The 64,266-nt window shown below is 41.0% G+C and overlaps 1 pseudogene; it reads right to left on the bottom strand.

The window, feature by feature from the left end:
• Window positions 1-6,010: 6,010 nt before the first annotated feature.
• On the bottom strand, window positions 6,011-45,969 carry LOC115411089 (zinc finger E-box-binding homeobox 1-like; annotated as a pseudogene).
• Between the last annotated feature and the right edge of the window lie 18,297 nt (window positions 45,970-64,266).

Below are 64,266 nucleotides of genomic sequence, written 5' to 3'. Positions count from 1 at the left end.
AACATGATATTTAAGTGAGTGTTATTTCCTAAAAGCTGCCATCTGTCTCCTTTCCCTCCTCCTCCTCTTCTTCCTCCTCTCTCTCCTCCCTCTTCCTCCTCCTCTCTCTCCTCCCTCCTCCTCCTCCTGGCTCTTCAATAAATTTCCCTGGGGACCCCCCCCCTCCCAGGTTTGTCTCAGTGTCACAGTTTCAGCCTCCTCATACTTCATCAGTCTTTTGCTCCGTTATTGGCTCGTCCACTCCAGATCCTCTTAGCAGTTATAGTTTTCCAATGTTCCTCTGAAACGCTGACACCAGCAGAACGTACAGACACACCTCAGTCTTCAGTCCTTCAGTCCTGGACCTCCGTCTTCAGTCCTTCAGTCCTGGACCAGCCTGTAAAACAGACCTAATCCTGAACGGCCCGGGGCCACCGTCGACACGAGCTCTGACCTGTGAGGAGTTTGTATCTGACCAGTGGTGAAGACATTTATAATAGGCACCATTACAGGACACATGGGGGGGGGTGCGCTAATGTTGTGGTGGGAGCTGTCCTATAAAATATTATTCCAGCAGACACCCACTCAAGTGTCTCTGGGGAGTCGTTCACTGTGATGGCTCAGTCAGACCCCTGACAGATTATTCTACCCCCACCCCCCCCACCCCGGGTCCATCAGGTAGACTTTAACTGTAACACCACACACATCAAATACTGAAGCTGTTTTATGTTCTGTAGTTCCCACTACATCTACAGCCCAGGTGTCAAACATATGGCCCAGGGGCCAAACCTGGCCCCCCAAAGGGTCCAAACCCAGCCCCCAAAGGGTCCAAACCCGACCCCCCAGGGGGTCCGATGTCCAGTCTATTATTAAATGCTGTGTGTTTTAGATCCACTGTATCTGTACGTTATAATAAATCTGTGTAAATGATCAACTGTAGCAGAATACTGTTGCACTTAATTTTCTAAAGAAATTTCAAGTTGTTCATGTTCTCCTCTTTTTAACGCAAACTTCATAACTGTAAACACTGTCATAATGTCATGTGACTTATTTCACTGTTCTTATTGGACTGGTTCGGCCCAGTTCAGATCAGATTGGGCTGAATGTGGAACTGAACCAACATGATTTTAACATCAATAATCGTTCATTTCTTCAGTGTCATCTTTGTATTTCATAAATTCATCCCAGATCGGACCCTCTGATGGACCTGCTCTGGAACCACGGGCCACATGTTTGACACCTGTGATTTACACAAACGGTGCTAAAACCGTCAGCTGAAGACGCTGGACACATGGACGCAGAACATAAAACTGGAATATTCCACAGCTACAATGATCCGATCAGCAAAAGGACCTGAGGGGGAAAACCCAAAGGGACCTGGACCAGATCCATGGTGTCCTGGTCTGAAGGACACTGGGATCATTTATTGGTCGGTTTTAAGAAAAGGAACTTTACCAACAGTTAGCTGAACCTGTTTCCATCCCAGTCTGAAGCAAGGATATTATCGTTAATGAAAAGTAACGAAATAATGAAAACTAGAATTGTAAAAACATTTTCGTTAACGGAAATAAATAAGAAATATAATTAAAAGAAAAAAACGATTAACTGAAACTATATTGTATGTTTACAAAATTAACTAAAATGGATAAAAATTATGGATAAAATTCCCTTAATTTTCATCTATCAATGTCGGATAGATACGAAATCGATTTATTTTGCTCTACCAATTTTAGCTAGCGGCACCGTACGACACTTGACAGTCCCTCACTTGTGGTTTCCAGTTGTCTTCTGGTCCCCACTCTACCTGGAAACATGGAGACTAAAGTTGGGAGAAAGCAGCAGAGTCCTGTCTGGGATTTATTTGAATACGATGGAGAAGAAAAGATACGACAAAACTAAAACTAAACTAGAAAAGCACTCGGAGAGCGCCGACCTCCGCCAAGGCAGATCAGCCTCCCCCCATCACCACCAAAATGTAATCATTTGTTCCTTGTGCCAGTATCTACATTTCCTGCAAATTTCATCAAAATCTGTCCATAACTTTTTGAATTATCTTGCTAACAAACCAACAAACTAACAAACAAACCCCAATGAAAACATTTCCTCTGCTGTTCCTTGGCGGAGGTAATTAAAACTAAGCATTTAGAAAAAAACAAAAACTAATAAAAACTAGCAAACCTGCTCTAAAAACAAATTAAAACTAACTGAATTAGAGAAAAATAAGTTAAAACTAAATAAAATTAAACTAGAATGAAAAATCCAAAACTATTAGAACCTTGGTTTGAAGGTGTGTTCAAGGACTTCCCTGAAACCACCTGAAAAGACAAGGACACAACCAGGAAATATGTCCAACTATTGGATCATGTTCAGCTCCTCATCACACTATGGATTTTTAGTCCATTGCATTACTAATTCATGACGGTGGAGGAGCTGGGAGGGGGGGTACCAGAGGGGGGGGTGCCAGAGGGGGGTCCACCCTCCTGGAAACCTAATCTGGATCAATAGGGTTGACCTTGGGCTGGGCTGCTAATGGGCATATTGGACTGATGTGGATCAGCTGAAGGGATCCAACTGAACAGGTTCTGCTCTTTACTCTTCATTCTGTTCTCAGATCAGATGTTTAAAAACAGTTCTATGATGTTTAGAAAATGGGATTATTCTAAATACTACATTGAAGGAACTGTAAGTGTTTAAATATGCAGTTTGTAGTATTTGTATGTTTAGGTCCACCTTAAATGGATCATGAAGGTCTTTAGAACCTTTAGCTCATATGGAACCCACAGTCGTAAACACTAAACTTTATAATGGAGCTAGAGGGGGTGGAGCTGTCTGGAGCTAAAGGAGGCGGAGCTGTCCTGTGTGTGCACTGGCGCCTCCTGCTGTTCAACCTCAAAATGACAAATAACTGCTTTAATGACAATATCAGCACAAAACCGTCAGCTTGTAATTGATGTATTTTATTGTGAGATGGGGAGTCATAAAAATGAACAAAAAAAGAAACAAAAAAGAATCACTATAAAAAAAAAGATGAGGGTGTTAAAAGAGGGAGGGGCATATAAAATGGGTGTGGTCTTGACACTGACATAAAGTAACAAATTGGCACAAATAAAAACAAGGAACATACTTCAATATTATTTTGGCTTGGCAACAAAAGGACAGTCTGTGGTTAAGGATCATCCTTCAATACAACAGCACGCTCATGCTATTAGACATACGATTAGTTTTCAAAGTTCAGTAGCTTCATATTAGAGGGCAAAAGGAAAGGAAACGACAGAAGAATGGATGCACACAGGTCACTGGGTCCAATGTTCAGGCGTTCAGGTGCCACCGAAGCTGAAAAAAAAACACCTCCTTTCATCTGTTTGAAAAACTTCAGTACGCCGGAGTCTCGTGTTTCCAGGCTTGTAGTTATTTGCCTTTGAATCTTTTTTTCATACTAAAATATATTATCGTATTAATACAAACTACAATATTGTACACTACATAGTGTAATAAATAACCATAAAGAAATATAAAAAATAAGACACATAAATATAAAAGTTCTCTAGGACTAAACAGACAGACCCACGTGATCGGGGTTGGGGGATAATACTGCCATCGCTGAAAACATACAGTACACAAACAGAAACCACATGAAAAAAACAAAAAAACAAACAAAAAAAACAGACACAAATTAATACTGACGGTCCAAACACTGTTGAATGAAACTCCTGGGGTTCAAACCTGTCACATGTTTTTTTACCTGAAGACACATGTGAGCATCTGATGGTGTTAACACGAGTGCACTGGATGAGCTCTGTAAAGGTAAAGGACAGACGAATGAAACATGTGCATGTGACGTCTGCGTCCATCCAGTAGAACACAGGGGTCAAACATGGAGCCCGGGGGCCAAAACCGGCCCACCAAAGGGTCTGATCTGGCCCACCAAAGGGTCCGATCTGGCCCACCAAAGGGTCCGATCTGGCCCACCAAAGGGTCCGATCTGGCCCACCAAAGGGTCCGATCTGGCCCCTGGGATGAATTTGTGAAATGCAGAAATCACACTGAACATCTTAAGAGTTAAGGATGTTCAAATCATTTTAGGTCAGACCAGTAAAATACTATCATAATAGCCTGTATGCAGTGGCCCAGAGGTGCAACAGCCCAAAAAATTATCCACTATAAGAAAAAAAAAGAGAACAGCCCAAAAAATTATACACTATAAGAAAAAAAAGAGAACAGCCCAAAAAATTATCCACTATAAGAAAAATAAAACATCATCCACCTTTTCAATTAAGGGGGTACTGTTTACCCTTAGCATTAGCCACATTTACTGAAGACCTTAAAAATTTTCAGCCTACGCTTTTATTTTTTGTGGTGGCCTTAATTTTAAAGCAAGAGACCTTTTGGGTAAACAGCGCCCCCTTAATTGAAAAGTTGAATGATGTTTTTACCTCCGCCAGGAGGTATTGTGATCACTTTGCTTTGTGTGTTTGTTTGTTTGTTAGCAACTTTACGGGAAAACTCTACCACCCATCTTTCCCAAATCTTCCCCACAGATAGGCCTAGGCCCTGGGACCAACCCAGTACATTTTGGTCCCAGTAGGCCAAAGTTCAAGGTCACAGCAAGGTCACAACATCTACAATTTTCCATCTGTCATCATTGAGCATTTTCCAAAATTCATTAAAAATTCAAAACCACTCCGATTAGCCTCCAATCTGATCCACCTGTAGCTTAGAACAATCTCTTGTATCTGGCTCAAAATTGTCCACATCCACTGTGGAATGTGGACTCTGTGGACATTTACATTTAACATTGAAAATCCCATTTATCGCACATTTTTCATTAGAACTCAACAAATATTGATTGGACTTTAATATAATTTGACAGACACATGACTGGTACCAAGCTTCAACTTTGTACGAAATATCGTTCCGCTTCATTTCTCTTCCGTTATGCTCTGTTGACTTTTGTTATTTTTTATGCACCATTTTCAAAAATCATAAAAAATGCAATTCGTGAAATATCATTATGAAATTTGTTTTGCACATCCATAGACACGTTCTATGACATAAGTTCTGGTTTTTGCTTTTCAACAAAACTTACGGAAGCAGTTACACAGGGAATTTGCGGGGGGGTCACAATTCATTTTCTCTTACATTCAAATGCTAACTAATTTAAAACTAATTTAATTTAAACAGAAATAGCCGATCCACACATGCACACCGTTCGGGGTGCTTGGTGGAGGTTTGCGTTCTCTGAACACTTGTTTTTTTCTCATAGTGGATAATTTTTTGGGCTAGTGGATATCTTTTTGGGCTGTTGCACCTGTGGGCCACTGTACCTATAACTAATGAAAACCATACATTTTCCTCTTTGTTTTAGTGTACAAAAAAAAAAAAAGTTGACATTTACAGACTAGCCTTTCACAATAATGTGAATAACCTGAAATCTCTTAAGAGAAGTATGTGGAATTTTAACAATATTCTGCCTGTTCCTAAATGTTTTGTGTATCTGTACGCTAGAATGAACATGTATAAATGATAAACTAAGGCCTAATATTGTTAACATTGCACTTAATTTTTGTGAAGAATTTTCAGGTTGTTCATATTTGTACATGCTATGTTCAAGTACAGTTCGTAGATGTAAACAGTTTCATTACGGAATTTAACTTTTTTTTTTTTCAGTCAAAAACATAGACAAACCTTTGGAGTTGACATTATTTATCAGTTCTTATCCTATTATTTATATTATTTGACTGGTCCGGCCCACTTTAGATCAGATTAGGCTGAATGTGGAACTGAACTAAAATGAGTTTGACAGCCCTGGAGTAGAACAAAAGCATCTCCTGTTAGATCTAAGATACATGACCGGGCTTCAGGCTGAACCCTGCCCCCCACCCCCCCACCCCTTAGGTGGGGACGAGCCACAGTAGTCCACAGTATTCCGGTTTCCTGGTGTATGTGGGACCCGGTCAGACCTGATCAGCGCTGCTCCGCTCCCACTGCAGCTTCCATGGCACTTCTGATATGCATGTGTTCTCATTTTGGATTGGACTTTTTTTTTTTTTTTTTTTTTTTGCATAAGGCTCGGAGTGGGGGGGTGGGGTGGGGGGCTGGAAGGTTAATACAGTTTTCGACACCCCCTTTCTGCTCACTCTGATGATGTGAAGCACTGGACTGTAAATGAAAAAGGAACTGTATCTTTTTTTTTTTCTTCTTAAGGCTCCGATCCCAAACAGCAGAAGTGGAATGCTAACGTGTGCTAGCGTGGTGCTGCTAGTGCGCTAATACTGAAGGGCAGACGACACAACTCAACTGTTCAATAGGTAAACCAAGCCACTGTAGTGCACACAATTGTTCTTATTTTCCTTCCAACTTAATAAAATACTGACTTTTTTTTGTTCATTGGCAATAAAAAGGTATAGAAATATCTCCCAACTGTACAGCTTTAAAGGTTAAAATATGAGTGATAAAATTAGTAACACTGATAAAAACAAATGACCCAAGGTGTTTTAGTAATAAAACATTATCTAAAACGTGTCGGCTCTAGCTTCCAAAGTCTGTATAATGCATTTCCTTCGTTTTGTTAAAATTTCTGTTCGTCTTCATCTTTTTTTCTTTACAAATGTTTTTTCTTTCTAACACTGAGAAAGGGTTCTCCTGTGGAAAAGTCACTAGTATTTTTCAGGCACACCTGGATTTCTACACAGTAGTGAACTGAAGCAGACACCTGGAGGGCTCCTGGGGTTCTTCCTCTGTGGGCGTGGCTGGACCAGAGGATGAATGTGATTGGAGGAGAGCTCGCCCCAGGCCCGGCTGCTCCTTCAGTCTCTGTCTCCTCCTCCTCCGTCCTTCGCCGTCTGCTCCTCGTCTTCACAGACACTGTTCCTGTTTGGTTCTCCTCCTCCCTCCTCTGTGTCGACCCCCTCCTCTTCCTCCGTTTCCTTAATGCTCCTCCTGACCTCCTCCTCCTCCTCCTCCTGCTCCTCCTCCTGCTCCTCCTCCTGCTCCTCCTCCTGCCTGGTGTCTGCCTCCTCCTCCTCTTCTTCCTCCCTCATCTCCTCCATCCCTTCTCGTTCTACCTCCTCCTCCTCTTCATCTCCACCTTCATCTCCTATCTGCACCACTTGGATGTCATCCATGTCCACGGCACCCTCCTCCTCTTCCTCCTCCTCCTCCTCCTCCTCTTCCTCGCTCTCCTCATCCTCTCTGGTGCTGCTGCCCCTCTCGTCAGAGTCCAGCTGGAAGGGGACCAGGAGTCCCTGCTGGACCTGGTTCAGGGCCTCCAGCTCCGCCTCCTCGGGGCTCTCGGCTCCTCCTCCCGCTCCTCCTCCTCCTTCTCCTTGGCTCTGCGTCTCCTTCTTGCAGTAGGAGTAGCGGTGGTTCATGTGCTGCGAGTAGGAGCCCGAGTGGGAGAAGCGTTTCCCGCACTTGTCGCACTGGTACGGTTTCTCCCCCGAGTGCAGACGCATGTGTTCGATCAAGTGGTGTTTGTGTTTGAAGGCTTTGGTGCAGATGCCGCATTCATGAGGACGCTTCCCTGTGGGGACACAACACACACCACAGTTAGCACGTACACAAAATACACACAACACACACCACAGTTAGCACGTACACAAAATACACACAACACACACCACAGTTAGCACGTACACAAAATACACACAACACACACCACAGTTAGCACGTACACACTAAATACACACAAACTACACACAACAGTTAGCACGTACACAAAATACACACAACACACACCACAGTTAGCACGTACACACTAAATACACACAAACTACACACAACAGTTAGCACGTGCACACAAAATACACACAACACACACCACAGTTAGCACGTACACAAAATACACACAACACACACCACAGTTAGCACGTACACAAAATACACACAACACACACCACAGTTAGCACGTACACAAAATACACACAACACACACCACAGTTAGCACGTACAAAAAATACACACAACACACACCACAGTTAGCACGTACACAAAATACACACAACACACACCACAGTTAGCACGTACACAAAATACACACAACACACACCACAGTTAGCACGTACACAAAATACACACAACACACACCACAGTTAGCACGTACACACTAAATACACACAAACTACACACAACAGTTAGCACGTGCACACAAAATACACACAACACACACAACAGTTAGCACGTACACACTAAATACACACAACACACACCACAGTTAGCACGTACACAAAATACACACAACACACACAACAGTTAGCACGTACACAAAATACACACAACACACACCACAGTTAGCACGTACACAAAATACACACAACACACACCACAGTTAGCACGTACACAAAATACACACAACACACACCACAGTTAGCACGTACACAAAATACACACAACACACACCACAGTTAGCACGTACACAAAATACACACAACACACACCACAGTTAGCACGTACACAAAATACACACAACACACACCACAGTTAGCACGTACACAAAATACACACAACACACACCACAGTTAGCACGTACACACTAAATACACACAAACTACACACAACAGTTAGCACGTGCACACAAAATACACACAACACACACAACAGTTAGCACGTACACACTAAATACACACAACACACACCACAGTTAGCACGTACACAAAATACACACAACACACACAACAGTTAGCACGTACACACTAAATACACACAACACACACCACAGTTAGCACGTACACAAAATACACACAACACACACCACAGTTAGCACGTACACAAAATACACACAACACACACCACAGTTAGCACGTACACAAAATACACACAACACACACCACAGTTAGCACGTACACAAAATACACACAACACACACACACCACAGTTAGCACGTACACAAAATACACACAACACACACCACAGTTAGCACGTACACAAAATACACACAGCACACACCACAGTTAGCACGTACACAAAATACACACAACACACACCACAGTTAGCACGTACACAAAATACACACAACACACACCACAGTTAGCACGTACACAAAATACACACAACACACACCACAGTTAGCACGTACACACTAAATACACACAAACTACACACAACAGTTAGCACGTGCACACAAAATACACACAACACACACAACAGTTAGCACGTACACATTAAATACACACAACACACACCACAGTTAGCACGTACACAAAATACACACAACACACACAACAGTTAGCACGTACACACTAAATACACACAACACACACCACAGTTAGCACGTACACAAAATACACACAACACACACAACAGTTAGCACGTACACAAAATACACACAACACACACCACAGTTAGCACGTACACAAAATACACACAACACACACCACAGTTAGCACGTACACAAAATACACACAACACACACCACAGTTAGCACATACACAAAATACACACAACACACACACACCACAGTTAGCACGTACACAAAATACACACAACACACACCACAGTTAGCACATACACAAAATACACACAACACACACCACAGTTAGCACGTACACAAAATACACACAACACACACAACAGTTAGCACGTACACACAAAATACACACAACACACACCACAGTTAGCACGTACACACTAAATACACACAAACTACACACAACACACACCACAGTTAGCACGTACACAAAATACACACAACACACACCACAGTTAGCACGTACACACTAAATACACACAAACTACACACAACAGTTAGCACGTGCACACAAAATACACACAACACACACAACAGTTAGCACGTACACACTAAATACACACAACACACACCACAGTTAGCACGTACACAAAATACACACAACACACACAACAGTTAGCACGTACACACTAAATACACACAACACACACCACAGTTAGCACGTACACAAAATACACACAACACACACAACAGTTAGCACGTACACAAAATACACACAACACACACCACAGTTAGCACGTACACAAAATACACACAACACACACCACAGTTAGCACGTACACAAAATACACACAACACACACACACCACAGTTAGCACGTACACAAAATACACACAACACACACCACAGTTAGCACGTACACAAAATACACACAACACACACCACAGTTAGCACATACACAAAATACACACAACACACACCACAGTTAGCACGTACACAAAATACACACAACACACACAACAGTTAGCACGTACACACAAAATACACACAACACACACCACAGTTAGCACGTACACACTAAATACACACAAACTACACACCACAGTTAGCACGTGCACACAAAATACACACAACACACACAACAGTTAGCACGTACACACTAAATACACACAAACTACACACAACAGTTAGCACGTGCACACAAAATACACACAACACACACCACAGTTAGCACGTACACACTAAATACACACAACACACACCACAGTTAGCACGTACACAAAATACACACAACACACACAACAGTTAGCACATACACAAAATACACACAACACACACCACAGTTAGCACGTACACAAAATACACACAACACACACAACAGTTAGCACGTACACACTAAATACACACAAACTACACACAACAGTTAGCACGTGCACACAAAATACACACAACACACACAACAGTTAGCACATACACAAAATACACACAACACACACAACAGTTAGCACGTACACACTAAATACACACAAACTACACACAACAGTTAGCACGTACACACTAAATACACACAACACACCACAGTTAGCACGTACACACAAAATACACACAACACACACAACAGTTAGCACATACACAAAATACACACAACACACACAACAGTTAGCACGTACACAAAATACACACAACACACACCACAGTTAGCACGTACACACTAAATACACACAACACACACCACAGTTAGCACGTACACAAAATACACACAACACACACCACAGTTAGCACGTACACAAAATACACACAACACACACCACAGTTAGCACGTACACAAAATACACACAACACACACCACAGTTAGCACGTACACAAAATACACACAACACACACAACAGTTAGCACGTACACACTAAATACACACAAACTACACACAACAGTTAGCATGTGCACACAAAATACACACAACACACACAACAGTTAGCACGTACACACTAAATACACACAACACACACCACAGTTAGCACGTACACAAAATACACACAACACACACAACAGTTAGCACGTACACAAAATACACACAACACACACCACAGTTAGCAACGTACACAAAATACACACAACACACACCACAGTTAGCACGTACACAAAATACACACAACACACACCACAGTTAGCACGTACACAAAATACACACAACACACACCACAGTTAGCACGTACACAAAATACACACAACACACACCACAGTTAGCACGTACACACTAAATACACACAACACACACAACAGTTAGCACGTACACACAAAATACACACAACACACACCACAGTTAGCACGTACACAAAATACACACAACACACACAACAGTTAGCACGTACACACTAAATACACACAAACTACACGCAACAGTTAGCACGTGCACACAAAATACACACAACACACACAACAGTTAGCACGTACACACTAAATACACACAAACTACACACAACAGTTAGCACGTGCACACAAAATACACACAACACACACAACAGTTAGCACGTACACACTAAATACACACAACACACACCACAGTTAGCACGTACACAAAATACACACAACACACACAACAGTTAGCACATACACAAAATACACACAACCACACACCACAGTTAGCACGTACACAAAATACACACAACACACACAACAGTTAGCACGTACACACTAAATACACACAAACTACACACAACAGTTAGCACGTGCACACAAAATACACACAACACACACAACAGTTAGCACATACACAAAATACACACAACACACACAACAGTTAGCACGTACACACTAAATACACACAAACTACACACAACAGTTAGCACGTACACACTAAATACACACAACACACACCACAGTTAGCACGTACACACAAAATACACACAACACACACAACAGTTAGCACATACACAAAATACACACAACACACACAACAGTTAGCACGTACACACTAAATACACACAACACACACAACAGTTAGCACGTACACACTAAATACACACAAACTACACACAACAGTTAGCACGTACACACTAAATACACACAACACACACTACAGTTAGCACGTACACACTAAATACACACAAACTACACACAACAGTTAGCACATACACACTAAATACACACAACACACACAACACACACCGCAGTTAGCACATACACACTAAATACACACAACACACACGACAGTTAGCACGTACACACAAAATACACACAACACACACTTCAGTTAGCACATACACACAAACTACACACAAACTACACACAACAGTTAGCACATACACAAAATACATACAATACACACAACAGTTAGCACACACAAACGACATACAACACACACACCAGTTAGCACACACAAACTATACATAAACCACACACACACACCAGTTAGAAATATACACACAAACTGTACACAAACTACACACACAAACAATACAATATATCTGTTGCACATGTATGTAAATATATTTATATGTACTCAGTACTAGTAGTTTATATTTTATGCTCCTCCTCTTTTGTGTACCTTTATGAAATGTTGTGTTTGTTTGAGTTTCCCAGTTTAATTCTTGGTTGTTCATTCTGTTGGTTGTATGGGATAAACCTGTTTCTATGGTGAACACATGACAGTAAAACCCTGTGAATGCTGAATGTGTTCTTGTGCTGGAGTGAAGACAGTGCATACTTTTACCACCTCTGGTGTATCCAGGCACAACATTACACAATTCAACTAAATCAACAACTGCGCCTGAAAACCTTCAAGGAAACTGTATCCACAGAGGGAGCAGCCAGTTTCACCTAGGATGAGGTCATTTGGATCGGAGCAGTGTGCTTGGAAGCCAGGTATCAGAGTCATAAAGAAACAAAAGGAAAACGCCTCTGCGAGCTTTGAGCGGCGCTGGGCCACAGAAACATCATCTCTAAACCATCCAAATCACTACCAGAGCTCCACTGTTGCAACACTCGCTGCTTCACATGAGAAGCTGGCAGCAGAGGTGGGGAGGAGGTGGGGAGGAGGTGGGGGGGGGGAGGTGGAAAGAACTCCTCAGAGCTCTGCGTGTTTGTTGAGTAAGACCTGCTGGAACGGAGGTGTCCACCCTGTACACTGAAAGGACACGCCCCCTCCTGCTGGAACGGAGGTGTCCACCCTGTACACTGAAAGGACACGCCCCCTCCTGCTGGAACGGAGGTGTCCACCCTGTACACTGAAAGGACACGCCCCCTCCTGCTGGAACGGAGGTGTCCACCCTGTACACTGAAAGGACACGCCCCCTCCTGCTGGAACGGAGGTGTCCACCCTGTACACTGAAAGGACACGCCCCCTCCTGCTGGAACGGAGGTGTCCACCCTGTACACTGAAAGGACACGCCCCCTCCTGCTGGAACGGAGGTGTCCACCCTGTACACTGAAAGGACACGCCCCCTCCTGCTGGAACGGAGGTGTCCACCCTGTACACTGAAAGGACACGCCCCCTCCTGCTGGAACGGAGGTGTCCACCCTGTACACTGAAAGGACACGCCCCCTCCTGCTGGAACGGAGGTGTCCACCCTGTACACTGAAAGGACACGCCCCCTCCTGCTGGAACGGAGGTGTCCACCCTGTACACTGAAAGGACACGCCCCCTCCTGCTGGAACGGAGATGTCCACCCTGTACACTGAAAGGACACGCCCCCTCCTGCTGGAACGGAGGTGTCCACCCTGTACACTGAAAGGACACGCCCCCTCCTGCTGGAACAGAGATGTCCACCCTGTACACTGAAAGGACACGCCCCCTCCTGCTGGAACGGAGGTGTCCACCCTGTACACTGAAAGGACACGCCCCCTCCTGCTGGAACAGAGATGTCCACCCTGTACACTGAAAGGACACGCCCCCTCCTGCTGGAACGGAGGTGTCCACCCTGTACACTGAAAGGACACGCCCCCTCCTGCTGGAACAGAGATGTCCACCCTGTACACTGAAAGGACACGCTCCCTCCTGCTGGAACAGAGATGTCCACCCTGTACTGACCCTTTGCACCAACGTCACAGATATCATGTGACTCGGGCTGCAGTTTCATGGTGGACGGCAAAAGCAACACAACAAACAAATGAATGACTGACAGATTCTGTCTACAGCACTGAAAATAAAGTTTTGGAGTTGTCCTGTGAAGTGACTCACCTTACTGGACGGCACAATGAACGCTATTTGGAGAAGCTAGTGATAGCAGGGCTAGCTGCCGACCCATACCTTCTCCTTCCTGATGTGTTTACAGATCTATCAAAATCCTCCAGTCTACCGGAGTTTAAAGCACACGATCTGTCCCATTCTGTTCTAAATGCAGTGTCCCCATACACAGGTGCAGATCTAAAAGCAGACTAAAGTCTAGATGATCCCAGTTTTTAGTCTCAGGTTAGATTACCCAGTCGCTGTACTGCGCTCACGGCAGAGGAATGGATCTCATAATGGTAAAGGACAGATACAGCTAATGTTAGCTAGCTAGCTGTGTATGTTTTGAACATGTTTCCTCCATCATGCCATCCAAACTCAAATAGACTGGAACCAAAAGCAGCTGTAATGAACTAACATTGTGTAATAATGTTAGTGTGTGTCATCAGTATCCTACAGTATTAGCTCTGTTGTTGAAGTTTCTACTATCTACACACAGTCATATGTACAGTTCCACCACTAGAACATATGGAACAGCATCAGGACAACAACAGTAGGACATAGAACACAGTGGAGCTGGTCCAAAGGCAGACACTAGAACAACAGAGCTAATACTGAAGGTACTGATGACAGCCACTGGAACAGAGTGGCTCATAGGAGTTAACCCGGTCTACCACCTAGCTAGCATTTGGTGGAGCTAATGCTAATGCTGTGGACACAAACAGAGCCTGTTCTATCTGTAATATCAGGTCCATCAGATCCAGGCTCTGTCTGGAACCAGCTGAAACCATGGATGGAACCGTTGTGTGGGACCACTGGACGTTTAAAGCAGGGTTAAAAACGAACAAAAACGACAACGTTCAGTTCAAATTCTATATTAGCCGGTTTGCCGTCCAGTGTGCAGTCCAGCACTTCTGCCGTCCGTCATGGAGCTCATTAGCGGTGCGAACAGAGCATAACGTAATGTGCAAAGGGTCAATACTGGAAGGACACGCCTCCTCCGACTCCCACTCATGTTTCCCAGGATCCAACAGTGAGGGACAGATGGACCGGTCTGGTCCGGTCCGGTCCGGTCCGGTCCAACCTGTCCAGGTGGAGACTCTGGGACACGTGGGGACATACCTGTGTGTTTGTATTTATTTACCTGTGAGTTTGTATTTATTTACCTGTGTGTTTGTATTTATTTCCCTGTGTGTTTGTATTTATTTACCTGTGTGTTTGTATTTATTTCCCTGTGTGTTTGTATTTATTTACTTGTGTGTTTGTATTTATTTCCCTGTGTGTTTGAATTCATTTACCTGTGTGTTTGTATTTATTTACCTGTGTGTTTGTATTTATTTCCCTGTGTGTTTGTATTTATTTACCTGTGTGTTTGTATTTATTTACTTGTGTGTTGGTATTTATTTACCTGTGTGTTTGTATTTATTTACCTGTATGTTTGTATTTATTTACCTGTGTTGGTATTTATTTACCTGTGTGTTTGTATTTATTTACCTGTGTTTGTATTTATTTACCTGTGTGTTTGTATTTATTTACTTGTGTGTTGGTATTTATTTACCTGTGTGTTTGTATTTATTTACCTGTATGTTTGTATTTATTTCCCTGTGTGTTTGTATTTATTTCCCTGTGTGTTTGTATTTATTTCCCTGTGTGTTTGTATTTATTTCCCTGTGTGTTTGTATTTATTTCCCTGTGTGTTTGTTTTTCTTTACCTGTGTGTTTGTATTTATTTACCTGTGTGTTTGTATTTATTTACTTGTGTGTTGGTATTTATTTACCTGTGTGTTGGTATTTATTTACCTGTGTTTGTATTTATTTACCTGTGTGTTTGTATTTATTTACCTGTGTGTTTGTATTTATTTACCTGTGTGTTTGTATTTATTTACTTGTATGTTTGTATTTATTTACCTGTGTGTTGGTATTTATTTACCTGTATGTTTGTATTTATTTACCTGTGTGTTTGTATTTATTTACTTGTATGTTTGTATTTATTTACCTGTGTGTTGGTATTTATTTACCTGTATGTTTGTATTTATTTACCTGTGTGTTCGTATTTATGTCGGAGCAGAGAGCTGCTCTTCTGGAAGATCTTGTCGCACAGGTCGCAGGCGTACATGCCACTCTCCGTCTTCTTCATCTTCTTCCTCGGGGGGGCGGAGTCAGAGTCATTCTGCTCCTCCAGAGTGGACACGCCGTCCTCTAGTTTCTCCTCCTGATCAATATGACACATCATAGACGTATTCTTACCATTGGAGTGGAGAACAAACAGTCCATGAGTCAGACCACAGCGGTGTTTTCAGTGGAAAGGATGGCTCAGATTCCACTCACTGCTCTGTCTGGAGGCAGCGGTGGAATTTAAAAATCACTGAATTTTCACTTTGCGGCTGAGTCGACTCTTGGCCTGACACATAACAATACTGCTCAGGTCTGAGACCACCTCCAGGTTTGCCCTGTCCTGGGGCGGGTAAACCCCCTCCACTGACACAGCCAAACAGGATGCAAGTTATTATGAAGGAGCACATATATTCATGGGCTCTGTTTTACAAGGCAGGGCGATGCCAAACACTTAACACCAAAGTATAATCCAACAACAATCCATCAGCGGGGCAGGCAGAGGAGCGGCGTTTAGAGCAACTCCAGCAGATCGATAGGAGCTCTGCGCTAAAGTGCAGCCTCATGTTTTCTGGGTGACAGCCCAGGATGATCAGTCACCCCCCACCCCACCCCCACCCCAGATCCACATCCATCATTAGGAGCCCATTAGGTGTCTGCACAATGAAGAACTATTAAGGACGATCAGTTTTACAAAGAGCTGCATTCTGACATTTCTATATATGACTTATTGATTGGATTTGGTCTGATTTAAACTCTGTGTCATGTTCTTGTACTTTTTGAACAATAAGAAGTAATGATTTGGACCGGTGTTTGGACTGATGACTCCTTGAAGACAAAAGCCAATTTGATTCCACTCTACATCCTTCTGTTGTTCTCATTTTAAGGGTTTTTTGGCATATTTGGAACAGGCCTAATGCGAAATCTAATGTTTACCTCCGCCAGGAAGTATTGTGATCACTTTGCTTTGTGTGTTTGTTTGTGTGTTTGTTTGTTTGTTTGCTAGCAACTTTACAGGAAAACTATTACAACCACCTTTACCAAATTTTACCCACAGATAGGCCTAGGCCCTGGGACCAACCCAGTAAATTTTGGGCCAAGTAGGCCAAAGTTCAAGGTCACAGCAAGGTCACAAAACCTACAATTTTCCTATCTCTCATCATTGAGCAATTTTCCAAAATTCATAAAAAAAATTCAAAACGACTCCGATTAGCCTCCAATCTGATCCACCCGTAGCTTAGAACAATATCTTGTATCTGGCACAAAACTGTCCACATCCACTGTGGAATGTGGACTCTGTGAACATTTCAATTTACATTGAAAATCCCATTTACCACACATGTTTCATTAGAACTCAACAAATATTGATTAGAATTTAATATAATTTGACATACACATGACTGGTACCAAGCTTCAACTTTGTATGAAATATCCTTCCGCTCCGTTTCTCTTCCATTACGCTATGCACCATTTTCAAAAAATCATAAAAAATGCAATTTGTGAAATATCATTATGAAATTTGTTTTGCACATCCATAGTTTAAAAAGAAATAGTCAATCCACACATGCACACCGCTCGGGGTGCTTGGCGGAGGTTTGCGTTCTCTGAACACTTGTTCATATTGGAGAAGTGCAGGAGTAGCACTATGCTAAGGTAAGCAGGATAATGGTCTGGAGAGAAAAACAAAAAGGCCCAATCTACAACTATCCATATGTGTTCAAATGCATATAATCAGACAGTGGTTTTTCAGTTGAACTCAGCTGTTCTCTTCTTTACATCACAGAATACAGGTTAGTCTAATGCAGTCGTGCTTGATTTGCTTAAGCGCTTTCACACAAACGACTCAACCTGTGAACCAAAGTTCTAATGTAGTCACTTCCTACCAACATAAAGCCACTGCTATTTTGTCAGATTAACGTGAAAATTTAGTTGGTAGCTAGCCAGCTAGCTAACCGTGTGTTTGATGTCATGCCTCAGTCCAACAACACAAGTTTATCTCCTCTAGAAAAACACAGCTGCTTCAATTATGCATCAATACTGAATCGTTTCACTGCATTAGTTGTAATCTCGATGGTGACCATAATCTTGCTCTGGCCTCGTACATAAGCGGGTCATGGTCGGTGCCACTGTGGAAACAGTTTTCCTGATTCTTTTAACTTTCGAAAGAAGAACTTTTTCTACCTCAGGCACGACCACCAAGCCATAATAGAAAAGAGTCTGGTTAAAGGTGCGGGAGACTTTTGTGAGCAATTTTTCATCAGATCTGTCCAACCTCAGTCATATCCTCAGTATCACGAATCTGTAAGTCTTTCTGTGATTACTCACCTGAATCTCTCTCCGGTGAACAGTTTTGAAGTGCGAACCACCATTAACAGACCATATGTTTACAAACAGAGCCGAGAGGTCACTTGGGCATCTTCGGAATTTTGTTGCGATGTGCATTGTGGGAAGCGAAGGCTTGCACTGCTGTCTGACAGCAGCAGTGGCAGTGCGACCATATGATATTATATGATGAAAAAAAACACGCGCGGGGAAACGGCTGAAACGCAGAAACAGCTGGTGGAATATGCATAGAGGGAAGGAAGCTCCTACCGTTTCTGCCTCGTGTCTGTTCCAGCTGCCGCTGCCAGACAGCAAACCGGTGTTTCCCACAATGCACGTCGTGACAAAATTCCAAAGATGCCCAAGTTACCTCCTGGCTGTGTTTGTAAACATATGGTCAGTTTATGGTGGATGACACGTCAAAACTGTTCACTGTAATGCAAGAGATTCAGGTGAGTAATCACAGACAGACTTACAGATTCATGATACTGACGATATGACTGAGGTTTGACAGATTTGATGAAAAATTGCTCACGAAAGTCTCCCGCACCTTTTAGGCCAGTAGTCAGTGATACCCACCTTCACTCCGTTGAGTTGAATGGTCATGTCCTGCGTCTGGGTCCCCGCAGGGCTGTTAGCTGTAGTGGTGTAGGAATAGGCCAGCTGGGGGATCAGGATAGTCCGTTTGTTGGTGGTGGTCAGGGCCCGCAGGCACTGCATGCGGTTCTGGTCGGCGATTGCCACTAGAGTGGGAAGTTGAGTGGTCACAATGTTGATGGGGTTGGCACTTGTCTGGCTGGCGTACAGTGCGACGGGGCTGGTGCCCATGGCTGAGAGTGGCGAGGCCTCTTTCTTTGTGCAAGTTAGGTTCAGGGGTTCATCCTGATTGGTTGAGCCAGAGGCAGCGGAGGGGTTAATATAAGCCTTACTTACACCCTCTCCGCTTCATCTCTGTGCACTTTGGCAATGACAGGTCAAGGGGTCCCTCAGTGCTCTGGGGGGACGGGGCTGGGATGGGACCACCCAGCTGTCAGGTTTAGTGGTGAGGGGGAGGCCGGCGAGCTGTGGGCGCCGTTGACCTCTGCTGGGTGGCTTCTGTAGGGCTGTCCTGACTCACTGAAGGACTCATAGTGGTCATGTCCTTTCCTGGGACCAGAGACACCACACTGTTAGCTTCACAAGCGTCGTCTTCCTCAGACGGAGGTGTCGGAGCACCCAGTGATATCTGACCCTCCTGCATTTTATCAAACCACTTTTGACCACGTGGATCGGCAGGCTGACAGAGTCGGAGATCTTAGCTAGCTCATCCTTGGTGGGCTCTGCATTTAAGGCAAAGTAGGCTTGAGCAGGGACAGGAGGTTCTTGGGCTGGTTACCAGTCCTGCCTCTGACAGCAGGGCAGCAACAGCAGAATCAGACTTATCCAGACCTCCTCCGTTCAGCCTGAGACCATCCTTCTTGCAGTGTTTGAGGGCGTGGAGTGCTTCCAGGCCACCGGGACAGTTATCACACAGGAGGCAAGTTTTAGTGGTCTTTCCCTCTTCTTCTTTAGTCTCATTGGCCCTGGTTCCTCTGATAGTCAGATCCTCTGGAAGTTTCTGTGACTTGAAGGTCTCAGTGGTCGTCTGACCCGGGGACATTGGTTCTTTCTTCAGGTTTTGAGCTGTCAGCTGGCCCTGGTTAGGGTCCAAACTGTAGTTTATTATTATTTTTGCATTTCCATCCTGACCCACAATAGGCAGACTAATGGCTGAGATGAGTTGCTGCTGCGGTGGGTGGAGCGTTCCAGTGGTTAACCCCGAGTTCATCTGCCCCTGGCCTTTGCTTTCCAGCACCTGTCGAATGACGTTACCATCCACTGCCACTTTGAGAGCGTTCTGCAGGTCTGCCAGGTTGATGCTGATGGGAGACACTAGCCCCACTGTGGGCAGGACCACGGCCTGGACTGTGCCCTGCAGTGGAGCGGCAGCGCCTCCGTTGAAAAACCCCCCCCGTTCATTCCGGCCAAGGCCCGGAGATGTCATCACTGTAGGCTTGTACTCGTAGTCCACCGGCTCGGTTTTGATCTGGTTGAGGGGGCAGCTGCTCCTGTAGGGGCTTACTGTGTTCCAGCTTCTCCCTGATCTGAGTACGGAGGACTGACGGTGATGAGGGCAGGACCGGCGACGGCCCCTTGGCCTGGGTTTTGGGGTCCCTATGCGAGGCCTGCCATTCACTGAGATGACGCTGATGCACTTCTTACTGCTGATGTGGGAGCTGTACGAGCCTGAGTGGGAAAAGCGCTTTTTGCAGTTGGAGCATTCATATGGTTTCTCACCTGTATGAAACCACAATGTGTAGAGCAGGGGGGGGCAGAAAGGGGGGGGGGGGGGGGCAGAGCAAGAGATTTCCATTAGTAAATGAACCTAAATGAGCAAACTACAGCATGAGCAGTAAGGCAGGAAACAGCTCTAATGCATTTCAATGATGCTTAAAGGCTGATGTAATGGCACCGGTGGGAAACGCCCCTGTCTAATTACTGTCCCAAAAGAAACCCAATGATAGCACATTAAGGAAGAGCACACAATGGACTGAAGCATGACAGCAGATGAACACCTACACACAGCTGAATGAAACATATGTAACATACATACAAGTTCAGTGGAGACTGAAACATACATAACATACACATGAGTTCAGTGGAGGACAGTCCAAACTGCTAACACTCACACTGAGCAGCATCACGAGGACATGGGAACATGAGAACATGAAAACATGAGGACCTGTGGACCTGAGGCGTCCACTCACTCACCGCTGTGGATGCGTAGGTGCTCCTTCAGATGGTGCTTGTATTTAAATGCTTTGCCACATTCAGTGCACTTGAATTTGCGATTGCCTGCCGACTGTGTGATGTGTCTCTGTCAGAGGAGGTAGAAGGGTCATTCAGTGAAACACACAATGAAAACACAACCTTTGAACTGCTACTAATTCATGTCACAATGTCATTAATCAATCTAGGGCAAAAGTTCATGTTGATTTATCATGTTTGGAAGTGAGCTGTACTACAGTGGTCATGGCTCCGGAGGGTTAGTGGACTGTAAAATGATTCTGATACTACATTATATATTGAAAGACAGTGTATGACCAATTAGTTTATTGAAAGTCATGAGAATTTATTTGCCACAAGAAAATGTCCATAATAGAAAATGTTTTTATTCTATGTGTCCTCCTTCTTTCTCAATAACTGCCTTCACACGCTTTCTGAAACTTGCACAAGTGTTCCTCAAATATTGGGGTGACAACTTCTCCGATTCTTCTTAATAGTATCTTCCAGACTTTCTGGTAATAGTTTTGCTCATAGTCATTCTCTTCTTTCCATTATAACAGTCTTTATGGACACTCCAACTATTTTGAAATCTCCTTTGGTGTGACGAGTGCATTCAGCAATCACCACACTCTTTGACGTTTGCTTTCCTGATTACTCATATGGGCAAAAGTTTCTGAAAAAGGTATGGATATAGTTTAGTTATGATTATGACATCAGTATATGTTTGGTTTCAAAACAAGGGACGTATTGGGTCTGCTGAGAAAAAACAACTAAATGTTCATTGTACATTTTGCTTCCCCACCCTGTATATATATATATATATATAATATTATATATATATAGATAGATAGATAGATAGATAAATAGATATAGATATATAGATATAGACAGACAGACAGACAGACAGACAGACAGACAGACAGACAGACAGACAGATAGATAGATAGATAGGATGAGATAGATAGATAGATAGATAGATAGATAGATAGATAGATAGATAGATAGATAGATAGATAGATAGATAGATGATAGATAGATAGATAGATAGATAGATAGATAGATAGATAGACAGACAGACAGACAGACAGACAGACAGACAGACAGACAGACAGACAGACAGACAGACAGACAGACAGACAGACAGACAGACAGACAGACAGATAGATAGATAGATAGATAGATAGATAGATAGATAGATAGATAGATAGATAGATAGATAGATAGAAGGACTCTGATACCAGTAGAACATTAATACTGTATATAGAACACACTGAGCTATAAACGGATCCGAAATGAAACATAAGGCTTTAGCCCTGATGATAAACTACAACTATTCTATTCTTTTCTATTCTTTTCTATTCTATGTTGTAGTGCTGCGGTGGGTGGACGGTGGGTGTGCTGTACCTGGTCCCGCCCAGCCTTGTGGGCCGTCATATGTCTGTCCAGTTGAGCACGGTATGCGAAGGTGTAGCTGCACTCGGAGCAGCTGAAGGTGTCCTCGGTCTTCTCGTGGCGGTACTTGATGTGTTCTTTGAGGGAACTGTACCGTTTGTACCCCCGAGAACAGTAGGGACAGGTGAGCAGCTGAGAGAACGAGTCTGGAGTTCCTGTGATGGAGAACACACATGAGGAGGAGGTGTGTGTGTGTGTGTGTGTGGGGGGGGGGGGCGGTGACAGACCCTCCCCCACAGGTAAACACCCCCCAGGTAACCACACAGACTACAGCTGATTGGTCAACAGTAGAAACACCCTCCTGTATACAGAGCAGCCTTTAACCCCTGAGTCCTGACTGCAGGTAAAGGTTCACTGTGGTCTGTGTTTCAGTTTCAGCGGTCTGTGTTTCAGCGGTCTGTGCTTCAGCGGTCTGTGTTTCAGCGGTCTGTGTTTCAGTGGTCTGTGTTTCAGTTTCAGTCTGGTTTCAGCGGTCTGTGCTTCAGGGTCTGTGTTTCAGTTTCAGCGGTCTGTGTTTCAGCGGTCTGTGCTTCAGCGGTCTGTGTTTCAGTGGTCTGTGTTTCAGCGGGTCTGTGTTTCAGTTTCAGCGGTCTGTGTTTCAGCGGTCTGTGCTTCAGCGGTCTGTGCTTCAGCGGTCTGTGTTTCAGTGGTCTGTGTTTCAGTGGTCTGTGTTTCAGTTTCAGCGGTCTGTGTTTCAGCGGTCTGTGCTTCAGCGGTCTGTGTTTCAGTGGTCTGTGTTTCAGCGGTCTGTCTCCCACACAGGTGAAGCATTAGTGCATTAACAGGTGATGTATTGGGCTCCAGTGCACACAGGTGAGGGCCTCAGGATGGAACACACACACATTATCACCCAGGTATCGCTCTGTGACTCACAGCTGGTACAAATTTACTCAGGTGCTGCTGTGCCCCCCCCCACCCACCCCCCAATGGTAGCAGGTAAAAGCCAAAAGCCCCAGAGCCATAAAAGCTCTTGTGTGCTGCACTTAACAAATAGTGGTGTGTGTAATGATGTTGGAGAGTGGCGTTAATGGGGTGGAGTTAACACCTGAGGTGAGGGGGCACAGGTAGAGCCGTCCCTGGGGGCGGGGGTGTAGGAGGGGGGGTGTAATTACTGCTGCTGGAATAGTGTGAGAGAGCCCAGTACTGTGGGCTCTGGGGAGGACACACTCATGTGTGGGTTACAAACTAAAGTGTGCAGTACTACTAATAAACATACAGAACATTTATATATGAGGTAGAAATGTTTGGTGTCTGTTGAATATTTGTTCAGAATCTGTTTCAAACTGAAACAGGTTCATGTGTTCACTCATATGTACTGTATGTCCACACGTGCACGTAATAACCTGACCCATGGGTGTCCTGTGGGTGTCATGTGGGTGTGTCCTGTGGGTGTCATGTGGGTGTGTCCTGTGGGTGTCATATGGGTGTGTCCTGTGGGTGTGTCCTGTGGGTGTCCTGTGGGTGTTCTGTGGGTGTGTCCTGTGGGTGTCCTGTGGGGTCTGGGGGTTTGTCCTGTGGGTGTGTCCTGTGGGTGTCATATGGGTGTGTCCTGTGGGTGTGTCCTGTGGGTGTCATATGGGTGTGTCCCGTGGGTGTGTCCTGTGGGTATGGGTGGCGTCCCGTACCGTTCTCGTCGTGGACGCTGGCGTCAGGCGTGCCCAGCCGCTGCAGCTCGTCCTCTGGGGCTTCTGGGTAGATGACGGCCGTGTCTCCTTGCTGGAGCATCTCCTCCACCAGGGCGTCTGTGCTGCCATCGTCCTCGGCGTCGGACACACAGTCTTCCTTCACTGAGAGCAGACGGACGGACACACAGCTGTTATTGAGCGTCCATGAAACCTCAGCCTTCGGATATGAAATGTGATTATCCAATCGTGTGACGGTGAGCGTTGGAGTAACTGAAGCCCAGGCCTGGGTAATGACATGTTCAGCAGCACAGAAAACAAACATCCTGAATGCTTGGCCTCACAATAGGACGAGAAAACTAATTAGCATCAAAGGGCGCCCAGGCTGCGCTCTGAGCACGCTGCTCTTTGTAGCGGCTCAATGAGCGGCCTCTATTCACCACCTTAGGTAACATACTTATGTCCGACACTCATTATTACCTGATGAATCTGGACCTGATGTGTTGCAGTAGATACACATACACATCATCACCTCTGAAGGGGTTCGGCCTCGGACTGGCCTTCATGTCCCTGTACGTGACAGGCAGCATGTGGGCGTCGGCCTGAGTCCTGCTCCAATAACCAGCACTAATATACACTGGTTTATTAATGTTTTAGAAATGATCTGACGCAGACATTCAATGTGTGAAATGTTCCATATTTGAATCAGATTAATTGTTAAACTAATGACCACAGCATTGGTTTAGTTCATATTTTATATATACACATATACATACAGTATATATATATATATATATATATATATATATATATATATATATATATATATATATATATATATATATATATATGATGGTGTGTTCTTCCACATATATGTTGGTTTAGTTAATTTATCCAATAGATCTCTAAATGTTCCACTGACAGAACCTGTACAGTCTGTATATTGTGTATTGTGTAAATTGTGTAGTATTGTGTATATTGTGTATATTGTATAGTATTGTGTATATTGTGTATTGTGTATATTGTGTAGTATTGTGTATATTGTGTATATTGTATAGTATTGTGTATATTGTGTATTTTGTGTATATTGTGTATTGTGTATATTGTGTATATTGTGTATTGTGTATATTGTGTATTTTGTGTATATTGTGTATTGTGTCGTATTGTGTATATTGTGTATATTGTGCATTTTGTGTATATTGTGTATTGTGTCGTATTGTGTATATTGTGTATTTTGTGTATATTGTGTATTGTGTCGTATTGTGTATATTGTGTATATTGTGCATTTTGTGTATATTGTGTATTGTGTCGTATTGTGTATATTGTGTATTTTGTGTATATTGTGTATTGTGTCGTATTGTGTATATTGTGTATATTGTGCATTTTGTGTATATTGTGTATTGTGTATATTGTGTATATTGTGTACATATCCCTCCTGTGTGAGCATGTGTGTGCACGCTGGTGTGTGATTGGACCTAATAACCACATGGGTCCGGCTCAGTTTGGACCACGGTGCCGGTGTTTACTGGATCCACTAAAGCTGCTGCTGGGTCAGTCCTGGGTCCAGCTGTGCTCCCCTCAGACCTGGACCAGGTGGACCACCCCTACGCTCACATGGACTTCCTGTGGTGCACCTTAATGAAGAAGCCGTGAACCAATAAAAGCATGTGTGTCAGGTGTTGCTATGGTTACGACCGCAGGGCCCTGTAACCGTCCCCTGGTGGATGTCTACGTCCAGCGGACAGCAGGTGCTGAGGACGTGGGAGTGTGGACTTGTTGTCCCACAGCGGACGGAACACGGGGGGGGGACGGGGGACGGTTCAAACCAAAGGTCAAATAGAACCCACACATGAGTGTGTTGGTTCCACAGGTTGAACACAGAGGTGGAACCTGTGGAACCAACACAGGATACAGGGTGGGTTCTCCATCTGAACTGGGTCAGATCATCAACCACAGGTGAAGGTTCTGTCAAAAGAACCACAAGTAGAAAAATACAATCTGAGGATTTGAGTTTAGAACTGGACTGTTTCCATCTGTCGTCCTTGTATTCATATTTTATTTATATTTTATTTTCTGCTCTATATTATATTTTATTTTCTGCTCTTTATTTTTATTTTATTTTCTGCTCCATATTATATTTAATTTCTACTCTATTATATTTTATTTTCTGCTCTATATCATATTTTATTTTCTGCTCTATCTTATATTTTATTTTCTGCTGATGTGCCTGTGTTCATCTCCCATCCCTTGCTCAAAGGCACTGTTCTCACACACCTCCAGGCTCGGCGTGTGTGGGTTCAGTGTGTATGTGAAGTGCGTTCACAGCTGGGGGTCTGTGGTCCACAGGTATTCCAGACTGTTCTGTTGTCTTCAGTCCTCGTATGTGTCTGTGTGTTCGTCTCTGGACTCTGTGTGGAGCACAGACTGAAGGCCTGAAGGTTCAGAGCCACGTTATCAGGCGCTTCCCCTGACGTGAAACATCGCACAGGCCATTTTTGTGCTGACGCAGGGATGTGAACGCACCGCTGCACAAGAGGAACATCCGCTCAAAACACCCGACGGAACGCAGCCCTGGGAGGTTGGAGCCGAAGAACTAAAGAGGAACGAAAGTCTGTGTGTGTGTGTGTGTGTTTTTGACCAAACTCCATCTGAACACAAACTCACAGGACCACCCACCCACTCTGTTCTCTATTCTCATCCTTCTCTGCCCACATCTCTGCAACGTGATATCCCATGATGCATTTCCTGTCCCCAGCTGACCTTTGCCCTCACTGCTTCCTGCCGCCGTGCGTCCGGGCCCGTTCGTAGATTCTATCGCGTCCTCCATCTTGGACAGAGATAAGGATTTACAGCAGGGCTCTCCAACTCATGTTCTTTCAGGTCCCACATTCAACCAGATTTGATCTGCAGTGGACCGAACCAGTGAAATAAGAACAGAAGAACCTACAAATAATGACGACTGCACGTTTTTGTCTTTGTTTTAGTGCAAGAAACCCATGAAATTATGAAAATACTTACTTTTATAAACTATCCGAACAAAAAAAGACGTGAATAACTTGAAAAAACTGAAATTTCTTAAGAAAATGTAGTGCAATTTTAACAATATTCTGCCTCCACTTCTCATTTGTCCATGTGCATTCAGATCTACAAAGACACTAAACACTGAGGAACAGGAAGAAAAGAGTTCAAACTGGACTGAATTTTCTTTACCCATTTCAGGTTGTTCATATTTGTTCAGGTTATTCACATTTTATTGTTACAGGAGAGTTTATAAATGTAAATATTTTCATAATTTAATGTTATTTTTTGCACTAAAATAAAAAAAAACATTTGAAGTTAATCAGCATAATGTAATATTTTTTTCACATCAAACTGAGAACAAAATCTGGAGTCATTCTTTTTTGTCGGTTATTCTGCTGTTATTATTACCTCCACCAGGAGGTATTGTGATCACTTTGTGTGTTTGTTTGTTTGTTTGTTTGTTTGTTTGTTTGTTAGCAGCTTTAGGGGAAAACTCTTCCACCCATCTTTCTCAAATCTTCCCCACAGATAGGCCTAGGCCCTGGGACCAACCCATTCAAGTTTGGTCCCAGTAGGCCAAAGTTCAAGGTCACAGCAAGGTCACAACATCTACAATTTTCCTGTCTGTCATCACTGAGCAATTTTCCAAAATTCATTAAAAAATTCAAAACATCTCCGATTAGCCTCCATTTGGATCCACCTGTAGCTTAGAACAATATCTTGTATCTGGAACTAAATTGTCCACATCCACTGTGGAATGTGGACTCTGTGGACATTTACATTTAACATTCAAAATCCCATTTACCACACATTTAAAATTAGAACTCAACAAATATTGATGTGAATTGAATATAATTTAACAGACACATGACTGGTACCAAGCTTCAACTGTTTCTGCTGTATGGAACAACCTGGAAACTGTTGAATTTAAACAGGAATAGTCGATCCACACATGCACACTGTTCGGGGGCTTGGCGGAGGTTAGCGTTCTCTGAACACTTGTTATTTGACTGTAGATCATACTGGTCTGTATGTGGAACCTGAACTAAAATGAGTTCTACAGCCTTGACTGTGGAATTCAAATTCATCCCAGGGGCCGGATTGGAACCTTTTGGCGGGACGCATGTTTGACAGCCCTGATTTACACCAAACCCAGTGAAGGTGTTCTGTTATCTGCCATCAGCAGTGTCAGCTGGAGGTGCTTCCACGCTGGGAGGGGTTTGCTTATTGTTGGCTTCGTCCTATCAAACAGTCCTGTCTCATCTGGACCGTCCTCCGGCCCTCAGGAGATCCTTCCTTCCTTTCCGGTGCAGAAGGGTGTCTCAGTTTGGACAGAACATCATGACATAAAGCACACAGGAATGTCGGCGTTCCAGCCGGTCCACAGCTGATCCACATGGATCTGGGACCGACTCAGAGGAACTTAATCTATCATCATTATGTCAGAGCAGCAGAAAGAAAAGACTCGTCCATCGCGTCTACTCTACAAAATCTCGTCTATCTAAAACGTATAATAACAAATCTCCAGAATGTGACAGATGTAATCTTATTCACACATTCTGGTTCGGTCCACAGCTGGTTGACTTTTGGACCCAAGTTTTTACCATCATCTCTAATGTAACTGGTAGGAAAATTAATCCACTCCCCTTGAGTGCCCTATTTGGGATTTTTGTCAGGACACCTTCCCTCTCCACCTCTCAAAGTAATTCTCTTGCATTTATGACCATTCTTGCGAGAAGGGTAACTGTCCTGAAATTGAAATCACCTCAGCCCCCTTCCTTTATTCACCGGCTCACAGACGTCCTGTATTTTCTCAAATTGAAAAAAAATTAGAACGACACTTTATGCCTCCGCCGATAAATTTTCACAAATCTGGAATCCTTTGTTTCAACTAGTCAGGAAAACTAATTTCCCCTTTGCTCCAGATTGACCTTTATGCTAATTTTTCCACCTGGTCCTCTTCTTTGTTTTTTCTATTCAGTAATGCACCTTGTGTGACATATAACGCATCAATATTCTAAATGTGGATCTTTTAAGACCTTTTTTTGTTTGTTTAGTTTTTTTTTTGGGGGGGGGGGGGGCTTTTTGTTTTTGTTTGTTTTTTGTTGTTGTTTGTTTTTGTTAATGGAAAAGGTTGGTGTACTTGTTCTTGTTCTTGTGTTTGTTTGCATATATAGAAAAAAAAAGGAAATTGTGCAACAATTTATTTTCAGTTGATGTCACATATGATACAGTATTTGTATTGCCCAGTTTCTATAAAACTCCAAATAAACAAAGGTTGGAAAAAAAAGTAGTAAGAAAAGTCGTTCAGTCAGATGAACTGAGCTGCAAGGTTCTAATAGTTTTGGATTTTTCATTCTAGTTTAGTTTCATTTAGTTTTGACTTTTTTTTTTCGCTAATTCAGTTAGTTTTAATTCATTTTTAGAGCAGGTTTGCTAGTTTTTATTAGTTTTTGTTTTTGTCTAAATGCTTAGTTTTAGTTTAGTTTTAGTTTTTTCATATCTTTTCTCTTCTTCACCGTCATACTCCCATAAATCCCAGACAGGACTCTGCTGCTTAGTCTCCATGTTTCCGACTCTAAACCAAGTGACAGACCATGAAGTACCGTACGGTGCCACCAGCTAAAACTGATGGAGTGAAATAAATCAATTTCGTATCAATCCAACATTGACAAAATGAAAACGAAAGGAATTTTATCCTTAATTTTATCCATTTTAGTTACTTTGTAAGCTCACAATATAGTTTCAGTTAGTTATGTTTTTTTCTTTTAATTATAGTTTTTATTTATTTCAGTTAACAAAAATGTTTTTACAATTCTAGTTTTCGTCATTTAGTTAGTTTTCGTTAACGATAATAACCTTGCTGAGCTGTGCACCTTCATTCCTCCAACAGTGCACTCCAGTCCAAGAGGCTGTTCAGCTCACTCACACTTCATCTTCTGAAGTCCTCCGCTCATATTTCCAGGCAGTTCCACCCAGACTTTGCTGTCATTAAGTGCAGCCTAGCAGCCTCACAATATCAAAGCCGTCCAGATCCACCCTGCCTATTCTCTGGGATTTAATCATGCTCTGCAGTCATTGAATATAAAGGAGACGTCCTCCCAGTTCAACACTCCTTCTACCTTTTCCTCTCAGGGCGTTCGTCAGCGGAGCTCGTTCTTAGTTTACGGCACCAACACCCTGCCAACACTGTAAAAAAAAATCTGCAATTTAACAGAATTTTCACTGTTTATTTTACAAATTTTTCCTGCTTTTTAAGATACAGGAAAATATCAATGAGATGACAAAATAACCGTGACTGTGAAAGTATTTGTTCTGTAAGTTTAGCCAGACTTGTTTGTTACTTGACAAATATCTTGTGTAATTACAGGAGGTTTCACAACAAAAATGTTGAATAAATGTATTTTTGTGAATGTATAACATGTATAAGCACTGATAAACTGTCCAAATACAGTTTTTATCAGTGGAGTGGACAACTGAGTCTCATTGAAAATTATTTATATAGAGATATTTATAGGTAATTTGATTTTTTTAATACATGAAAATAGTCTTTATTTAACATTAAAAAGTCAAAAAAATATGCAAAATCTCATGTAAAGTTAGGGCAAAAACTGTATTTTAATTATGGAAAATTACCATATTTTTATGAAATGGTTGTTTTCTGTTATTTAACTGTATTTTTTTCAGCACCCATGCTGCCAGAATACTACCGTTTTGTTTTGTTTTTTTACAGTGTATAAAGGAGACGTCCTCCCAGTTCAACACTCATTCTATCTTTTCCTCTGAGGGCGTTCGTCAGCAGAGCTCGTTCTTAGTTTACTGCACCAACACACGTTCATTTAAGAGGGAATGAGTAATGACAGCGAGCAGGGGGCCCATGATACCATATAATCAGGAGGAATGATTCAGAACAAGAGAAACAGCAAGACACAAGAGGGTGTACAAGCAGAAAAAGTAACAGCACATGCAGCACTGACAAACCAGCCTTTGGTTTAGCAGCGCAGCTCCGCCCCCCAGGGGGAACGGTGTCCAGGCTTTAATCTGAAGCCCAGTTCCACTGAGGGGCAGATTAGTGGGTGGTGGTCACCTTTCAAGGCTGCACCAGGCATGTGTGTGCTCAGGAGAGAAACCTACAGGGGGAGGGATGGGGGGGGCTTGTTTAGAGAGCGCCAGAATGTGGCTTTCACCGTGTTTCATCAGTCCCATCCTCAGCCACAGCGGAGATGGTGCTTGATGTATGAGATGAAAGCCAGGGGGGTGGGGTGGGGGTATACGAGCACACATGAGTGAAGGCCAGGGTGTAAGAAAATATTATCAGTATCACAATAAATCATGATATTTCATTTCACAATACTGTATCAAGATAAAAAAAGTACTGTATTGATATTTTATACATTTATTCAAATGCAGATAGGTGGAGGTTCATTTTTGTTATAGTTTTTCCAGCTCTTATTTCTATATTCACATACTCTTATTTCTATATTTACATGGATATTTACTCTCTTATTGCTATATTCACATACTCTTTTATTTCTATATTCACATGGGTATTTTACTCTTATTTCTATATTCACATGGGTATTTTGTCCAGTTGTTTGTTTACTACAACAGTACTATTGTGATACTGCAGGTCATACATGTAGTTTTTTTAAATTGATAACACAGTTTTGTTAAATAATGGATAATTCAATCACCCTAAAAGCACTTTTTACAGTCTGAAAGAGGCCAATGTTTGTTTGTTTTTATTGAGAATGCACAAAAATAATAATCTGATGTTGGATGAGGGCGACACAGTGGTGCAGTGGATAGCACTGGTGCATCACAGACAGAAGGTCCTGGGTTCGATTCCAACACCAGTCGACGGGGGGTGGGACCTTTCTGTGTGGAGTTTGCATGTCCTCACCCATGTCTGCGTGGGTTTCTTTCTGGGTTACTCTGGCTCCCTCCCACAATCCAAAGACATGCACTGATAGGTTAATTGGTTAATCTAAATATTCCATAGGTGTGAATGTGAGAGTGATTGTTTATATGTTCAGCCATGCGATGAACTGGCTGGGATAGGCTCCAAGAGACCCCCGTGACCCCAGTGAGGATAAAGTGGGTGCAGAAAATGAAATGAATGAATGTTGGATGATTCAGGGACTGAACATTATGGATTCTTGTCGCAACAGAATACGAACATTTAAGCAGAATCTTAAACTGTGATGTCTGTAAACTTTATTATTTATTTATTTATTTGTGTGTTTTTTGAATCTGTACAGCCACATGTTAAAACTTATTTATCCAAATGCTGCAGTATTAGTTTTCCAGAAAGTAATCTTTTAAAAAAAAGAAACAAAATAAAAACTATTGCCATATGAACAGTATCATGATATATTGTGATATATTGTATTGGGATCCTTGTATTGTGATTCATATTGTATCACCAGATTCTTCCCCTAGTGAAGGCGGCACACAATCTGCCTGATCAGGCACAAGTGTGGAGCAGCGCCAGATCTGTGAGCTGTTTCAGTCGAACTCATGCTTCTGATGTGTTTAATGTTCACCAGCTCAGGCCAAACAAGGACATTATTCTTCCTCCAACTTCCCTTTATGAAGGAGGTGCAGCTGCAGAGGAGGAGGAGGAGGAGGAGGGTGTAGGGTGAGGAGTGAGCAGATCCACAAAGCACAGGTCTGCAATCTGAAGGAGTTAGATGAAGGAGTGACTGGTGAGAACGACCATGAACGATGCAACATAAACACAAATGAAACAGAAGAGCAGGTGAAGTCTGTGTGGTTTGGTTTCACCTCAGATTTCAAGTGTGTGAAACTGTCCAAAGGATTAAAACAGGCTGAAGAATGAAGACGACCAAGTGAAGGACCGCATTTCACAGAAGAGAAACAAAACGCAACGCAGCGGAGATTCACAGCCACAAAAACACAGAGGATGGTCTGTAAATTCCAGGGAGAGACCTTCGAAAGCAAAGCACTGAACTAACAGACTGTGTGTGTGTGTGTGTGTGCGTGTGTGGTGTGTGTGTGTGTAAATAAAGTGAAACTGCTACTAAAACTGACTGCATGACAGTTGAGTCATCTCACTGGAAAGGAATTTCAGCAAAAATCCCTCCCAAAACTGAAACTAATGTGTTTGTGGACATTTTCACATGTGTTATTTGACCTGTTGCTAAATCAAACCCCGTTGGTCTCACTCATCTTCACTGACAATAACTTTGGTCCAAACTCTGTGACCTGGGACATAAATATACAGTATGTACCTGGCAACACACACACACATACACACACACACACACACACCAAAGTTATTGTCGTTAACTAAAATTAACGAAATGAGGAAAACTAGAACTGTAAAAAGATTTTCGTTAACTGAAATAAATAAAAACTATAATTAAAGAAAAAAAAAACGATAACTAACTGAAACTGTATTGTGTGTTACAAAACTAACTAAAACGGATAAAAATTATGGATAAAATTCCCTTTGTGTTCATCTTTGTCAACGTTGGATTGATACGAAATCGATTTATTTCACTCAAGCAATTTTAGCTGCTGGCACCATATGACATTTAACGGTCCGTCACTTGTGGTTTCCAGTCGTCTTCTGGTCCCCACTCTACTGGAAACATGGAGACTAAAGTTGGAGAAAGCAGCAGAGTCCTGTCGGGATTTATTTGAATACGACGACAGAGAAGAAGAGAAAAGATATGAAAAAAAATAAAACTAAACTAAAACCAAGTGTTCAGAGAACACAAACCTCCGCCAAGCTCCCGAACGGTGTGCATGTGTGGATCGACTGTTCTGTTTAAATTCAACAGTTTCCAGGTTGTTCCATACAGCAGAAACAGTTGAAGCTTGGTACCAGTCATGTGTCTGTTAATTATATTCCAATTCACATCAATATTTGTTGAGTTCTAATTTTAAATGTGTGGTAAATGGGATTTTCAATGTTAAATGTAAATGTCCACAGAGTCCACATTCCACAGTGGATGTGGACAATTTTCTGCCAGATACAAGATATAGTTCTAAGCTACAGGTGGATCAAATTGGAGGCTAATCGGAGTCATTTTGAATTTTTAATGAATTTTGGAAAATTGTTCAATGATGACAGATGGAAAATTGTAGATGTTGTGACCTTGCTGTGACCTTGAACTTTGGCCTACTTGGCCCAAAATGGAATGGGTTGGTCCCAGGGCCTAGGCCTATGTGTGGGGAAGATTTGGGAAAGATGGGTGGAATAGTTTTCCTGTAAAGCTGCTCAAACAACAACAAACAAACAAACAACAAACATGCAAACAAACACACAAAGCAAAGTGATCACAGTACCTCCTGGCAGAGGTAACAAGCAAACCTGCTCTAAAAACTAATTAAAACTAACTGAATTATCGAAAAAAAAAAAAGTCAAAATTAAATAAAACTAAACTATAATGAAAAATGCAAAACTATTAGAACCTTGACACACACACGCACACACACATCTGAGGCCTTGGATGCAGGTTCAAACCTCCGTCAGCACCTGCAATTGTTGTTTCAGTGTGAAGGGGGGGCAGTGTGTATGTGTGGGGGGTGACGTGGCTCCTTCCTGCAGGGCTGGTCTGCCTGTGACGTCACTTCCACAGTTGGAGGTAAACAGAAGTTCACGGCGGCCCCTCTAATGCCCACCAGTGCCATAAAGCTCCGACTGCAGGTTCTATTTTCTGTATTCGAAGGTCTCGGCCTGCGTTGGCATTGTCTGTGTTTCAGATGCTGCTTCCTGCCTCAGTTTGAAACCAGTGTAGTACCTGTTTCCGTACACGAGCTGTTTCACAATGAGACAAAAGCTCAACGGTTCACAGATGTCACCCACGTCTGAACTCAGCCGGTGTCACGTCAGCGGGGGGTCCGAGTGAAACGGCAAGGAACTGTTGATGTCATCAGAAACCAGGAGGTGGAGCGACACCTTCATGTTCATGAGCTGGAGGCGCTTCTTCTGAGCTGATCAGAGCATGTGTCATGCTCTAACTAGAGATGTAACGATTGCCGGTATAACGATAAACTGCGGTAAAATCGCAGATGGTTAGTATTACTGTTTAAATTCTAATTATCGTGATAACCGTGTTTGATTACCGCACATTTAGTGGAAAAAACCCTTTGTAAAGATCTGCTTATATGTCAAATATTGAGTATAGTTTTAATTTATTACAATTTTGATTTTCTATACCTAATATTTGGAAACAATCACTGTAAAAAAAAAGTACAGTATATATATATAAAATACAGTTTTTTGCCCTAGCTTTAAATGAGATTTTGCTTTTTTTTTTTTTTTAATTTTTAAGGTTTTATAAAGAATATTTACATGTATTAAAACCAAATTACCTATAAATAATTATAAATAATTTTCAGTGAGACTCAGTTGTCCAATCCACTGATAAAACTGTATTTGGACAGTTTATCAGTGCTTATACATGTTATACATTCACAAAAATACAATTCAACATTTTGTTGTGAAACCTCCTGCAATTACAGAAGATATTTGTCAATTAACAAACAAGTCTGGTTCAACTTACAGAACAAATACTCTTTTATGGTGAACTGTCAGTAATTTTATCTCGTTTTATTTTTCTTTTACAGTATTGAACTTTAAAAACAGTTATTCTCATAGAATAGAACTAAATATTTGTGAAATTATGATACATTTGGAAATGTATTTTAACTGTATTTTTCTGTGAAAAAAGAAAAAAAATTCTTTATAGAAATTGAAATTTTATGGTTATTCACAGCTACAGTTTTATCGTGTTATTTTACATTTGACATGTAAAATCACAGTCTATTTTGTCATTTCATTGATATTTTCCTGTATCTTAAAAATGCAGGAAAAATCTGTAAAATAAACAGTGAAAATTCTGTTAAATTACTTTTTTTTTTTTTACAGTGAATATTCACTTTTAAAGTCTTTGAAAAGGTTCGTTAAGCATCTGTGTTATTTATGCAATACAGTATACATTTTTCAAATTGGATTTTATATATTTTTTTTGTGTTTTTTGTCCTTTTATGTTTTATAGTAGGTTAAAGTGAAAAATAATAGACAGATGAGATAGATGAAGTTGTGCTGAAAAAACAGATCCCAAACATGGGTATAGTAAACATTTGTTTATATAGTATATAAAGGCAAAATCAAAAGGACTGAAAACACACAAAATAGACTCAGACCACTAAGGGTTAATATTTGAATGTTTCTGCAACAGAAGGGACATTGTACCTATAATTTTATTTTGTTTATTATTTTTTTAGATAAAACTTGGTTAAATTATTTCAGTGTGTGTATTAGTACTTTTTGAACATTTTGAGCACAATTTCAATAATACCGCGATAATAATGATAACCATGATATGACATTTTCATATGGTTCCATCCCTAGTTTGATGCGTTTGACTCACCTTGGTCCCAGCAGCGCCCCCTGGGGTGCTCGTCGTCAGCAGGGTGCTATCGCAGTCGGCCCGTCTGCCACGCTGCCTTCCTCCTCCACAATGTGCAGCTTGTCTTCGTCGTCGGAGTCGGATCCGGCCTCCACCACATTATTGTAGTTGGTCACTGCACAGGAAGAGACAGGAGGACGCCGTCAGAACACGGAGCATCCACAGCTCACATGTACGACTTCATATGTGTCCAAACAGAATGCAGACATATGCACTTATTGATTATAAATACCGAACATGAGACAGGTTACATCATCTTTATTATAGAACAATTTTATGAGCTCAAGTTCCAAAGTGTTTTATGGAACCAACAGAACAGTTAGTACCAGTAAATACTCATGTAATCTGCACCGGAACCAGCCTGATGATGGGACTGTACAGGAACAACCATGACACAAGTAACGCAGAAAGTAGAGAATGACAGAAATATAGTCCTGTTTGTAACCAGGCGGTGTATCAGCAAGTGGACACAAACACAGTGGAGCAGTGGTCCCCAACCCCCGGCCCCTGGACCAGTACCGGTCTGTGGATCATTTGGTACCGGGCCGCAAAGAAAAAAAAATCCTGGTTAATATTAAGCAATTTTTTCCATTAGTCTTACGGAGATTTTTTTTGAATAGCGACCGTTTCTGCCCTCGCCTCCCAACCACTTTTGACTCTGGTGCGCCATTTAATGAATCAGTGGTAACTAGGGCCGGGCAAGTAAATGCGTTATTATCGCGTTAACACATTCATCAAATAACACCGACAATTTTTTAATCTCACGTTAATGCCGTTTTATTTTCAAACTCCTATTCTTCTGCTTGTGTGCATGTAGCATTAGCTTGGTAGATAGACAACAGGTTTACCAAGAAAAGCCGAACGCCAAAAACTTCTGTCCAAATCTGTTCCTGTAGACTCACTGTAAAACTGCAACATACAAACTAAATATGTCTGAGTTCTGTTCACTGTCTAAGTACATTTACATGGCATTATACATTTAAATGAATGGGAAAAAGATTGCTAGCTCAATGCTAACTTGAATGGGAAAATCGATAGACATGCTAACGATTAGCATTTACAGATTAATTTAAGATTTACAACGTCTTTTCATCCAGCAACAAAGGTTCACGTCAGAGATATTTGATACTATTCATTCTGACAACAACTGAACAGAAAATACTCACAGGCAAACGTTTTTGGGGCCATACAAACAGAGTGAAAGAAACGTGTCTGTTAGTTCCTTCTTCTGTCCGAACTGACTACGGGACACACTAAACCAGTAGGACATGTGGACAGTGGACACTTGGACACATGTAGTTCCAACAGGATCAACTTTAACTCTGATGTCTGAATGTAGTACGAGTGTGAGAAAGATGTGGATCTGAACAATAAAGAGCACAACAACAGGCTGTGTGTGTGTGTGTGTGTGTGTGTGTGTGTCAGTTGTGTTATGGGCTGAAGGAGTCAGTAGACGTCCAAACCCCACAGAGTTACAGGGTTATTACTGGAGTAAATCTAACTGACCCACTGTCTGCTTCATATGTGTGTGTGTGTTTTCTCTTGTCTTCTTTTCATTTCCACCCTGTTTCTCTCCATCTCTCAATTCCACCTGTGTTACTTCCCCCACTCCCCCCCCCATCCCTCTGTTCCACTGTTAGAGCTACAGATCCTCTCAGAGGCCAAATCAATTCTCCAGTGAGAGCAGCCCAGTCAGCAGAGGGCTGCAACACACACACACACACACACACACACACACACACACACACACACACACACACACACACAACCTGCATTCACTGGCTGAATATGCAGTACCAGTACAAAGCACCTGAACACTTTTTTCCTCCTCTCCCTCTCCCTCTCTCTCTCTCTGTGCCCCACTCGCCCACCTCTTTCTGAAGTGGTTGCTAGCGCCGTTTCATCGGAAGAGGAGGCGTTTCTGGGAGAATCGTGATCCTCCGTTTCAATCAATGAGAATAGTTGTGCTTCAGGTCTCTGCCTTTTCTGTTCACACTGTGCGGGTCATTACAACCGGTTGGCGTTCACACAGACTCAGTGGAGGGATGGGGGGTGAGGGATGGGGGGGGGGGGGGGGGGGGCAGAAGCGCTGTTATTTGGTGAGTGGTTGGCAGGGTCAACACCAGTGTACCACAGCTGTGTTTGGGTCTGTACTGGGGGTCTGTACCAAGGTTAGAAAAGTTTTGGATTTTCATCATATTTAGTTTTATTTAGTTTTGACTTTGTTCTCTAATTCAGATAATTTTAATTAGTTTCAGAGCAGGTTTTAGTTTTTATTTTGTTATTTCTAAATGCTAAGTTTTAGTTTAGCTTTAGTAAGTGCTTTTGGCGTCTCCTCGTCTTCTCTCTCGTCGTATTCAAAAATCCACAGGACTCTGCGCTCTCAAACTTTAGTCTCCATGTTTCCAGGTAGAGTGGGGATGAAAAGTTGACTCTAAACGACAAGTGACAAGAAGTGACGGACCGTTAAATATCATACGGTGCCAGCAGCTAAAATTGCTTGAGGGAAATAAATCGATTTCATATCAATCCGACATTGACAAAGACAAAAACACAGGGAGTTTTATCCATAATTTTTATCCATTTTAGTTAGTTTTGTAAACACACAATACAGTTTCAGTTAGTTATCGTTTTATTCTTTTAATTATAGTTATTTATTTCAGTTAACGAAAATGTTTTACAATTCTAGTTTTGGTCATTTCGTTAGTTTTCGTGAATGATAATAACCTTGGTCTGTACTTGTTTGGGTCTGTACTGTTTGGGTCTGTACTTGTACTTGTTTGGGTCTGTACTTGTACTTGTTTGGGTCTGTACTTGTTTGGGTCTGTACTGGGGGGTCTGTACTGTTTGGGTCTGTACTTGTACTTGGGGTCTGTACTGTTTGGGTCTGTACTTGTTTGGGTCTGTACTTGTTTGGGTCTGTACTGTTTGGGTCTGTACTGTTTGGGTCTGTACTTGTTTGGGTCTGTACTGTTTGGGTCTGTACTTGTTTGGGTCTGTACTGGGGGGTCTGTACTGTTTGGGTCTGTACTTGTTGTTGGGTCTGTACTGTTTGGGTCTGTATTGGGTCTGTACTGTTTGGGTCTGTACTGTTTGGGTCTGTACTGTTTGGGTCTGTACTTGTTTGGGTCTGTACTGTTTGGGTCTGTACTGTTTGGGTCTGTACTGTTTGGGTCTGTACTTGTTTGGGTCTGTACTTGTTTGGGTCTGTACTGTTTGGGTCTGTACTTGTTTGGGTCTGTACTGGGGGTCTGTACTGTTTGGGTCTGTACTTGTTTGGGTCTGTACTGTTTGGGTCTGTACTGTTTGGGTCTGTACTGTTGGGTCTGTACTGTTTGGGTCTGTACGTTTGGGTCTGTACTGTTTGGGTCTGTACTGTTTGGGTCTGTACTTGTTTGGGTCTGTACTTGTTTGGGTCTGTACTGTTTGGGTCTGTACTTGTTTGGGTCTGTACTTGTTTGGGTCTGTACTTGTACTTGTTTGGGTCTGTACTGTTTGGGTCTGTACTTGTTTGGGTCTGTACTGTTTGGGTCTGTACTGGGGGGTCTTTGTTTTCTTCATCCTCATCTGATCACCACTGGGATGGAGTCAGTACAGGATACATCCAACTATCAACGATATTCACGTTTCCACCCAGTGTTAGTCCAGAGGACTGGGGTTAGGGTTCAGGTGAGGACTAGGGTCAGAACAGAACAACTGCTGGACCCCCATCCATTTAAAAGGATCCATGTTATCATCAGACACAAAGTCAAACAGCAGCTGAAAACAGAACCAATCTTACTGTATTCAGAAGGAAGAAGCACACTGTTCAGCCTACTCACACATTTTAATTAGGGCTGTTAGAAAATATTGGTTCTGAAATATATTGCGATATTTCATTTCACAATACTGTATCGATATTAAAAAGTACTGTATGGATATTTTTAGGTATTTATTCAAATGCAGATTTTGTGGAGGTTCATTTTTGTTTTCTTTCTTTTCTGTTTATATTTTATTTATTCTTATTTCACACTCTTTTATTCAATAATGTCCGTTCCTTTGTTGGGATTGAACTAAAATACTGTTCTGATGTTAGTTCTGAACTAATAGAATATGAACATTTGAACAGGATCTGAAACTGGAATGTCTGTAAAACGGAATTTCAGTTTGAACACAAACATTTTGTGATACAACATTAGATCCTGTTGGGATCAAATAAAAATAGACATGGACAGCTTTAATGGACTTCTACATGATCACATAATTAAATATAGGAAAATGTACATGATTTACACTGAAAAATGCAAAATACAGAGGATGATATTACAATAAATGGTGATAAATCACTTCAGAAAAGTTATAAATCAATTTCCGAACTGTCAGAAAAGTAGTGCTGGGTCTTTAAAGGCTAAATGTGACCAGGTTTATAGGTGTGACATTCCCCTTAAATGAGCTGTAATATCCTTAGATTCATAAAGCATCATTGGAATGACTAACCCAGCACTGCCCCCCCCCCCCCACCCCCAGTCTGCCTCCACCATCCCCCTCCTCCATCCTCTGTCACTGCAGTTCTGCCAGGTGATGTATTGTGCGCTCAGCAGCCCCAACAGGGTGCAACACTTCATTGTGAAACAGAAGCTAGTTTAGGACGAGTCTGAGAGGCGGTTAGGGCAGAGCCACTCAGGTGTGGAGCTGAGGTCAGCTGTTCCGACGGCAACGGCAACACTCTGCGTCGGCAGTGTCAAGAGAAATGATCAACTATAAAGCTGTAGAGAGAAAATCAATGGGTGTGCAGAGGGATGTGGCGACTGGAGAGCACCGCAATAAAAAAGGGTGAAGCAAAGGAGGTGAAAGAGAGAGTAAAGAAGGGAGGTGTTTGTGGTGTGTGTGTTTGGGGGGGGGGGGGGTGGAGGTGGGAGGGGTGAAATGAGACGGGGTTCCTGTGCCAAATGGTGGCGGTGTTGAAACAAAAGTGTGTGTTCCAACAGGAGATGTAACACCTCGCATCAACAAAAGGCTGCAGTCCCTTCTGGCCGAGCGGCTCAGCGTTTGGACAGCTGGCCTCATTAGCGCTAACATGCTAGCACACAACAGGAGGATCACTCCTACGCATCTGACACAGAAAGCACCGGTAGGTGGAGGAGGTGACGAGGCCGACTTGTGAAAGTTTTCTTCTTACATAGGTTGCAACATGTTGAACACCTGTGAAAATAACAGCCTGTAACTGTGGATCTGTGACTGTGGGTAATATGACACAAACAGTTCACAAGAGTCCGCTACAGCAGGACGCACGGCTGCAAAGGAGGAAAGATCTGAAGCAGGGGTGTCAAACATGCGGCCCGGGGGCCAAATGCGGCCCACCAAAGGTTCCGATCTGGCCCCTGGGATGAATTTGAATTCCACAGTCAAGGCTGTGGAACTCATTTTAGTTTGGGTTCCACATACAGACCAGTACGATCTACAGCACAGAGGTCAAACATGCGGCCCGGGGGCCAAATCCAGCCCACCAAAGGGTCCAGTCCGGCCTGTGGGATGAATTATAAAATGCAAAAATTACACTGAAGATATTCACAATCAATGGTGTCAAAATCATTTTAATTCAGGTTCCACATACAGACACATACAGTCCAATTAGATCTGAAGTGGGTCAGAACTAGGGCTGTGTATCGGCAAGAATCTGGCGATACGATACAAATCACATTACTATGTTCACGATGCGATATATCACAATATCACAATATATCATGATTCTGTTAAAAAAGTGATTTTTTTGTTTGTTTCTTTTTTTTATGATTATTTCCTTGAAGAATTGAATTATACCAGAAATCTGCACAAATACTAAACACATTTTTATTTGATCTTAACAGGATCTAATGTTATATCACAAAATGTTCCTGTGTTCAAACTGAAATTCTGTTTTACAGACATTCCAGTTTCAGATCCTGTTCAAATGTTCATATTCTATTAGTTCACAACTAACATTAGAACAATATTTGAGTTCAATCCCAACAAAGGAATGAACATATTTAATTAAAGTGTTAAATTATAATAAAAAAACATAAACAAAAAAGAAAAATAAAAAAACTAAAATGAACCTCCACAATATCTGCATTTGAATAAATACCTAAAAATATCCATACAGTACTTTTAATATCGATACAGTATTGTGAAATAAAATATCGCGATATACTGCAGAACCAATATTTTCTTACACCCCTACTCAGAACCAGTAAAATATTATCATAATAACCTATAAATAATGACAACCCCAAATTGTCTCTTTGTTTTTTTGCTGTAAAAAAGTAAAAATACATGAAAATGTTTACATTACCAAACTACACTTTTACAAAAAATGTGAATAGCCTGAACAAATATGAACAAACGGAAATGTCTTAAGAAAAGTAAATGCAATTTTTTTTTTGCAATATTCTGCCTGTTACTAAATGTTTTGTGCAATTGTAACGCACATGTGTAAATGATAAACTGATAAACTGAGGCAGAACATTGTTAAAATTGCACTTGTTTTTCTTAAGACAACTCAAGTTGTTCATGTTATTCAGATTTTTAAGGAAACTTTGTAGATGTAAACCTGATCAGAATATAATTTTACTTTTTTCACTGTTACTGTTTCACTGGTCCGGCCCACGGCAGATCAAATCGGGCTGAATGTGGAACTGAACTAACATGAGTTTGACAGCCCTGATCTGAGACATCCTGGACCTACACAGTCCACATCCTCTGAGAAATTATGCACACTAAATGGACACTTCTTTACATTTCACACACAGGAAGTAAACACGGGACAGAAACAAGGTTTACAGGAGCAAAACATTCCACTTTTCAGACTTATCAATAAAAAACTGTGTTCCTACTTCTCTTTTTTACGTGGCTACTACATATGTACGTTTGACTAATACTCCTGTGTAGATACAGACTTGAAGTTTCAAAGTTTCATGTGCAGTACATTTTTTTATACCTTTTAATCACCATCTTGGACATTTCAGCACCGTCACATCCAAAAACCAGTCCACACCCAAGTCTTTCATAATCCTTTAAAGTAGGTGGACTTCTCCTTCTGACCACAAATGTGGGCTCGTCTTTCTCATCTCTTCTCAGCACTGGAAATGTATACCATGTGTGTCCAAGTCAAACACACAGAGCTGACCAGAAATAGACAAGTATATGACAAACTGGTTCAAAAATATATGATGCATATTCTGAATGTGCTGTACTGGCAAATAATATTGTACCAATGCATTAGTTCCCATGTTAATGACCCTGTCTGGGGAGTGGGACGGAACCGAACCAAGAGGAGGACCAACAGGAGCAGCTACATGAACCAGGACCAGGAGGAGCAGCTACATGAACCAGGACCAAGAGGAGCAGCTACATAAACCAGGACCAAGAGGAGCAGCTACAAACCAGGACCAAGAGGAGCAGCTACATAAACCAGGACCAAGAGGAGCAGCTACATAAACCAGGACCAAGAGGAGCAGCTACATAAACCAGGACCAAGAGGAGCAGCTACATAAACCAGGACCAAGAGGAGCAGCTACATAAACCAGGACCAAGAGGAGCAGCTACATAAACCAGGACCAGGAGGAGAAGCTACATAAACCAGGACCAAGAGGAGCAGCTACATAAACCAGGACCAGGAGGAGCAGCTACATAAACCAGGACCAAGAGGAGCAGCTACATAAACCAGGACCAAGAGGAGCAGCTACATGAACCAGGACCAAGAGGAGCAGCTACATAAACCAGGACCAGGAGGAGAAGCTACATAAACCAGGACCAAGAGGAGCAGCTACATAAACCAGGACCAGGAGGAGCAGCTACATGAACCAAGACCAGGAGGAGCAGCTACATGAACCAAGACCAGGAGGAGCAGCTACATGAACCAGGACCAAGAGGAGCAGCTACATGAACCAAGACCAGAAGGAGCAGCTACATGAACCAGGACCAAGAGGAGCAGCTACATAAACCAGGACCAGGAGGAGCAGCTACATGAACCAAGACCAGGAGGAGCAGCTACATGAACCAGGACCAAGAGGAGAAGCTAAAAATGAGTAAACAACAGCGTAAACAAACATATCAACACCTCCAGACAGATGTGGACCTGGGGACATGCCCACATCCACCAGCAGTTGGCACTTGGGCCGGAGGACTGTATCCATGGGAACATTTATGGAACGGTGAAAGACGGACTGACTCTGAAGAGGTTAGCAACACTGCTATGCTCGGGGTATTTCCGACATGCAAGTTATATGACCCACTGCGCTGTGGTCCCGCCCCTTTGCCTGGTGAACTCAGGTCCGCTGTGTAAAAGTCCACCTGTCTCACCTGTGTTCCTCCTCTGTCTGTGGAAATCAGACGATGGAAGAAAATATGGGGGGATCACCATCTCATCTTTTATCAGGATCTGTGTAAAAGTGGCTAATGAACTCATGGAACGGCTATCCACGAGGGGAGGGGAGGGAGAAATAACTCCGCCCCTAGTCTGAATCACTCAGATCATCTTGAACTGTTGTAAATGGTTGTGTGTGTGATGGTTTCCTCTGGTGACACAAGTTCAAGAACCTTGTTGCTTAGACATAGAAGTGGTTAAAGATGCTTAAATTTCTACCCCCCCCCCCCCCCCCCCCCCCCCCGACCATCAGTCGTCACCCTCTTCCCCCAACTCCCCCCAATGTAAAGTTCCCAGAGTCTACAGAGAGGCAGTGCCAGCCAGTCCATGTCAGCCACACTTAAATCAGTGTGCTGGGTGGGCAGAGGGGGTGTTGTTATGACACCTGCCAGCCTGGATCCATTACGGCAGTGGAATGGCTGATGGGAGGGGTTCTCCTGGGAGGGAGGGAGGGGTTCTCCTACCAAAAAGCCCAGCATTTCACCTTGTCAGGCGTGTGGTCATTTATCTGTCAAACCAGAATATGATGCACCTCACGTCTCTTTAAACTGGTTTGTTTCAGTCTTTAGTCTGTCTGAAGGGTGGACTGTACTATCTGACAGATGACATCCTTTGCAAGGTATTAATAGTTTTGGATTTTTCATTATAGTTCAGTTTTATTTAGTTTTGACTTTTTTTCCTCTAATTCAGTTATTTTTAATTAGTTTTTTGAGCAGGTTTGCTAGTTTTTTTTATTAGTTTTCGTTTTCTTCTAAAGGCTTAGTTTTACTTTAGTTTTCGTTTTTTTTTTATATCTTTTCTCTTCTTCTCTGTCGTCGTAGTCAAATAAATCCCAGACAGGACTCTGCTGCTTTCTCCCAACTTTAGTCTCCATGTTTCCAGGTAGAGTGGGGGTAACTAGAAAAGCACTCTGAGAGCACAGACCTCCACCAAGGCAGATCAGTGGCCTCCCCCCATTCACCACCAAAATTTAATCATTTGTTCCTTGTGCCAGTGTCAACATTTCCTGAAATTTTCATCCAAATCCGTCCATAACTTTTTAAGTTATCTTGCACACAGACAGACAGACAAACCAACGCTGGCAAAAACAGAACCTCCTTGGCGGAGGTAAAAAACTAAAATTAAACTAAAACTAAACTAAAACTAAGCATTTAAAAAAAATGAAAACTAATAAAAACTAACAAACCTGCTCTAAAAACAAAGTAAAACTACCTGAATTAAAGAAAAGTCAAAACTAAATAAAACTAAGCTATAATGAAAAATCCAAAACTATTAGAACCTTGGTCCGAAGGGGACATCTCATCCACGACCCCCCCCCCGCTCTGTCTTAGTCATGGGCAGGTCAGGCCCAGTCCCTGGAGAAGGGCTCGGGTTCGTTTCTAACCTCGCTCTGTGGTTTGTGTGAGTGACTGGTTTAATGACTGAACTGTAGGCGGGGACACAGAAACATCTACGACCTGTGAACAAACATTACTGTCGCAGACATGCTCTTATCTTGATTCATTACGTCTGCAGACACATGTAAGATACTCAAAACCTATAGGTCTAATGTGCAGGCCGACAGCCTCATTCCAGAATGTGTAGGAGGTATGTGTGGAATGTCCAACCAAAACACTTTTTCCCTGACTTTAGCTCTTAAAGAGACAGATCAAAGGGTGTGATGTGTTTCTGCTGCTAATTTCAGACGGCTGACTGACACATCCTCTGAGGTGATGTTGTTCTGCTCATGATTCGACAGACTGACTCATCATGTGCGGCAGAAACCGTCGCTCTGCCCTTCCACCTCTCTCTTGTGTCTCTATATTTAGCCTCGGTGCTAGCTCCCTCATTGAGGTACGCCACTTATCTCATTGGGCGCTCAGGGCCAGGCCAGGCAGGCAGGCGGCGGTAAAACGACCACAGGCATCCTCAAAGACGACAGACCCTGCCGTCACACAGTCTGCCCTTGCGGCGCTGCCATGCCATTTTCTCAGGGAAGCCGACCACTACAAAAACCCAAGCTCCGACCAAAGTAAAACAAAGCCTTGCCATTCAAAACCTCAAGTATGCCGTCTCAAGGTGAGGCGCCTGGTTCAGCGCTGAGGTAAACGGCGCTGGTTTTCTTAAAACAACAGCCTTCCTCCCACAGAGTCAGGAATGTCAACTCAAGTGCCGATAACAAAAGACAAAAAAAAAGGACTGGAGATTTTTTTAGAACAACTGAAAGGGTTCTACCTGACTTCTCTTTTACTTTATTCTAACTGATTATTCATGTTTTATTGATTCTGTTTTAATTGTGTGTTTTTAACTTGTTCTTTTCCATTTTTCTAAAATATTGTGAATATCCCTGGGTATGCATTGTTCTATATCACGGGTTTCAAACATGCGGCCCGGGGCCAAATCTGGTCCGCCAAAGGATCCAATGGCCCATAGGATGAATTGTGAAATACAAAATTTACACTGAAGATATTAACAATTGAGGATGTCAAAATCCTTTTAATTCAGATTCCACAAACAGACCAATTAGATTTCAAGTGGGTCAGAACCAGTAAACTACTATCATATTAAACCTATAAATAATGAAAACAGCAAATTTTCTCTTTGTTTTAGTGTAAAAAAGTAAAATTACATGAAAATGTTTATGTTAAAAAACTGTTATTTTACAAAAAATGTGAAGAACCTGAAATGTCTTAAGATAAGTAAATGAAATTTTAACAATATTCTGCCTGTTATTAAATGTTTGGTGTATTTGTAATTTATTATTATTATTTTTTTTTTAGTCAAAAAAAAAAAAAAATTTATTTTAATTTTTTTTATCATTATTATTATTATTATTATTATTATTTTATTTATTTTTTATAATGTAAGGTGTAACGCACATGTGTACAGGATAAACTGATAAACTGAGGCAGAATATTGTTAAAACTGCACTTGTTTTTCTTAAGACATTTCCAGTTGTTCATGTTATTCTGATTTTTGTAGATGTTAAAATTATCATGATTTCATTTTACTTTTTTCACTGTTATTATTTTACTGGTCCGGCCCACTGGAGATCAAATTGGGTTGAATATGGTCCCTGAACCAAAATGAGTTTGACAGCCCTGTTCTACACGAGTACATCTGCCCTGTCTTGCTTTGCCTAGTTTAGAGACATAATGTAAAATTGAAGTGTGAACTGACAGTCAAATGTCGTCACCCTGTGTGTTCGCAGTAGAGGGCACTAGGGGTCCCAACAGACGGATCTGGTACAGCTTTAGCTAAGTCTAAGTGTGTGCCAACCATACCAGAGGAGGACAGCCAGCTCCAACTACCACTCATATCCTGCACAGCCCTTCTCCATAGATACACAGCACAACACAACCCAAAAAACTCCCCAAACAACATCAAACGCCTCTTAGTCACTCTTCTATGTTAGGACAGAGAAGCAAAAAAGCAGAACCACTAGTACGGATCGGAGGTAAAAATAACCATAAACTCCTGACAAACATGCCCTTTTTTATTCATGTTAGTTCAGTTCCACATTCAGCTAAATTTGATCTGCGGTGGACCGAACCAGTAAAATAATAACAGAATAATACAGAAATAATGTCAACTCCAAACTTTTGTCTATGTTTTAGAGCAAAAAAAAGTAAAATTACATTATGAAAAGGTTTCCATCTACAAACTGTCGGTTCAAAAGATGTGAATAACATGAACAAACTGAAAAAATCTGTGTAATTTTAACAATATTCTGCCTCACTTTATCATTTACACATCTACATTATAACTGACAGATCACAGTGGATCTACAAATACACAAAACATTTAATAACAGACAGAATATTAGTAAAATTGCACTTACTTCTTTTAAGATATTTCAGGTAATGCACATTTTCTGTGAAATTATACTTTGTTTTAGTGTAAATATGAAAATACTTACATTTACAAACAGAAAAATTTGGAATTGTCATTATTTCTACATTATTATGATCGTATTTTACTGGTTTGACCCACTTGAGATTGAATTGTTCTGAATGTGGAACCTAAACTAAAAGGATTGTTCATATCTTCAGTGTAATTTTTGCATTTCACAAATTCATCCCAAGGGCCGGACTAGACCCATTGGCGGGCCGGATTTGGCCCCTGGGACGCATGTTTGACGCCTGTAGTATAAGAGTTAACAAAGACAACGGGTCAGGATCAAGGTTATTATCGTTAACGAAAACTAACGAAATGACAAAAACTAGAATTGAAAAAAACATTTTCGTTAACTGAAATAAATAAAAACTATAATTAAAAGAAAAAAACGATAACTAACTGAAACTGTATTGTGTGTTTACAAAACTAACTAAAACGGATAAAAAAATTATGGATAAAATTCCCTTCATTTTCGTCTTTGTCAATGTAGGACTGATATGAAATCGATTTATTTTGCTCTAGCAATTTTATCTGCTGTCACCATACAACACTTGACAGTCCGTCACTTGTGTTCACTTGTGGTTTCCAGTCGTCTTCTGGTCCCCACTCTACCTGGAAACATGGAGACTAAAGTTGGAAGAAAGCAGCAGAGTCCTGTCTGGGATTTATTTGAATACGACGACAGAGAAGAAGAGAAAGAGACGACTGAACTACAACTAAACTAATACTAAGCATTTAGAAAAAAAATGAAAACTAAAAAACTCGCAAACCTGCTCTAAAAACGAATTAAAATGAACCAAATTAGAGAAAAAAAAAAACATCAAAACTAATATAAAACTAAACTAGAATGAAAAATCCATAACTATTAGAACCTTGGTCAGGATTATTTCATCCAAGTCGAAGCACTTCAGCGACCTGTGGAGCAGAGGTCTGTTTCAGAGGTGAACTATAAGACAATGGACTGTTGTCTTCCTAATGATGCTGCTCACGGCTTTAGCATGTGAGCTAACGGGCCTCCGCAGGTCACTCATCTCCCATCTGATGAGCACTTTCCATGATAACACTAATGCTAACGGAGGCTATTGTTCCCTTAATCTGCCTGATGACACTTGGAAGTGCAAAGGAAGTCAGTGGGTGCTAATGGGGTGTTAAAAACAAAAAAAAAAACAATTCAGTGCACCTCAGAGATTGTGGAACGCTTTTCAAACAAGTGGAAAGAAAATTACAGCGTCTCCAATTATGCACTGTGCCCTGTAGGGCTGCATGCTTTTATTAGTCCAGTAGTCAGGTTAGTCCTAAGTAGGGATGTAATGATTACCGGTATAACAATAAACTGTGGTAAAATTGCAGATAGTCAGTATTACCATTTAAATTCTAATTATCATGATAACTGTGTTTGATTACCGCACTTTTAGGGGAAAAAACCCTATGTAAAGATCTGCTTTTATGTCAAATATTTGAGTATAGTTTTCATTTGTTACAATTTTAATTGTATTTACCTAATATTTGGAACCAATATTCACTTTTAAAGTCTCTGAAAAGGTTCGTTAAGCATCTGTGTGTTATTTATGCAATATATTATATACGTTTTTCAAATCGGATTTTATATTTTTTGTGTTTTTTGTCCTTTTATGTTTTTATAGTAGGTTAAAGTGAAAAAAATAATAGACAGATGATATAGATGAAGTTGTGCTGAAAAAAAAAGGTCCCAAACATGGGTATAGTAAACATTTGTTTATATAGTATATAAAGGCAAAATCAAAAGGACTGAAAAAGGGACAAAATAGGCTCAGACCACTAAGGGTTAATATTTGAATGTTTCTGCAACAGAAGGGACATTGTGCCAGTTATTTTTATTTGTGGTTTTTTTTGTGTTTTTTTTTTGTTAAATATAACTTGGTTAAATTATTTCAGTGTGTGTATAAGTACTTTTTGAACATTTTGAGCACAATTTCAACAAGAAAAGCAGAGCGCAGACCCCCACCAAGACAGATCTGCCCCCCCCCATCACCACCAAAATGTTATCATTTCTTCCTTGTGCCAGTATCAACATTTCCTGAAAATTTCATGAAAATCCATCCCTAACTTTTTGAGTTATCTTGCTAACAAACAAACAAACAAACAAACAAACACGCACACAGCAAAGTGATCACAATACCTCCTGGCGGAGGTAATAATACCACGATAATAATGATAACGTGATAATTTTGGTCACAATAACCATGATATGAAATTTTCCTATGGTCCCATCCCTAGTCCTAACACTACTGTGGTTCCTAAATGACCCACAGCCTGCATGTGCACTGAGGGCCAGTCTGAGGTTGCACTGCTCCGCATCATCATGGTGGTATTTCTCTGCAGGGCTAATGAACACGGTGATGAGCCACACATTCTGTCGACTGGGCGTCCTGGGAGACTTCTGCTTCTGGCTTCTGTCAGCTCTTCTAAATAAGGCCAGGTGGGCTGGTAAGGGACTACAGGGTGGGATCACACCACACACCATCCACAGCCCGTGCCCCGGCCACCACCGAGTTTATGGGAATGTCCCAAAGCCTGTTTATGTTGGAGGTGAGACAGCCCCATTCACGGTAATAACACTGGTGCACCTACGAGAGGGTGAAGAGCCTGCTCTGGATGTGGAGCTGCTCAGAGGCACATCAGCGCTAACATGACTCTGGTTGCACGTCAGTCACAGAAGCTAATGGACGAACTACCATAAGGAATGACTTCACATCCTACACATATAAAAGTCTGCAATAGACCATGTCAATGTAAAATATTCAATCACACAGTAAAAAAAATACAAACAAACAAACAAAAAAAAGTAATATTCCAGCAGCTGGGGTGCTGAAAAAATACTGTAAAACAACGGAAAATAACCATCTCATTAAAATACGGTAATTTTCTGTAATTAAAATACAGTTTTTTGCCCTAATTTTACATGAGATTTTGCTTTTTTTTTTTTTTTTTTTTTACTTTTTAATGTTTAATAACGAATATTTACATGTATTAAAACAATCAAATTACCTATAAATACATTCAAAAATAATTTTCAATGAGACTCAGTTATCCAATCCACTGATAAAAACTGTATTTGGACAGTTTATCAGTGCTTATACATGTTATACATTCACAAAAATACATTTATTCAACATTTTTGTTGTGAAACCTCCTGTAATTACACAAGATATTTGTCAATTAACAAACAAGTTGTTAAACTTACAGAACTAATACTTCTTTTACTGCTAATTGTCAGTAATTTCATCTTTTTTTTTTTACAGTATTAAACTTTAAATTAACAGTTTAATCTCATAAATAGAAAAAATATTTGTTAAATTATGATGCATTTGCAAATGTATTTGAACTGTATTTTTCTGTGAAAAAAAAAATCTTTTAAGAAAATGGAAATTTTATGGTTATTCACAGTTACAGGTTTTTCGTGTTATTTTACATTTGACGTGTAAAATCACAGTCTATTTTTGTAATTTCATTAATATTTTCCTGTATCTTAAATATTCAGGAAAAATCTGTAAAATAAACAGTGAAAATTATGTTAAATTACAGAATTTATTTTCAGTGCACAAATCCATTCAAACGCATAGGCTACCTGCATCTAGAACAGTGTTTTTCAACCTTGGGGTCGGGGCCCCATGTGGGGTAACCTGGAATTCAAATGTGGGTCCCCTGAAGAAAAAAGAAAAACCTACTAATAAAAAATATATGGTGAGTTGACAGAGACAATCCCAATTCATAAAAGACGTGATGAACTGTGGTTGTGAAACTGCAGCGCTGTGGTTCTGTTCATGTCAAATGTTCATTGTGGTCGGTTTCAGATGCTGCAGCTCTGTCATGATTCAGAATTTGAGTTATTGTTTGTTCAGTATCAATTTGCAGCCTTGAATGAACGAATGAATGAATGAATGAATTTATTTGGTTTGTACATCAATCATTGCACTTAGTAAAACAATTATAACAAGTGTTCAGAGAACGCAAACCTCCACCAAGCCCCCGAACAGTGTGCATGTGTGGATCGACTATTTCTGTTTAAATTCAACAGTTTCCAGGTTGTTCCATACAGCAGAAAAAGTTGAAGCTTGGTACCAGTCATGTGTCTGTCCAATATATTAAACTCCAAACAATATTTGTTGAGTTCTAATTTTAAATGTGTGGTAAATGGGATTTTCAGTGTTAAATGTAAATGTCCACAGAGTCCACATTCCACAGTGGATGTGGACAATTTTGTGCCAGATACAAGAGATTGTTCTAAGCTACAGGTGGATCCAATTGGAGGCTAATCGGAGTCGGTTTGAATTTTTTAATGAATTTTGGAAAATTGCTCAGTGATGACAGATGGACAACTGTAGATGTTGTGACCTTGCTGTGACCTTGAACTTTGGCCTACTGGGACCAAAATGGACTGGGTTGGTCCCAGGGCCTAGGCCTATCTGTGGGGAAGATTTGGGAAAGATGGGTGGAAGAGTTTTACACTGAAGATGAGAACAAACAAACAAACAAACAAACAAACAAACAAACAAACTAACTAACTAACTAACTAACAAACTAACTAACTAACTAACTAACTAACTAACTAACTAACTAACTAACTAACTAACTAACTAACTAACTAACACACAAAGCAAAGTGATCACAATACCTCTTGGCAGAGGTAACAAATACATTTTAGCAAGAAAAAAAAAGTCACTATTTTGAATTTGTGATGTTAAATGGGGTCACGAGTTAAAAAAGGTTGGGAACCAGTGATCTAGAACCTGTGAACCATCCCTGTTTGTCCGGTAGTGCAGAGGTCTGTTTCTGTAGATCTGTGGTGCCAGTCCCATCCCAAACATCCACCCCAGTTCCAAACACTGCAGCCAGGTGACGGACGAAGCAGTGGAAGAGGTGGAAGAGCATGATGACAAAAAAAAAAGAGAGGTGAGCAGAGGAAACATCTGCTGTAGAAAACCTCCAGCCACGCTTCCGGCAGCCACCTTCCTTCTGCTCTGCCTTTTTTACCTCTCACTGCTCTGCTTTTATGCCTCTTTACGCTTCATCTGTCACTGTTTCTCACTGTTTCTCACTGTTTCTCTGTCAGTGGACTATCAGTTATACAGGCCACGAACAGCTCAGTGTGGAACTGGAGCTCCATCCTGCATTTTCCTTGATATTATTCACCGATTGCTGCACTGGAAATAACCCCAAAACCACAGAGACAACACAAAAACAGCAAGATAAATATTTAGCCAGCGCCGGAAAGCATCGTCACACCTGGATAAACAGTTTTTTTCCGTCTGTTAGTGACAGTTTAAAGCAGTGTTTTTCAACCTTGGGGTCGGGACCCCACGTGGGGTCGCCTGAAATTCAAATGGGGTCACCTGAAATTTCTAGTAATTGATAAAAATAAACATAAAAATAAAAACTTACTAATAAAAATATATGGTGAGTTGAGAGAAACAATCACAACACATAAAAGACAAACTGTGAAGCTGAAACTGCAGCACTGTGGTTCTGTTTATCTGTCTAATGTTCATTGTGGTCTGTTTCAGATGCTTCAGCTCTTTCATAATTTTATATATAATTCATAATTTTCTCCTTGGCTTTTGAAACCACATGAGATGTTTGAATGTATAATTTTTATTCAATTGTTTTATTTGGTATTGGTTTATTTTTCTTATTTGTTGTTTTTAATCGTACAGCTTTTTATGCTTTAATCTATTCTTGCATTTTATTCTTTTATTTTGGTTTTATCTATTCTTCTGTATTTCTTATTTATTTATTTGTATATTATTTTTTTTATTTTTAATTTTATTTTTACAGTTGCTCTATGTCTTTTAATCTATTCTTGCATTTTACTCTGTTATTTTGGTTTTTATTTTATTTTCTGTACAGCACTTTGGTCCACTGTGGTTGTTTTAAAGTGCTTTACAAATAAAGTTGGATTGGATTGGAAAATTCATAGTTTGAGTTCTTGTTTGTTTGAGTATTAATTGTCAGCCTTGTAAATCACAGCTGGACTGACTGTACAGATCCTGACCAAGGAAAATAAAATTCTCCCTTTGTGCAGTAATCTACACCTGGATTTACTGCCTCTGTCTATAATAATATACATCATATAGACTAAATGTCATCTAAAATTACCGTTTATTTGCAACATAGTATAGCAAACTATTACATAATCAAAAATAAATACATTTTAGCAAAAAAAAATAAATTCTCAGTTTTGAATGTCTGGGATCGCCAGAAATGTGTGATGTTAAAATGGGCTCATGAGCTCAAAAAGGTTGGGAACCACTGGTTTAAAGTGAAGTCCAACATCTCGGTGATGCCAACCCGACACAAAGCTGGCTAATGCTGCGTTAGCCTCCGTCAAACCTCATTGGAGTGTCACAAGCAACATGAAATGTCCCTGTCACCTGTGCTGTCAGACTGCATTCAGCCTGCAGTTACAGACTCACAGGTTTGAAAAGCTGCACGCTGGTTTAACAGTCGACCTAGCCTTTGGTTTTTGTCCGTTTGTGTGTCGGGTTGACATTGTGAGTGGAAGCTGTGTGGGATATTATTAGAGTCACCACCTAAAGCCTTCAGACTGGGTAAATGTAGTCAGTTACATCAGGAGCTTCCAACTTCATTACACAGACTGCTTTTTTTTTGACCTCAGCACTAATGTCAGCGCCGTGGAACATGGACAGGGGACGCCGGTCCTAGGGGTGGAAGAAAATATCGCTTTCGCAATATACTGCAATATTTAATTTCACAATACTGTATCGATATTAACCCTTTGATGCATGAATTATGAGGACCTTACTGAGTGTTTTTTTTCCTCTTTAGGCATGAAAAAAAAAACTATGTGATTGAATTTTTTTAATGAAGCTATTTTTAATGGAGTTACAAAAATGTCCACTCAGCTGGACACCATGCGTTTAATTTGTAATAACGTCCGATAATGTAATAAATTTGCCATTTTTAAAATGTAATCGGCCAACAACATAATAACTGGCCAACAACGTAATACAAGTCTTGAACCGATAATGAAATAACTTTTGGCCAATTACATAATAACTTATTACGTTATTGGCTGGTGATTGACAGAGAGAGAAATTTTATCACAGTTAAATCTAATAAATGAAACTTAAATACAGTGGTATTAATATATTATTACGTTACAGGCTCAGTTATTACATTTGCAAAGAATTTTTTTTTACCAGGCCAATAATATAATAACTTATTACGTTGTTGTCCAAATGTTATTACGTTATCAGTTCCAAGCTTTTATTACATTATTGGCCTATTACATTTTAAAAATAGCAAATTTATTACATTATCAGCTGATATTACGTTATCAGTTGTTATTACGTTATTATTATTATTGGCTTCTACAAGCAAAGAAACATGTATTTAAAATGCAATATCAGAAAGTGATAAACTGTGAAAACTTTGGAATATTTTTTTTTTTTATGCTGCTAATCTGATGTTTCTCACATTTTAGCATACTCTAATACTAGTTATTACTCACTTCATGGAGATAATATGCAAAAAAACCCAACTTTTTGTTTACGAAAACGGTTAATTACAGTCTAATAACAACTAGCAATTGATTTACACTCAAACGTGTTACTACAGATCAGGTTTAGCAAGAACAGCACAGTTACAGTAACAGTATGAATGTCATTGTATGGGATGGTGCATAAACGTCCACTGTGATGGCTGATAAGGAACTAAAACAACAAAACCCATGAATATACTAGAGAACAGCTGGAGAATAAGTGTCCACTGTAGTGACCACTATGCATGAAAGGGTTAAAAAGTACTGTATCAACATTTTTAGGTATTTATTTAAATGGAGATATGGCAGAGGTTCATGTTGTTGTTTTGTTTTGTTTTGTTTTTTTTATTTGCTCTTTTATTTCTATATTGACATTGGTGTTTTACTCTTGTTTGTATAATAAAAAAGTAGTATTGTGATATTGCAGATCATGCATATACTTTTTTTTAAACTGATAACACTGTTTTATAACATAATGGTTATTTGAATCATCCTAACAGCACTTTTTACTGTCTAAGAAGCAGATGTTAGTTCCTTGCATTAAAATAGTGTTCTGATGTTGGATAAGCGATTTATTTTGCTCCAGGAATTTTATCTGGCGGCACCATACGGTACTTCAATGTTAGTCACTTGTGTTCTCTTGTGGTTTCCAGTCTTCTGGTCCCCACTCTACCTGGAAACATGGAGACTAAAGTTGGGAGAAAGCAGCAGAGTCCTGTCTGGGATTTATTTGAATACAACGACAGAGAAGAAGAGAAAAGAGACGACTGAACTAAAACTAAACTAAAACTAAGCATTTAGAAAAAAATGAAAACTAATAAAAACTAGCAAACCTGCTCTAAAAACGAAGTAAAACTAACTGAATTAGAGGAAAAAAAGTCAAAACTATATAAAGCAAAACTAGAATGAAACATCCAAAACTATTAGAACCTTGCTCTCACTAACAGTGAACCTTATGGTGTATCAGCTGAGGTGTGTTTAAATATATCAATGAGCAATACCGGTGCTATCCAACCTGCGTGTGCGCTGTAGGTCTAATTAGGTTCGTGTAGCACAGGGCTGTTGCATTTTAGGAGCAGGTGACTGGACATTCCTGCCTGTATTAGGCTTGACAGTTTACTGTGGGGGAGTACGAAGCAGGGAGGGAGGATTACACCGGCCTACGAAGACCCAGGGAAGTCTGCCGCCAAAGAAAGGCTCCAACTGGAAAATCTCATTAAATCTTGCTCACCTGTAGGTATACCATACACTGTAAAAAAATCTGTAATTAACAGAATTTTCACTGTTTATTTTACAGATTTTTCCTGTATTTTCAAGATACAGGAAAATATCAATGAAAGGACAAAAATAGACTGTGATTTTACATGTCAAATGGAAAATAACACGAAAAAACTGTAACAGTGAATAACCATAAAATTTCAATTTTTTTAAAAGAAATTTCTTCTTTTTTCACAGAAAAACACAGTTAAAATATGTTTGCAAATGTATCATAATTTCACAAATATTTCTTTTCTATTTATGAGATTAAACTGTTGATTTAAAGTTTAATACTGTAAAAAGAATAAATAAATAAAATGAGATAAAATTATTGACAATTAACCGTAAAAGAAGTATTTGTTCTGTCAGTTGAACCAGACTTGTTTGTTAATTGACAAATATCTTGTGTAATTACAGGAGGTTTCACAACAAAATTGTTGAATAAATGTGTTTTTGTGAATGTATAACGTATAAGCACTGATAAACTGTCCAAATACAGTTTTTATCAGTGGATTGGACAACTGAGTCTCACTGAAAATTATCTATATATAGATATTTATAGGTAATTTGACTTTTTTAATACATGTAAAATATTCTTTCTTAAAAATTAAAAAGTCAACAAAAATATGCAAAATCTCATGTAAAGTTAGGGCAAAAAACTGTATTTTAATTATGGAAAATGACCATATTTTTATGAGATGGTTATTTTCCGTATTTTTTCGACACCCTGCTGCTGGAATAATACTGTTTTTTGTTTTTTTGTTGTTGTTTTTTTACAGTGTAGTGCACAGATTTATCAGCAGGATCAGGAAATTCAGCCGAGCACCTCACTTCATTACCAAGAGCGAACGCTGCCGTCATCAGCTCTGTCACATATTTACACTCGTCAATTCTTCACTCCGGTGGCAACTGCGCGTGTTGTGTAGATGAATACAAAGATGGCCAGTCAGCAGCAGAAGATGTGCACACGCAAACACAAAAGAGGGCAGGAAAAGGTAAACAGAGGTGGGAGGAGAGGAAGTGCTAATGGTTTAAAAAGACAAAGCTGGCCTGTCACATCCCATGCTCATCTGAACTGATGGTCGCCCCAGGTAGGAGTGTCACAAAGTGTCAGAGAAGATGGAGAGAACACAGAGGAGAAGAGGATGAAGTCTGGGAAAAGGAGATAGAAAAGGTTGGAACAAGGGTGGAGGTTTAAAGACAGGAGTCAAACCAAAGCATGATAAATGAGTTTAAAAGACGTGAAGGAGGAAGACATGAAGACAGGAGGAGTGGAATAAAGGAGGACGGACACAGGAGTGGAGGAATAAAGGAGGACGGACACAGGAGTGGAGGAATAAAGGAGGACGGACACAGGAGTGGAGGAATAAGGAGGAGGAAAGGAGGACGGACACAGGAGTGGAGGAATAAAGGAGGACGGACACAGGAGTGGAGGAATAAAGGAGGAGGAATAAAGGACGGACACAGGAGTGGAGGAATAAAGGAGGACGGACACAGGAGTGGAGGAATAAAGGAGGAGGAATAAAGGAGGACGGACACAGGAGTGGAGGAATAAAGGAGGAGGAATAAAGGAGGACAGACACAGGAGTGGAGGAATAAAGGAGGAGGAATAAAGGAGGACGGACACAGGAGTGGAGGAATAAAGGAGGAGGAATAAAGGAGACAGACAGGAGTGGGAATAAAGGAGGACGGACACAGGAGTGGAGGAATAAAGGAGGACGGACACAGGAGTGGAGGAATAAAGGAGGAGGAATAAAGGAGGACAGACACAGGAGTGGAGGAATAAAGGAGGAGGAATAAAGGAGGACGGACACAGGAGTGGAGGAATAAAGGAGGAGGAATAAAGGAGGACAGACACAGGAGTGGAGGAATAAAGGAGGAGGAATAAAGGAGGACGGACACAGGAGTGGAGGAATAAAGGAGGACGGACACAGGAGTGGAGGAATAAAAAAGGACGGACACAGGAGTGGAGTGGGGACAGGCCGGTGGGGACGGTGTCCACATGCACCGGCAGATGGAAGAGCACAAATACACAAGTGCCTTTGGTTTATCGGTTACACTGTAAAAAAAACAAAAAAAACAAAAAAACATTAAAAAACGGTAATATTCTGGCAGCAGGGGTGCCGAAAAAATGCTGTAAAATAACAGAAAATAACCATCTCATAAAAAAATGGTAATTTTCCATAATTAAAATACAGTTTTTTGCCCTAACGGTAATTTTCCATACATTCTTTACATGAGATTTTGCATATTTTTCAGACTTTTTAATGTTTAATAAAGAATATTTACATGTATTAAAACAATCAAATTCCCATAAATATATATATATATATATATATATATATATATATAAATCATTTTCAATGAGACTCAGTTGTCCAATCCACTGATTAAAACTGTATTTGGACAGTTTATCAGTGCTTATACATGTTATACATTCACAAAAATACATTTATTCAACATTTTTGTCGTGAAACCTCCTGTAATTACACAAGATATTTGTCAATTAACAAACAAGTCTGGTTCAACTTACAGAACAAATACTTCTTTTACAGTTAATTGTAGTAATTTTATCTGTTTTTTTTTTTTTTTACAGTATTAAACTTTAAATGAACAGTTTAATCTCATAAATAGAAAAGAAATATTTGTGAAATTATGATACATTTGCAAATGTATTTGAACTGTATTTTTCTGTAAAAAAAAAAAAACTTTAAAAAAAATGGAAATTTTATGCTTATTCACCGTTACAGTTTTTTCGTGTTATTTTACCTTTGACATGTAAAATCACAGTCTATTTTTGTCCTTTCATTGATATTTTCCTGTATCTTAAAAATACAGGAAAAATCTGTAAAAATAAACGGCATAAATTCTGTTAAATTACAGACTTTTTTTTACAGTGTACATCTGATTTTACAAACGTTCCAAAGTTCCCCTCATTTATTGTAATCAGCAGGTCAGCCCCACCTCAGTGACGCTGAGGCTCAAATCTGAGCTGACAACCTACTGTGGCTTCACTAACTCTGACACCGACATGCAAAAGTGCACAGCGGCCCGTCTTCTGGGGAAAATCCTCCTGTTGTTGCATTTTGACAACAGCTGACTACTGTGATTTCTGCAGAATGTCAGCTCTGTCACAAGACTCCTGAGGCCAAACATCCTGGACAACCGCTGAGACACACACACACACACACACGCCACACACACACACACACACACACACAGCCTGGGGGGGGGTAGCGCTCAGTTGTCACAGTGCTTTCTTGTTATTCATGTGAAGTGGCAGAGAAAGGGGTTAACGCCGTAAACTTTCATCCACAGAGGCTCTTTTGTCACCTCAGTCCTACACCAACATACCCCCACCCATCTTTCCCCTGTCCCCAGGCAAAGTGGCCTTTCCCCCCATGTGATCAGGACAGGGTTAGCCCCCTCCCCTCCTCACACCACAGCAGCCCCTAGGGCGACTGGAGGCGAAGGAGCAGCCAACCAGGACTGATCACACCATTACCCTGCTGTTAAATGACCACACACACACACACACACACACACACCACACACACACCAACACACCACACACACACATCAGTCTTGCTAAACCAGGCGTACCAAAACATGTTGGAGGACTTCACCACAAACAGGGGTCAAACGAACCCTTCTCCAGGGACTGAGCCTGACCTGACTATGACTAAAACAGAGCGGAGGTGGTGGTGGGGGGGGGTGAGACGTCCCCTCCAGACCAAGGTTCTAATAGTTTTGGATTTTTCATTCTAGTTTAGTTTTATTTAGTTTTGACTTTTTTTTTCTCTAATTCAGTTAGTTTTAATTCATTTTTAGAGCAGGTTTGCTAGTTTTTATTAGTTTTCATTTTTTTTCTAAATGCTTAGTTTCAGTATTAATTTTAGTTCAGTGGTCTCTTTTCTCTTCTTCTCTGTCGTCGTATTCAAATAAATCCCAGACAGGACTCTGCTGCTTTAGTCTCCATGTTTCCAGGTAGAGTGGGGACCAGAAGACGACTGGAAACCACAAGTGAACACAAGTGACGGACCAAAAAGTGTCGTATGGTGACAGCAGCTAAAATTGCTAGAGCGAAATAAATCGCTTTCGTATCAATCCGACATTGACAAAGACGAAAACGAAGGGAATCCATAATTTTTATCCATTTTAGTTCGTTTTATAAGCACACAATACAGTTTCAGTTAGTTATCTTTTTGTTTTAATTATAGTTTTATTTATTTCAGTTAACGAAAAAGTTTTTTCAATTCTAGTTTTTGTCATTTCGATAGTTTTCGTTAACAATAATAACCTTGCTCCAGACAGACACCGGTGGGGTGGAAAATCATGCATTTTTCAGTTAGTTAGGCCATATTTGCTCATACAAATGTCATATTAGAGGTTTTGAGGGATGCTACTGTCGTTTATAAAGGTCTCAAATCATGTACAGGTCAAGGTCACATGACTTTAGACAAGGTCATGGTCATCTGACACTGAAAAATGGGTAAAATCACACATTTTTGCTGATTTCTTTATTGCTGAGTCTTATTTCAAAGATATGCACTCAGGGCTTTCACTGGAGAACATTCTATCCCAGATTACCCATCTCCCTTTTTCTTCAGTTCAGCAGGTACCAGATTTCTAACCGACAAATGCATGATTTTCCATTGAAAAATGGGTTTTCTGCACTCAGCTGAGGGGGACCCTAAAGATGGTGGTCGGAGGGGGGGGGTCTAAAACTTTATGGATTGGGACAAAAAATTTTTATGGGAGTTACTAATATATGAGATTAATTAACTGGTCAAATTAAGAGCTTGATCGGAAAAGAAGTCCCAAAAATGGGATGCCCTAACGTCCCCTCTGGACAGACACCAGTGGGGACATCCCCTCTGGGACATCGGTAGGGATGTCCCCTCTGGACAGACACCGGTGGGGACCCCTGTGGACAGACACCAGTGCTGTTACTGCGGTGCTGACTGGACAAATGGCTGAGGCAGCAGGTGGTGGTGGTGGTGGTGGTGGTGGTGTATGGGCGTATCGGTGGGCCTCTTTTGTCCGTTCAGCCCAGAGGTGCTGGGACGGTGCTGGGTGCATATCTAGACCAGGACACCATTAGTCTGTGACTGTGTCCGAATCGGAAGGGGAGTATTGACAGTCCAGCTGAGGTGATCGATAAAACAGATCTGTCACTCCGTCCTGCCGTCTATGACATGGTCTAGTGTGGACTGTTGGTCCTCCTGTTGGTGTCAACAGGGCGCTTCAGGGGGGAGGAGTCACACATGGGTCTGATCAAGCTGTAACCCGGCCTCAAAATTGATGCCATCAAAAATCCTACTTCTGTACAATTTTTTTTTTTATAAATCTGTTCACAGTAGGGATGTAACGATCTGAAAATTTCATATCATGGTTACTGTGACCAAATTATCACGGTTATCATTATTATCGCGGTATTGTTGAAATTGTGCTCAAAATGTTCAAAAAGTACTGATACACACACTGAAATAATTTAACCAAGTTGTATTCTGAAAAAAAAAACAACAACAACAAAACTAACAAAATAATTGGCACAATGTCCCTTCTGTTGCAGAAACATTCAAATATTAACCCTTAGTGGTCTGAGCCTATTTTGTCCATTTTTCAGTCCTTTTGATTTTGCCTTTATATACTATATAAACAAATGTTTACTATACCCATGTTTGGGATCTGTTTTTTTAAGCACAACTTCATCTATCTCATCTGTCTATTATTTTTTCACTTTAACCTACTAAAAAACATAAAAGGACAAAAAACACACAAAAAAAAAAACAAAAAATCCGATTTTAAAAATGTATATAATTTGCTACATAAAAACACACAGATGCTTAATGAACCTTTTCAAAGACTTTAAAAGTGATTATCGGTTCCAAATATTAGGTATAAAATCTAAAGTGTAATAAATTGAAACTACACTCAAATATTTGACATAAAAGCAGATCTTTACATAGGGTTTTTTTTTCCTTAAAAGTGCGGTAATCAAATGCAGTTATCATGATAATTAAAATTTAAACATTAACATTAACCATCTGTGATTTTACCATGGTTTATCATTATACCGGTAATCGTTACATCCCGAGTC

The sequence above is a fragment of the Sphaeramia orbicularis genome, chromosome 20, assembly GCF_902148855.1.
Source record: "Sphaeramia orbicularis chromosome 20, fSphaOr1.1, whole genome shotgun sequence".
NCBI lineage: Eukaryota > Metazoa > Chordata > Actinopteri > Kurtiformes > Apogonidae > Sphaeramia > Sphaeramia orbicularis.
This window is presented reverse-complemented; position numbering and strand designations above follow the sequence as displayed.